General features: G+C 35.5%; 1 protein-coding gene across 1 annotated transcript; it reads right to left on the minus strand.

Annotated features, from left to right (window-relative positions):
• Window positions 1–28,463: 28,463 nt before the first annotated feature.
• RASSF8 (Ras association domain family member 8) lies at window positions 28,464–51,880 on the minus strand. The gene is made up of 4 exons (XM_044677739.1): window positions 51,778–51,880; window positions 30,616–31,505; window positions 29,828–29,972; window positions 28,464–28,979 (listed from the first exon to the last, which is right to left on the minus strand). Exons 1-4 carry the CDS (start codon window positions 51,878–51,880, stop codon window positions 28,858–28,860), a joined length of 1,260 nt encoding a protein of 419 aa, XP_044533674.1. The 3' UTR covers window positions 28,464–28,857.
• Window positions 51,881–72,089: the final 20,209 nt, after the last annotated feature.

Here is a 72,089-nt window from a genome sequence, read left to right on the forward strand (position 1 = left end):
TGCCTTACTCAGACTTCTGGTGAATAAAATATAATGATGCCAAGCAAAGCCCAAGAAATAAACAAAAAGACAAAGAAAAAACTCTAACACTTGATAACTTCTGCACAGAAAAAATGCAGAAAACAGAGGAGGACAAACAATTGAAGACATCCAAACCTTCTAAAAAAAAATGAAAATGGGTCACAAGATATTGAAGAGTTCAAATCTAAGATCATGAGAAAGATGGAAGAGATCTGGCAAGAAAATAACAGTTTAAAAGGCAGAATTTCACAACTGGAAAGTGAGGCTCAGAAATCAAATGAATTGATAAGCAAATGTTGTGTGCAGATGCAAAGAATGGAATCCCTGCAAAGGTACAGGGAGAGCCTCACCCAGAATTCCAGGGGACCCCCCTGGAGAACTTTGGGTGAGGGGCAGTTGAGAAGGGTTGAGGACAGTTAATTTGTGGGATTGGATGTGAGCAGATACTCTGCTTGTTTCTCCTGACTTGGGGTTTCTCCTGAGAAACCATTGTAGCTTAAGCCAGTAGTTTCTACTCATAGAGTTAGCCTATTTGTCATTTCTATTCTTCATTAATATAATTATATAATTATTTAGTAATAAGAGAGTAAGATATTTATCTATAGCAAGAGAGCCAGTTTTAGTTAAGTGCTTCATCCCTCCAGGGAGGAGGGGGAAGGGGGCATCAATTTAACAGTTTAGGGTCACCTTTCATTTATCCTAAACCCTTCATGGATTTATATAATTTTCCTTGTTAATTCCTAAAATAACTTTTTATCTTCAAATCTGTGCCTGATAATCATTTGGAAGATACTTACAATTCAGTCTGAACTTCTAGATTGAATCCTGTTGGCTGCCAGTTTAAGATCTCCTCTGTCCTCAAGTTAGATAAATAATTTCTATATATCTTCTCTAACTGACCTGAGAGGAATATAAATTTAAGAAAGGAACATTATTGGGGTTTCAGCCATAAGAGAAACTTACCAGAAGAATCCTATTCCTGTCTTCATTACCAACTGAAGCAGAAGCAGTTAGAGGGGGAGGGGTTTGAGAGCCAGGAGTGTTTTACCCCCTCCTTTCCTCACTGTAGCCTGTCAATCTCTGGCTCTTAACTTAAAGCGCTATTTGGCCCTGAAACATTTATCTGCTTCTCCAAACTATCTGTTATTATCATTATAACACAAATTAAAGACCAGAAATGACTGGCTAGAAGCCTTGAAGAATCAGATAGACCAGATTGAAAAGGAAAACCAAAAGATTTTAGCCAAAAACCAGGCTCTAAAGGCTAGAATTGGGCAATTAGAAGCCAATGATCTCACAAGACAACAAGAATTAATAAATTAATAAAGCAAAGTTAAAAGACTGACAAAATAGAAGGAAACATGAAATATCTCAATGAGAAATTGACAGATCTAGAAGAGACAATTTGAGAATCATTGGTCTTCCTGAAAAAGCAGAAATTAATAGAAATTTGGACTCCATACTAAAAGAAATTATTCAGCAAAACTGCCCTGAAGTTCTACAACAAGAGGGCAATATAGACAATAAAAAGAATCATATATCACCCTTTACACTAGACCCTGAAAAGACAACCCCCAGGAATATAACAGCCAAATTCAAAAGTAAAAGAAAAAATTTTACAAGAAGCCAGAAAGAGACAATTCAAATATCAAGGAGCACCAATCAGGATTACACAGGATCTGGCAACCTCCACACTAAAAGAATGCAAGGCTTGGAATATGATATTCAGAATGGCAAGAGAACTAGGTCCACAACCAAGGATTACCTACCCATCAAAACTAACTATATACATCCAGGGGAAAATATGGGCATTCAACAAGATAGAAGATTTCCAAGTATTTGCACAGAAAAGACCAGGACTAAATGCAAAGTTCAATATCTAACCACAAAAACCAAGAGAAGCATGAAAAGGTAAATGAGAAATAGAGGGGAAAGAAATGAAACTCTTATTTTAAAATTTGCCTCTTTAAGGGTTTTAATAAGATCAAATTATTTGTATTCCTATATGGAGAAATGCTATGTATAATTTTCAAAAACTGTATTCACTATTATAGTAATTAGAAGAATTATTCTTCTAGGGAGAGGTTGGAGCACTAAATGGCCTAAGTCAGGGGTCAGCAACCTTTTTGGCCATGACAGCCATACAGTGCTCACAGTGCATGCTCCTGTAACAGTGCACGCTCCTGTAACAGCTCCTGAAAAAAAATTGACTTTATGGCTCCTGCAGAAAGAGCCAGATATGGCTCGAGAACCATGCGTTGCCAACCCCTGGCCTAAGATGACACGGGATGGGGAAAAAAAGAGGGGGGTGAAAAGTAGATGACACCAAGAGAAACTTGAATGAATAAGAAAAATAGGATATTCTATACCACACAAAGAGAGCATGAGAAGGGGAGGGGATGAATACTATTATAACAAGGAGAGGAAGAGAGCATTAAGAGGTACTATTTAAACCTTACTCTCAGCTGAATTCATCCTGAGAGGAAAGAGTAGCTAGATCCATTGGGATATAGAATTCTATCTAACCCTACTGAGAAAATCAGAAGGGATTAACCAAGGGGAACAGGGGAATGGGGAAGTCAAAAAAGGGAGGGGAAGAGAGGGGAGAGGGAATTCATTAGGCCTTAAAAAAATAAAAAGAGGGGAATAATAAAGGAGAGGATGGAAAGGGAAGTAAATCAAAGGAGGGGACAAGGAGGACTGGTCTAAAACAAACCACTGGTTTAAAAGGAAATAGTGTAAGAAGAAGGGGTAGAACTAGGAGAGGATACCAAAATGTTAGGGAAAACACAATTGATAATTACAACTCTGAATGTGAATGGGATGAACTCACCCACAAAATGGAAGCAAATAGCAGAGTGGATTAGAAATCAAAATCCTACCATATGTTGTCTACAAGAACCACATATGAAGTGGGTGGACATACACAGGTTTAAGGTCAAGGGTTGGAGCAAAATATTTTGGGCTTTAAATGAGAAAAAAAGGCAGGATTGGCAATCATGATTTCTGACAAAGCCAAAGTAAAAATAGATATGATTAAAAGAGAAAGGGAAGGTAATTACATCTTGATAAAAGGCAGTATAGACAATGAGGAAATAACAGTACTCAACATGTATATGCCAAATGGCATAGCATCCATATTCCTAAAGGAGAAACTGGCTGAGCTCAAGAAGGAAATAGATAGTAAAACCATACTAGTGGGGTTCTAAATATTCCTCTTTCAGATCTAGATAAATCAAACCAAAAAATAAATAAGAAAGAGATAAGAGAGGTGAATGAAATCCTAGAAAAATTTGATTCAATAGATATGTAGAGAAAAATAAATAGGGACAAAAAGGAGTACACCTTCTTTTCCGCTGCACATGGTACATTCACAAAGATTGACCATGTAATAGGGCATAGAAAAATTGCAAACAAATGCAAAAGAGCAGAAATAATAAATGTAACCTTCTCAGATCATAATGCAATAAAAATAATAATTAATAAGGGCACCTGGACAGGCAAACCAAAAACTAATTGGAAACTAAATAATATGATTCTCCAAAACCAGTTAGTTAAAGAAGAAATCATAGAAACAATCAACAATTTCATTGAAGAGAATGACAATGATGAGACATCCAACCAAACTCTGTGGGATGCAGCTAAGGCAGTACTCAAGGGGAAATTTATATCCTTGAGTGTATATATTAACCCACATTCAGAGGAAGAACTGCAGGAGTGGAAACACAGAAGAAAAACAACCACTTGAACACATGGGTTGATGTGGGCCTGGTTGGGGATATAGACACTAAATGACCACACCAATGCAACTATCAATAATATGTAAATAAGTCTTGATTGATGACACATGTTAAAACCAGTCGAAATGCGCGTTGGATATGGAGGGGGAGTAAACGGGGGTGAAGGGGGAAGTAAAAACAACAATCATGTAAGCATGGAAAAATTTTCTAAAAAAATAAAATATTAAAAAAAAAAACAAATAGCACAGGAAAACAAACAAGAATGCTAAGAAGAAATATATTAATGGAGTGAATAGTAGGGGAAAGGACTATGGGAAGGGAGGAGTCAAAAGCAATATATTTCCAGATTCTGAAGGTGGGATTAAGTAAAAAATAAAAAGAAAAGAAAAAAGTGAAGAATTTATGGGTAAATTATGGCATATGGACACAATGGAATATTGTTGTCTAGCTAAGAAATTTTGATAAAGAGAATTTCAGATAATCCTGGGTTATATGAACTGAATCAGAGTGAGGTGAGTATAACCAGAACAACCAGAACAAGGCAAGATCATTGTAAAGAAAAACAACTTTGAAAGAGTTAAGAACTCCAATCAATGAAGTGCCCAATCATGAATCCTTGATAAAGTGCATTATTCATCTTCTGATAGTGTTCATGGAATCAAAGTACAGAGACATATTTTTGAGATGGTCACTGTGGGGATTCCTTTTACTTGACTATGCTTATTTTTTAAATAAATTGGGTATTTTTTTATTCTCTTGTTTTTTAATTGGGATGAGGTAGAATAGTAAGGTTAGTAATTGTTGAGAGAAAGAGAGAGAAAGAGGACAATTAATAGAAACATTTTAATGCATAGAATTGGATAAAAAAGCACAGATGAGCATGATAGTTTTGAAAGGAACATGAAATTAACTTTTTTCCTTTAAAAAATCTAAGAGTTATGAAATAGAGATTTATAGTTTTATATTCAATTGTGTGCATATGTGTGTTCAGCTCTTTTTTTATATTTTTTGTATTGTTCAAAATAAAAATAATCATTATGTGCACTTTTCAAACATTCCACAATCAATGAATTCACACTTCCCCCCATCCTTCTCCATTTCTTTGCTTTCACGTAAGGTCATGCTATAAATATTTTGGACAACTGGCAAGACATAATGAAGAGAATCAGCCTTGTAGTAAAAAAAAAAATCTATGTTCAAGTCTGGCTACTGGAACATATTGATTAGGTTATCCTGGGCAAGTTGGTGCTAAAAGACTGTTAAGTTATAGTACAGCTACGGATCTGTTAGTAGAGGAAGTTTCCTCTATGCCAATGAAATCACAGATCTGACAAAAGAGAAAACAAAAATCTCTGGTACCCACTATCCCTCCAACCTGTGGATTTGGTTCCTAGGGACTCTTGGGTGGCTTCTATAGTACCTTGGGTCCCACTAGTGTGCTTTCTAATAAGAACCAGGTGGCAGTAGACAAAACTATCTCCTAACAAAGGTCTTTCCCAAGGATAGCCCAGTAAGAACAGTAGATATAAAACATTATTATTTGGGACCAACTCTCCCACAAATATACACTGTGTTCCTGGAAAGAATAGGCTCAGACTTAAAAATTTTTTAAACATATCTAGAGAACACTCTAATGAAATGTTTTGCATGTGTCTATGCCAACCACCACTAACTACTCTGTTCTTTCTCTAAGCCATATTACATTATTTCTCATCTAAAAGTTTCTGTGTCCCTATTTTTAACAATTTCTTTTTCCTTCTTATTCAGGTCAAATCCTTTCAACTTTTCCTTCTCTCAGACTCTTATGTCATAGCTGGAAGTGGGAATGAGGAGGAACTTGCTTTGACTTGCCTCAAATTGCAGCCATCGCTTGCTTGGCCTCTGTATTCTCCATGATGCCTCAGCATGTTTCCTTTCTTGGATCTTCATTATTCCTTCATCTCCATCTTCCCAGGAAACTCCTTATCCATTCATTATACAGCTGTTCTATGGGTCCATATCACCATCAGAAAAAGATTCTTTATTCTCATATAATGAAGAATAATATTTAGGACTTAGATGTCCTAGAAAATTAAAGGATCATTCTTGTTATATCAGAATTTAGAACTGAAGGAACTCTATAGATAAACTATTTTATAGATGAGGAATCTGAGACATAGCATCATATAATAGAAAGTGTTTAAATTGCAGTCGAATTAACTAGGCTCAATTGTCACTTCTGCTATTTAATATCTTAAAATGAAAGGAGGAGTAGATAGCCTCTGAGTTCCCTTCTAGCTTTAAGTCTATGATCCTATTTCCTAGTGCACTAGCTATACTGAATATGGTCATAGATTTAAAACCGAGGGTGACCTTACAGATCATCTAGCCCAAACCTCTCATTTTACAGTTGAAGGAAATGAATTATAGAGAGGTGAGAGACTTGTCCAAGGACACACAAGATATTAAGTAGCAGAAGCAGTAATTGAGTCCAGGTTATCTGACTACAAATTTGGTGATTTATGAATAGTTAAACAAGATTTTAGCATATGGTCATAAAGAAAAGTTATACCAAACTACTTTATGTACTTTTTGGGTTCTTGGCAGGGAAATGATGTAGATATTGAGTAACCGTATTTCAGCATGACACTTGCTTTCATGGTCTTCTTTTTGACAAGATGGAGAACTATAGACTGGGCTCATAGTTGGTTGAAAATTTTTATCCAAAAGATGTTCATTAATGTGTCAATGCCAATGAGAATAGAAAAACCTAGTGGAATGTTTACTCTTTATCCCTACACTGTTTGAAATTTTTATCAATATCTTGGATAAAGACAAAGATTGCATACTTTTCAATTGCCAAATTACATAAATCTGGAAAAAAACAAAAAATTATTTGGAAGATATAACCAAGAGCTAAAAGGGTCTTGGTCTGCAAAGATGATAAGCTGAATCTACAAAGATTACGCTTATTATGAATAAATAAAAAGTCCTACCCTTGGGTTCAAGGAAATTCTCAGTACACATTCAAGATGGGGAGAACTGATGACATTAAGAACAAAACTTGTGAGATTTAGCCTCCTAGCTCAGTATGATCCAAGAATATGATATAACTTTCCCTAAATTACCAATAAAATTTTATAATGTATTTAATAAAGGTACAAAGTGGCTAACAGTCTCACATTAAGTACACTGGTCAGACTACTGGGAGAAAATTACTCATTTCTGGTCATTATATTTTAAAGGGTAAATTGACAAGTTGGAATATGGCCTGGAATACATTGATCAATGTACTGAGGGTCTATGAAACCATATTCTGTGAGCAAAATTTCAATTAAGAGTACACGCTGAAGGCAATAGGTAGTGTAGGCAGGTATCTAGGGTATAGCACACAAGGGAAAATGATGACTACTTTAAAAATTATTCTTTATAAATATACATATTTTGAATACCACAAAATTCTGTTCTCCTTGGCACATAAATATTTATTTTGTTGTGTCACAGATTATGAAGGCTGAAATTCAGCCAAGGCCTCTAGAGAGGCAATTTCTAAAACTTGTCTCAGGCACAAAAGTTCCTTGTTCTGGTCCTGAATATAAAGAACATTTGAAGGAACTGTGGATATTTAGCGTGGAGAAGAGAAAGTTTAGATGGGAACAAGACCACTATTTTCCAATATTTGAAGGACTTTCATGTGGAAGAAAGATTAGATGCTCCCTAACTGATATGTGCTTTCTTCTGGCAATATCCTTGACCCCCTCGAACTAGGGAGGCCTCCTAAGAAGAGAATATAAAATCTAGGTCTTTCATTTATCAACGGAGACAGGAGCTAAATAATGGGAGTACCTATCCATAAGAGCAGGCTGTACTGCATATACTTGTTTCCTATGTAGGTCTCTCTGCTTGTGAATCGTAGACCCTAGTTTTCCAGAAACAATTCCTATATCTTTCCTATAAAGTCCTGCAAAAGAATTTTCCCCAGATGGAGCCCTTACTCCAGGAGAATTTTTTGGTACTTACCAAGATTCACCAAGATGACAAAAGTTTTGTTTCTACTGGCATAGGACAAAGAGACATAAATAAATAGTAAATTCTTTCTTTCTCTCTTCCTTCTCCTTCTTATCTCTTTCTAATGAGGATAACAAAATAAACTCAGAGAATTTTAAGGTTTTTGTTTTTTTTACTTTAAATCCAATTTAAGCCCCAAATTCAGTTTGAATTCTTTTTTTTTCTGTTTATCATGTAGGTCTTCTACTTTAATTCCTGACATCTGAAAATTATTTTTTTTGCCTATAATACCAACTATTCTATTCTTTTTACTGAATTTATTCCTGCCCCCCACTACTAAAATGACTCTTTTGGTATTATGTAGATATCCACCCATTACCCTAAGAGATTATTATCCATGCCACATAATTGAAACTTATACCTGTATTATGTTTGCAAAACTCATTTTTACATTGAAAATTTTAAAAGATTTAAAATATTTACTGAGTACCAAGGTACTGGGATAGGTACTGTTCAGAATATATTACAAATTCATGTGCTTAAATAATTAATATTTCTCATTGCACTTGTACTCTATTAGCCCTTGGGCTGGCCTCAAAGACCTTGCTTGGAAAGAAAGGATGAGGTTAGGACCAGAGGAAAGAGTTTTTTGCCTATATAATAACAATTTTAAGGGTTTCTAGACAGATGCCAAGGAAAGAAGAAAGGCATGTTAATACTTCCTGGGGAGAAATATGAGTTTGGCAGCTAGTGGAAGTGATATCTGTAATTACCTTCTTGAAACCCTTTAAGTCTCCATGGAAGACCATGAGATGTGACTTCTAAAGAGATAAGATGAGAAGTATATGATTATGTTATTGTTTTAAAATCAAGGGCCCTGGGGCAGCTGGGTAGCTCAGTGGATTGAGAGCCAGGCCTAGAGATGAGAGGTCCTAGGTTCAAATCTGGCCTCAGACACTTCCCAGCTGTGTGACCCTGGGCAAGTCACTTGACCCCCATTGCCCACACTTACCACTCTTCCACCAAGGAGCCAATACACCGAAGTTAAGGGTTTAAAAAAATAAAAAATAATTAAAAAAAAAAATAAAATCAAGGGCCCTCCCTCTGGCACCTGGAATACCAAGGGAGAAACAAGAAATCTTCCCTGTGTCTTTCTTCAGCTGCATACATGGATGTATTGTTGTCTGTCCTTCATTTTCTAAGAGGACCAAAGACTACCATGTGAATTAGCTTTAAATGAGGCATAATTGCACAAAGTCTTCAGCCTCACTCTTTCTTCCAGAGCCTTTGAAATTCAGTGGCAAGACAAAAAGTCAGGATGACTAATGCAGTGAATACATTTTCCATGTCTAACCAAATTCTAAGTGCTCCATAGGACCTGCTTCGACCACCTTCCTGGCTGCTGTTGTTGTCATCTGCCCATTCCATTGGGGAAATCTTTTCATGCTTGGGGTGGACACCCCCTTAAGCCATTGGGGCTCTTGAGGCCCATGGGTTATCCCTAACCTTATTTAGGCTAAACCATCTGTCAGGGTGGTTTATCAGGGCATGGCCACTGTATATGCTACAGCTTCTTGGAACCACAGATGAGAGGTGGATGAAAGGAAGACACCAAGGATGGATGAGGGGTTCTGAAAAGTGTTGGATAATTTCTCACTCAAGATGTGCCATTCCTCCCTAAACACCTCATATACCCCAGTGTATAGTGAAGTGGACAGGGTGCCAGGTCTGGAGTTAGGACAACTCCTCTTCCCGAGTTCAAATCTAACCTCAGATATTTACTACTTGTGTGACCTGGGGCAAGTCACTTAACTCTGTTTGCCTCCTTTTTCTCATCTACGAAATGAGCTGGATAAAGAAATGGCAAACCTCTCCAGTATCTTTGCCAAGAAATTCTGAATAGGGACTTGAAGAATCAGATATGACTAAAAACAACTGGGTGTGTTCTAAGTGTTAAAACAGTGTAAAACAGTGTAAAAACAACCGACTTTCTTTTTTTTTAAAGTGGCACTTTTAAGTTTACTTTATAGTACTAGCATTTTCTCCTTCATTTATTTGTCTAGACAATCAACAAAACAGTAAATCAAGTGCTGATTTGTAATGTTTGCAAATTTCTGAGGTGTGAATGCTCGCACTGAAAATTTAATAATTTTGGCTTTTAAAGCCAGTTCCACCTGGCTCTAGTACACCCTCAACTGAGTGTGATGGGCACCCATTTCTAACAATGTCTTTTAAAAGTCTTGTTAAATATGGCATTTGACAGATTGTTCTGATCTTATTTTTTATTTACATTTGTGGTTGACTTTGTTCTTATGTTTCTTGGTGTTCCTTTGTTCATAGCATGGAGAGCAGCACAATTCTGGGAGACACACAGGAGAATAACCTTTCTGAGAATAAGGCAGAGATTGTAACCGTCCCTTGTGCACCTTTGCTAGCTCATTGTCAGGAGTTTTTGCTCTCTTTCTGGGGGATATAACCACATCACTTAATAACTACTCTTTCAAAGGCTGAATTTCTACAAAGTTGGACCACTTAAAAATCTGCCTTATCAGAAACATAGAGATCAAAAGCCACAAATCCTTTAACTCTATGCTGATTCCTTCTTAAGGTCAAAGTAATAACAGCTCTTGTCTTTTTCTTGGCTGACATTTGAGCACAAACCTAGATCAACTTAATCATGAGATGATCAATGTTTATAACCAGATTAGTTGGTAGCAGCTACTCCTGAAGTAAGGAGTAGAAGAAGTGTGGGATTGAGGAAAGGGAAAACACAATGTGAGACAGTTTGGGGAAGACTAGATTAAAAAGAACCTCTTGGCAGTTTTTTCCAGAGACACAACATTGATTATTTTATTTAGTAAGTTGTTCGATGGATATTTCTACTAATTGATTTTCTAAATGTTTGTTTTGATGAGGATATATCTTATTTGTATAATCTAGTCTACTCAGGAAGTCAATAGTCTTCCAGTGATACTGTCTGCTAGACCTTTCTTTCTTTCTCAGGACATTCTGACTATGTATGATAAAATAAAAATTGAATGATAGAGTATAATTTGTGAAGGTTTACACAGTCTTTGGTTTTTTAATTCTTTTCTCAAATTTTAAGGGTGGCAGAGTCGGGTGATGGAGAAAGAGCTGGCCTTGAAACTAAGAACACCTGAGTTCAAGTCTAGTCTCTGGCTTTGTCCGCCTGGACAAGTCACTTAAACTTATCAGTGTTCTAGGCAGCTCTCTATGGCTAGAAATTGCAGAGAAAGTGCAGGCTTGTACTGATATAGGAAGTTTCCTCTATTGAGAGTTTCTTATACCCATGAAATCATAGGCCCTGTCCTTGTCCCTTCGAGCCTGGGCAATCTTGGTGGATGACAAAGAAATAATTGCCTAACAGCCGCCCTGAGACCTCTGTGAAATGAATGATTACATTTGTTCCAGTTTATAATGAAAATATGCCCACATTTAGAATGCCCGCCTATCCAATACTATTTTCAGTTGGCAGTACTTGTGCCATTTACTAGAAATCATCAGCTAAAAGACCTTTGAGGCATTTTTAATTTTGCACTTCAGGGTCCAGCTGAGTGGCATGAATAAAACATTTCCATTGTTAGTGGTGTTCCTATTTTGGTAGACAGAGGAAAACTTAGGGATTGCAGGGTGGAGGTAACCAAATCCATCCCCTTTTACCAACACTAAGTCAAATGAAATCAAAGAGGAAACTCAAGGCTCCAGCTAGTTGGCATTTCTCCTTCACTAGGGTATCTTCACTCAATTCTTTTGCTTTGGTTTATCGCAGCTAAAACATCAAGGGTACATGCTGCCCCCTTGTGTAAGATTCTTTGCATTTGCAGAGAAAAAAACCAAACAAGTATGGACACTGACTAAATTCAGAAGGAAAAATGAGAAAAGCAAAAAGGTATGTTTATTGTTTTCTGAGTTTTAAGGATTTAAAAAAGCCCCTCATGGTTCAAATGTAAACAATAATGATTGCCATATGTAATCCAAAATATCATCTGAAATTTTAATGAATTAATTTAATTTAATGAAATTTAAAGTCTAATAATTTAATAAAAACCAGCTTATTCTGTTTGGAGTTCTGTCTTTGGAAATGTGTGCTGAAGCCTTTTAGTAGTCATATAGCTAGAGGACTTTGGCAACTATAACACTAGAAGCTGCACGTCAACATGCACTCATTTTATAAAGTCACATAAGTTGCTGGATGCAGCCGGTGTTCTATTCTTCAAAGCAATAGGTGAGGTGCAGACATTTGAAATAGGAAAAACATCTAGAAATCTACTTAAAGTGTTTGGTTTGGCTCCTGATGATCTTTACAGGAGGAAGAACTTTTAAAAAGTTTGGAAACCTGAAGGCTACCCACTAAAAAGCAACCCTGAAGCCTCTAACTTTGTCTTAGTGAATATCATCTCCTTAAGGTCAGTGATACTTTGGGTTTTGTTTCTGCCTTTGCATAGCCACATATTTCCATCAATTCCTGCAGGTCAGGGCATAGATTTAGGAAACTGATAGTCTTTCCAGTGTGGAAAGTGAATGGCTATTTCAGATTCTGAACTAAAGTTAGAGTTGCCACCTTGGCAAGCAATTTTGGATTAATAGAGAGAAGGCTGAAGAAACAGTCATAGATGAGTAGATGGCAAAGACAGGGGAAAATAGTGTTGAGTGCTCCTGGGCTCCACTAACCCAGCATGTATATTCTGCAGTTCAACAGCTGTGGCCATCATATGAAGCATATACATTTCTGGTTAATTTGGCCAAGGCCAACAACTCAAGCCATTAGGATTGAACTACTTTTCTCCTTTTCTTCTCTTTCTCCTTCTATCCAAAAGTACAGAAGTTGAAATCTAAGTTCTTTGTTATATTTAAGCCATTTATTTATTGTTTTCAATGGTATGTGAAAGCTGACTTTCTCTGGATAAAGATAGGAGCAATTTTAATATCTTATGGAGTCGAGTGTATATTTTGCCACATACAAAGAAAGTATATGTGGCACCAGTGGCTAGTTTTAATAAATAGCATTTAAATAGGTCAGAGATCCTCTCCTTTGACCAAATTGCTAGTTATTTTCCTAAATGGGGTTTTGATTCGCCGTGACAATATTTTATCAATAACTTATATTCTTGTGCTTCCCAAAAGAACAGGAAAAAAAGACACAGAAGGAACTGAGGGCTATTGCCCTAGGCATTGTTTGCAATAGTTTGGGTTGCTTAAACATGGAAGCCCAGGCAATTTTTAGCTTCTAATAAAGGAGATTATGCAAACCATCCTACCTGAAGTATCAAAGCATCCTGAGGGAAAGATGGATGACAGCATTTCCACTGGGAGGGCAGGATGGTAGTTTGAACCACTGCCACCATTACCATCTCTTGTCAGGAATGGAGACAGCTCAAGACTCTGCACTCAAGCTCACTCTTTCTCCTTCTAGGCTAATGCCTAAAGCCATCGTCCAGGGAAGCAATCTTGTGGAGAAGGGACCTTTCATTTCTGCCACTATCAACAGCAAATGCCAACCATCTCTAATGGGTGAGCAAATAAATAGCCCAAGTATTTTTCTTTCAATTCTGTTCACAAAATGGTCCCTTTACTATATCTATCTATAGATCTATATCTACAGAATATAGAATAATCTACTATCTATATATATCTATATCTACAGAACTGTGAAAAGCACCTCTTTAGACTTTCCTTTTCTCTCTTTCTGTTACATTTTCACCTGTTAAGAGAAGGACTTGGTGATATACTTTAAGGTAATCAGCAATCAGAATAAGTTCCCAAAGACATCTTCTCTTTTTAAAAAACCATCATTAGGTGGGAGTCCCCGAAGAAACGACTCTTATCAAAAAGAATCAACCAGATGGATTTTATATTTAAATAATAGTTTTACACATAAATATGCATTCACATGTGCAAAACATATAAACACGACATACACACATGTATTTGTGCGAATGTCTATTATATATTTATATGAACACAGCCACACATATAAACACACACATGCCTAGGTGTTTGAACACATACATGTTTCTACATGCGCATCTACATTTATTTGCATGCATAAGAACATATGTACATGCACATATATTCATGTGTATATAAGTATATGTGTATGTTTTGTTGTTCAGTCACTTTTCAGTCTTGTCTGACTCTTCATGACCTCATCTGGAGTTTTCTTGGCAAAGATATCGGGATGGTTTGCCACTACCTTCTCCAGGTCATTTTATAGACAAGGAAACTGAGGCAAACAGGGTTAAGTGACATGCCCAGGGTCACACAGTCAGTAAACATCTGTGGCCATATTTGAACTTAGGGAGATGAGTTTTCCTGACTCCAGTTCTAGTACTGCACCACATAGCTGCTCCATATATGTGTATTTATCCACACACATATATATGCACACATATGCACAAATACACATATACTATATGTAATATGTATATTATATCAATATTGTATAGACATATAATATATTCATATATGAATATAAGTGTGTGTGTTCAGGGAAGCTAGGTGGCACAGTGGATAGTGTACTGAGCCTAGAGTTAGGAAAACTTGAATTTAAATTCTGCCTCAGATACTTACTAGTCATGTGATCCTGGACAAGTCACTTAACCTCAGTCTTCTCAACCATAAAATGGGGATCTTCCTTCCAAGGATATCGGAAAGATAAAATGAGATATTTGTGCAGCACTTAGCATAATGTCTGACACATAGTAGTATGAACTTCTCTTTACATTGTGAGCTCCTTAACGGCAGTCACTGACTTTCACCTCTTTTGTATCCCCCGTGCTTGGTAAATGTTTAGTGATTAACTGATTAAGGGTATATAACTATATACACAAGTAACGAACACATCTGTGTATAAAATTGTGCTTTTGACTGCGGAGTCTTTTTCTTTTGCTATGTAACAATGTCATTCTCTTTTTACTCTCCAAGTATATAAAGAAATCTGTGTTCCTGTCTAATTTGACATTTAAAGATGTAGCAGTCACTCTGGGTTTATTCTTCCAGTTCCACTACCAGAGACAGGTTGAGTCCCCAGACAGTGACTAATTACTCCTTCCCTCAGAGTTCTAGTGTAACCCTGAAGGTTTGGAAGTACTTGTAGTTATATTCCTCATGATGCGCTGGAGTGCTTCCTAATATCAATTAACCACTTAACATCTCCCCGATATCAATGAACTAGTTGACATTACCTAATTTTTAAAAAATGATCATTTACTGAGAAGATATAGCAAGGACAGCTGTCCCCAAAACCTCCTTCCAAGCCTGGGGCATAGCTTCTCTTTTGCACACACTTGGTCCCTGTGGAACATGGCTTCAAAAACAAAATAGTGGACACAAATCAATGCCCTCATCAATATGGGGACATTCTCCTTCCTCTACATATATAACGTTCCTGGGGAGAACGGCATCCCATTTGAAGCACAAAGGTAGTGAAACCAACATGCAGGCAACAAGAGTGGCTGAGGGTTGTCCATCGATCTTTGGAGTCCTTTTCTCTCTAGAGGAGTATCTTCTGGGTGTGGCGCGGACAATAGATGAAGCATTGAACCATTCTCTGCTTACGGGACAATGTCTCAGCTGCCTTCGTGAATTCACTGCTGAGCTGAGTCAAGAAGGTTGCTCCTCAAGGCTGGCTCATCATTAAATTCAGCTGCTCCTTTGGTGGCTCTTCCAGCCTTTCCAAACTCATAATATCATTACCTCATCTATCCCATCTCTGGATAATCTCTTACCCAAGATCAGAAAGTAAACACAAAACAAAAATCCGGATGCGTCATGTGTTCATGGACTCCTGGTGTCCAGGTGAAAAGATAAGGCAGCTGCAGTCACTTCCATTGCCTCTCTATGCACTTGGAAGCTCATAGCAATTAGAGCTTTACTTGCCGCCAGGAAGAAAAAGTACTAAAAGGGCAGAGGGAGGAATGTGTCAACCTTTTTGTATATTTTCTTTTTCCCCAATTCCATATAAAAAATTTTACATTCTTTTCCTAAAAATTCGTGATCCAAATTCTCTCCTACCTTTCTTCTCTCCCTTTCTTCCCCCTTCACTGAGACAGTGAGCAACTTCATATTGGTTATGCATGCACAGTCATGGAAAACATATGTCCATATTGGTCATGTTATGGAAGAAGACACATGTGTGCCAATCTTTTTGTTCGTGAACTCAGTTAGGGATGCCTTATTGGTCTTTCCAGCTCTGAAGCAAATTAGAAAACTCCTCATCCTGATAGAGCATCAGCCCCTTGATTACTCATGGCCAAAAGTAAGCTCATTAAGCCACCATATGTTGGCCTGAAACCAGGTGGAGAATATTTCATAGATTCTGTTTAATCCACAAGGAAAGGCATATCTATACATTTCCTAAAGGCTTGCCCCTCACTGGCCAATTCCTCATGACACAGGTATTGCACATATGAACATTTCAAGTCCGTATATGTACATAGTATGCAGACACACTTTTTTGTACTTCAGTCAGAAAAATGCTTTGATTTAGAATGAGAAAGAAAGAATGAAGAGTGAGAGAGAAGAAGAGGGAGCAAGGGAGGGGAGAGAAAGGGGAGGGAAAGGAAGGGAGACAGAGACAGAGAGACAGAGAGGTATTATGGATGGGATTCCATTGGTGTAAGAAACTCCTAATGAAGAAACTTCACCTTCGTTGTAGGTACTTTAAAAATCTTTCTGCAACTAATAGTCTTTTAAATTGGGGGAATTGAGAGATTAAGTGACTTGACTAGGGACACAGGGTCAGGATGCATTGAACTTAGGTCTGAAACCAAACCAAAATGGTGCCAAATTTATACTTTGTTCACTTTTGGATCCTTGACCCTAGAATCGCTGTGGCAATTTACATATAGCAGTTATAGTTGATGCAGTCTCTCTGCACAGCCTCATTGTATGAGAAAAGCTCACATTATTAAGCATCCATCTGGAAGTCTCCCTCAACCTCAGCAGATGGGAAGGTCCTGTCACAGGCCTAGCCTCAAGGATTTTGAGGTTTACCTTCTGACTTCATAAACTCAGAGGAGCCTCGATCTTAGAATCAGAGGAAACAAGTAGGCATCCCACAGCCCAAATGAGGCCTGAGTGAACCTCCTTCTTAGGAAAAATAAAATAAAATCCCCACCTTTGAGCTATTACATACTTTTAGGTCTTACTTTCTATGTGAGAACAACCAGCTCAAAGTCAGAGACTCCCATTATAGAATTAGCTCCAAATGAAAACTGTCTGGAGTCTATCCACTTGAGACCCTGGAGAAGCCAACTGTAGGACCTGCTCCAACCACACCCCATCAAATGTCCCTCTATATTTTGTTTCAGATATCAAAGTTTTGAGTGTGGATTATCTTTCATTAACTGATACAGCTACTAACTCTTGACAAAAGGTACTGATTTAGAGAGCCAGGACTGTTTGTCAATAAATAAATATTTTTTGAGTCCTGATATGCTAGATTGGTGCTGGGAATACAAGAACAATGAAGCTGTCCTTGTCCTCAAGGTCTTATATTTTATGGCAGAAGAAAATAAATATATCCAAGAACAAAGAAAAAAAAGATGGGTCAATTTCTGGGAAAGGTACTAGTAGCTGGACTTGGGGTAGGAAAGACTTCATGTAGGAAAGTGGCATTTGATCTAAATTTTGAAGGAAACTAATGATTTTTTTTAATCCCTTACCTTCTGTCTTGGAGTCTGTATTGACTCCAAGGCAGAAGAGTGGTAAGGGTAGGCAATGGGGGTCTAGTGACTTGTCCAGGGTCACATGGCTGGGAAGTGTCTGAGGCCAGATTTGAACCTAGGACCTCCCATCTCTAGGCCTGGCTCTCAATCCACTGAGCTACTCAGCTTCCCCCAGGAAACTAATGATCTTAAATGTGGAAGTGAAAAGGGAAGTGCACTCTCAAAGGTACCACCAGTAAAAGATTTTATCACCTCTCACCTAAAATATTGCAGTAGTCTTTCATTTGCTTCCCTTGCCTTAAGTAGGTGATGGCAAACCTATGATACGTGTGTCAGACACACGTAGCCATTTTTGATGACACACAGCTGCATGTGGCCCGATACAGAGAAGTATGGGGCCACATGCCAAGGATGAAACATTTGCTGTAGTGTAGTGTAGATACTCTGTGCACTATAGATGACAATTCTACCTATAGTAATTTACCTATTTTGGTTTATTAAATAGTTAAATATTACAATTATACATTTTTGTTATTTAAACTATAAATATCATGAAATTACAGTTTTTCTCTCGAAGTGACACACCATCCGAGTTATGCTTGGTTTTTTGGTGAATTTTGACACACTAAGCTCAAAAGGTTGCCCATCACTGCCTTAAGTCTATCCCCATTGGAATCCATTCTACACTCAGTTTTCAAAGTGATTTTCCTTTTTTTTTATTTTCCTTTTTATTTTTTTGCATGATTCATGTTTTTACTTTCCCCTTCACCCCTCCCTTTAGCCCCCCCATATCCAACATGCATCTCCACTGGTTTTAACACGTGTGGTCAGTCAAGACTTATTTACATATTATTGATAGTTGCATTGGTGTGGTCATTTAGTGTCTACAGAACAGGTCGGATTTCATCATGCTTCTCCCTCAACTCAGTAAATTCCAGCAGCTCCTTATCACCTCTAGGATCAAACAGGAAGCTCTTGTTTTCCATTTAAATCTCTACATGACATGGAAGCTGCCTATCTTTCCACTCTTCTTACATATTTATTTCCCTCCATGGAGTCAACATTGGATTCAATGAAACTGTCTGATTTGCTGGTTCCTTATACATGATATTTCATTTCCTAAATCTATGCTTTTGAAGTGGCAGTGAATATTCTTCCTCTCCTCTGCCCTTCTTACCTTCCCTAGTTTCCTTTAAGTCTCCTTCTAAAGCAGACTTTCCCTATCCTGCCCCTCCTTCCCAGTGCTGTCCATCTGAGATCATCTCCCACCTATTTTGCATTTATCTTGTATGTACCTAAGTTATTTGTATTTTGTTTCCTCTATTAGAATCTATACTGCTTGAGGGTAGAAATCATGTTTCTGTCTTAATTTATATCTTCATCATTTAGCACTGTACCTGGCATACAGTAAGGGCTTTCTCAATCATTTTTTACTATGGTTATAGAGCCAAGAAAAGAAATGTCCACGTGTAAAGAAAATGAGAAGGCCAATTTGGTTGGACCATAAAGTATGTAAAAGGGAATAATGAATAATACTTAGAGGTGGGGAAAATCCACTCTACTCCCCCAGATGCTAATTCAAAGTGTTTAGTGTAGGACTTGACCTGGTCCTTCAAAGCTTCAGTTTGTGGATAAATAGAAAATAGAAAGAAGCATAATCCAGGACTCTGGAGGCAAGATGAACATAGTTGATTGCATAGAGGCAAGTGTGACCCTAGTATATGTTGGAGGTGTTGAGATGGAAATCGCAGGGCAATGAAGGGATCAATATTTCAATAAAAGATTTAAATTTTTGACCAAAAATTTCACTAGGTAAACAAAAAGTTTGATTTAAATAAAAAGAAAACTCATCAAAATGATTTTCATTTCATACCCTACGGGAAGCACTACTTTTAATTTAAAAGAAAATTCCCTTTAATGTATTAAATTTATGTAACTTTGGGTTAGGAAAACCATTTCAGTTTTTCATTCAAAATAACTCCTAATTTAAATACCACGATAAAACTGTTTATAGGGCTATTATAGAGAAAGAAATAGACTCGACATTTAAAATCAAATGAACTTACTCCATAGAGCCCATTTGAAATAGCCTCATTAAATGTAGTATTATTTTAAATGAGCCATCACATTGCATTTTCAAGATTTCAATGGAACATTGGAATTTTCCTCTACAGCCCATGTGCTCTTTTATAACCCATGTAAAGACTTTGGGATGTCCTGCAATAACTTATATCTATTAGAAATTGTTCTCTCTAATGGCCTATGACTTATCTGTGTTTAATTTTCATGTTATCTGAGGCAAGACAACATTCATCCAAAAAGACTAATTCCCCAATTAGTAAAATGAGAGAGAAATTGGAGTTCCCCTGATCTCACCAGATAAATGCGTGAATACGCTCATATAAGCTCTGGGTAGTCATTGTCTCAAATCACACTTACACTGGGTTCCTACATGGTAGCTACATTTTCCATTCAAGATTCTAGATGCAAAATTGTGGGGTTAGGGTGCTATTGGCTCAGTAGACTGCTACTGGCTCAATCTCCTTGGGATAGGATCACTATCTACCAGGCTTTCCTCTTTCCTGCCTCCTATAACTTGATGTAAACTAGTTTTCCCCTAAATGGTGACAAAAGAAGAACTTGATTGATTTGGGGGTAAGACAAGGCTCAAGCTGTGTCTCCTTTGATACAACTTCCTGGTAGCTTCTGAGCATATTGATATGGTATCCCACATAAGGTTGGGGCCCTCAGACTTCAGTGATGTCAGAATCATCACACATTGCCCTGCTGACTAGATGCTTTCCCATATGGGAAAGTGGGAAGGGGGCCCCATTTGTGGAAACTTAGATTTACTGTGTTTTTGTTGAATATTCTCTGTTAGGGCTAAGTAAATTTCCTTCTGTTAACTGTTCAATGTTCTATGAGTGCCTCATTTCATCCCAGCATCATATTTGAACTAACAAGTTGCTGACTTGCAATAGGCCTGCCTCTAACACCCTTTTCCCAACATATTTACCTGAATACCAGTTGCCAGTGATTAGAGCCTTGATATCAGAGAGGGCAGCTAAATGGGGCAGTGAATAGAGTTCCAGGTCTAGAATCATCTAGAATCATCATGCTGAATTCAAATCTTGTCTAAGATACAAGCTAGGTAATCCTGGGCAAGTCACTTAACCTTATTTGCCTATAACCTATATTAACCTTATTCAGTTTCCTCATCTATAAAAACAAATAGGAGAAGAAAATGGCAAACCATTGGCAAAGCACTCTAGTGTTTCTGCCAAGGAAACACCTAATGCAGCCACAAAGAGTTGGACATGACTAAAAAGCAACTGAACAACAAACACCAATCAGTTAATCTATTAATATCTCCTTGATATTGATGAGCACGTATAAATGGATGAACGAATGAAACATTTATGAAATGTTTACTATGCACATTCTAGCTAAGTGCTAGAAATTAAATGGAAAAGCAAGACATTCCTTCCTTTCGAGTAGCTCATATTCAAATAGGGGAGATAACGTGTATGGAAGATTTCAGCTCCAAATCAAATGGAAGGGTCCCATGGTCTTTAGGATGACATTAATTAATTCTTACAAAGGGTTACTTATTTCAAAAATATAGCAAGAAGCAAAGTAGTTCCCACCCTGGACATATTCTCCTTTCTTAAACCTAAGTCTCTGGGGAGAGTAGGGTCAAACTAGTAACTATAAACATTCTTCTTGCCAACAAATTAATTTCAGGAGCATATCTGAGATCTGAATTGTTCCCTTGTTTGAAGAACAGAATACCTCAAGTGTTACATCATCCTACGGCAGCCTGAGTCAAGCAGAACACCTTTCAGAATTCATTCTTCCTACCTTTGACCCCTGGACCTCTGATGGCTCTTCCAACTTTTCAAGATATGTAGCAAGGGAAGGAAGACACAAACAGGAAGAGGTCCACTCCAAACTCAGACTTGTCTAGGATAACTGAGTACATTCTGAATTGGAGAACAACTTGTGCCTAGAAACAGGTTCCTCATGAATCCATGCAAGTTGAGTTAGTAATAGACACTCTGTCTAGAAAGTGCCTTCAACGTTTCAGTTGCTGTGCTAAATGCTGGGGATACAATAGAGACAGGGAGAAAGGAGACAGAGAGGGGAAAGACAGAGACAGTGAAAGAGAGCAGAAAGATAGAGAAAAAGGAAGAGGAGGGAGAAAGAGACAGAGGAAACAGAAAAAGAGGAGCAGGGTAGGGGAGAGACAGAGAGAAAAAAGTGAAATGAGAAATTAAGTAGGAAAAAATATGACTTCGGAGCTGGAAAGAAAAAGTATTTTTACATAAAGTAATTAGGAAGTTAACACTACACAACAAAGTATCTAAGATGTTGAAAAATGTGTAAATATGAAAACCAAAGGGAGAGAGAGAAGAGAGGATTTGCCCCCAATAGTAGATCATTTGAAAAACATAAAAACTAAACCATGGCGTTAGTTTTGGTAAGATCTATCCATAAATATTAAAAATTGGGCAAAAGGTAATAAAATTACAAACAAAGCCATTTTCATGTATTAAGGACTAGGGAGAAAGCAACAAGAATAGATTCAAGACATGTGTGTGTGTGTATGTGTGTGTGTGTATTTCTAGCAAGGCAGATAAAAATGTAAAGTAGGAATGACCTTGAGTAATCTAAAATATTTTTTCTCCAATGCAAAGAAATAAAAAATAAGGAAGACTTTATTTAAAGATCCAAAACAAAAGGGAAAAGATACTATTCTTTTTCTAGCAATGGCATCACAATCATTTCCTATAACAAATTCTGGGAATTATGGAAACATCTGTAATTGCAGTTTGAATCTGGAGTGGACCTAAGTTTAGATAGATTTCTAATAAAATCAAATAATATGAAAAAGATTCTAAAATTAAGGAAGAGGAAGAATTAGGAGTAATTACTGGTACTATTAAGACAAAGCATCAAATTCTGGGGAAGGAAAAAGGGATTGTAATAAGTACCTATTAGATGCCAGGCATTTTTTGAACATATCTCATTTGATCCTCAAAACAATTCTGCTATCATTATCCCAATTTTATAGTTGGGGAAACTGAGAAAAATAGACATGAACTTGCCTACAGTCATACAGCTAGTATCTGTGGTAAGATTTGAACTCAAGTCTTCCCAACTCTGGGCCCACTGCTCTATCTAAAACTGAAAAATCGCTAATCAAAATGGACAACTAATCAAAATAGTAGTTAGAGGGAGTACTGCAAAGGGGGCTGATCAGATAGTGAAAAGTCAACCCTCAATTTGGTACATTATATAACTCAAAGGAAAAGAGAAAATAAATGAGAAAAGAAAACTTCATTCTAAATCTCGTAGACCTGCTCTCTTCTGTCAGTTCTTCAGTACCATTGCTAATATTTGTGGAAACTGAGAGAAGAATGAAGGTGAATGCTTTGTTTCAAACTTTTTTAGGCTAAACTTGGGGACTTTACCCACTGCTTCTGTTCTAGCCTGGAGAATCATTTAAGGTCTTTCAAGATCAAATGAAGTATCAGTAGAGTTTGGCTTTTGTGACTTGCCAGGGTCACAGTTAGGAAGTATCCGAGGTCAGAACTGAACCCAGGACCTCCTGCCTCCAGGCCTGGCTCCCTATCCACCGAGCCACCCAGCTGCCTTGGCATGATTTATTCTTTTCTTTCTTTCTTTCTTTCTTTTTTTTTTTTATTAAACCCTTACCTTCTATCTTGGAGTCAATACTGTGTATTGGCTCCAAAGCAGAAGAGTGGTAAGAGCTAGGCAATGGGGGTCAAGTGACTTGCCCAGGGTCACACAGCTAGGAAGTATCTGAGGTCAGATTTGAACCGAGGACCTCCTGTCTGTAGGCCTGGCTCTCAATCCACTGAGCTACCCAGCTGCCCCCAGCATGATCTCTTCTTGCTAAAGACATGTTAGTTCTTTGTGATGGGATCATTACTTCCTTTTGTAAATGCCCAAAGACGATTGTCTTACTTATGCATTCTAAAATGTTCCTAGGCATCTCCCTTTAGTTGTTCCCTATAAAATGTAAATTCTCTTTCTTCATATTCATTCATCATTTTAAAGACATTTTTACCTTGTTATGGATTTCTTTCATGGTCAGATTCCATGTTATTAATGCTTGAGATAATTCCAGTTTCATAATGAATGCCTTTGAAGGACTCCAGTAAATTAAAAAAAACTCATAAAAGAAATGCTTAGGTTTATGAGATGGCAAGTTTGGGCTATAGGCTAATTTCCCTTGCAGTACATATTTCTTGACCCTTTCATTTTCTTGTTCCAGGTGAGAGCGCCCGCATGATTTAAACAGGTGATCCTTATTATGAATTGTGTCTTGCTGGCTCCTTGTAAAATCCTCCCTATAAATGAAACTCTGGAATTCAATGATCATATTTCACTGGGGTGAATTTGGACTTCCTCTCTATCAGGGTATATATGATTTCCTCAGTTTTCTATATGATTTCCTAAAATATGGTACTCACATTTTATTTCTTCCTATTTCAGAGAGAAACCAATTAATGCTAAGGGAGTCTGAGCTTTATCCTTTAACTTGGACTTTCATTTTTATGATTTGCAAATCATTTCAATTACGTTGTTCTTTTGATTTGGTTTAGTTAATTGTTCCTAGAGACAGCACTGTAGATAGAGGTTTGGGTTTGATACCAGGAAGAATTCCTGGTTTGAGTTCAAGTTTTGGCTCTAATACTTACTGACAGTGGGATCGCAGCTTCTGATTGTTATAGCCAACTCTCTAAGATGATGTCACAGAAACATTTCCAATCTGCTTTGGTGGAAAGAACTCTCACTCTAGGAGTTAACCACACAAATAAAATCATTGGTATATTGGGAGTTCATTCCACTAGTAAAATTACAAATCTTGGGGGTTTTTGTGTAGGGAAGATGGGCACAAACACTTGTACTTACTCCATTTTGTTTCTTCTCTGAGTTTTTTATTTGTACTTTTGCTTTTATAACATATTTTCAGACATATGTATGGCTGGCTGCTATATTTCATCCTATGTCTTAGGTCAAGAACAGAATCTATCATGCCAATGTTCACATTAAAAAAACCAACCTTTTATGATTATCCCTTTCATCAAACAAATTTTAGGAGTACGTTGTGGTGAAAAGTAAGAGTTTGGAACCTGAGCATTTGCAGAGTCTTTCAGTTAGGGGGCTGGGGTAGGATAGGAGGATTCAGTAGGGGAATATCCTATCACAAACTGCATTTCAATAAAAAGTAGGCTTTGATATTTCTCTAAGTTTGCACTTGAATTATTATTCTGATGTAGCCTTGGAGCAATAGATAATTTTTTTCACTTGTAAGGAAGATATTATGTTTCAATCAAAGGCCAAAGATGTTTTTTCAAACATCATGATTATTATTGTATTAAGAAAAAACATGTGTGATTTTGTAATCAAGATAGGCGCCTCTTGTATGTGACACGGAGTAACCACTAGGTTTTGTTACAACTAAAAAAATGTGCAATACAGTTCAAGAAACCACCAATTATAAAGCCCCAATTAGTCACGGGAATTTATTATATAGGAGAATATCAGATATTTATCCTTTGTTTTATAGCATCAATAATTCATGATAATAATCAGAAAATATACATTTTTGAAATGACAGTCAAAAGAAGATGATAATTACATATAGTACAGATTACAGAACTGTGATTTGTATTTAAGCAAAGCAGCATGAAAGAGCTGTTTTCCATATTCACGATTAGTGAACATGGCATTTTCTGTGTAAAGCAGCAGCAACTGAAATCTTCTAATCAAGTACCTTACAATGAAAAAAAAAGAGGAAAATGACAAATTGTATTTTGGGCGGATACCATGTCTGGTTGTAAACCTATTTTAAAATCTTTCCCCTTTCCCTATATATATATATATATATTTATAACATGTATATATATTTTATTGCCATTATATCTCTGCTGGTTTAACATAATATACTAAATAGTTATCTGCATTTATTTTGGTTTCTAAAAATATATAAAATGCATTGAAACAGCTACTGCAGCTTTCAAGCAATCACTGTATTAGCATTGAAAGCTTCATTCTGAAAACCTAAAGCAGTAATACTGAATAAATAGTGATTGTTTTGTCATCTCCATACAGCTGATGGCCTTTATCCAAAATGTTAAAATACTGTAGCAAATAGTATAAACATGCAATGTTTCCTTTTTTAAATGGACATAATATAAAAGTAATACGTCTTTGCTATTTTAATACAATATAGGCTATCAGAAACAACTTGGGGGCAGGGATATGAAAACCATTTTATTTACATAGGTAATTAAGGCCCAATTATGTAAAGGTAAGGAACACTAGAAATTTGTCCATTGTCCCACTTCCTCTGCACCCTCTGAAATCAAAAGTTTTAGATTTATTTCAGATAGATCATAGTTCTAAACCTGGAATGATGTTCACATCATTTTATCTAAAGACCATTTGTTCTTATTCACAAAGAAAATTAGCTTTTAAAATGGGTACCATATTTCATTGTGAAATGGTCCCAGTCATTACTTCTTCTTAAATACATTTCTAGTTTCACCACACCAATCCCATTAATCCTTTTGTTTGTCTTTTTTTTTTTTCACCTCAAAGAATGACTCCCATGACCAATTGATGAACAGGGGATTTGCCTGTGCAACTTCTATTAATGCTAACTAAAATTACACCAAAGTCCCCTGTGCATTGAAAGGAAAAGCAGATGCTGGTGAACTAAAATCTCTTCTAAGCACAACAAAACCACTGAGGCACATGTATTGGCAATTTTTATAGAATAAGGGACACTTCAAAGGCAAGTATGCCGATGCTTTGTCAACTTGGTCTTTAGTAGAAAAGAATCATCTTGCAGTGCCCTCTTTCTGAAAGTTTTTGTGAAACACAAATTTGAAGGCAATCTAGAGTATTAAAATATTGTATATTAAATTGCCAGATAATATAAAAAGCATGTAAACATAAATTCTGTAACTTATGTTAGTCAAGTTTGCAAGTTTTTTTTCAATACACAGATACTGTCCCTTTTGTTCATGGCAGATAAAATGATTGGGTTTGGGGTCCAACGTTTTCCAGATTATTTAGGAAAATGGATTCTCACCACCCCTTTAAGCTTAAGCTCCAGAAGGAGTCTGTACTTATACTTGTGTATCTAAGAGGCAGATTGAAAAACTCTTCCACTCTAAGCTTTCTTCACTTTGAGTTTATACCTCCCATCCAGAAAGTCACATTGATGTTTCTGAGGATGACCATGAGGGGGAAGAATCTTGTGTCCATCTTCTCAGAAGTCTTAAAAATCTTTCCCATGAATACACATGATTTTCTGCCACTCTCACACTTCCCTTTTCTTTTTCATTCACTCTGTCACTACATTCAGAACTTTTTGTATTCAAGCATAACATAGTTAATCATCAAGAAGATTTTTCCTTGTGAATAAGAGGTCTCTAAATAAAAAGTAGTAAGGCATATATTTAGGTGTACATCCTTAATATTTTTGTTGAAATATAGTCCCCAAATGATGACCTTTAAAATACCTCAAATTTTTTAATGAAAAAGAAGAGAGTTCTGAATGAAAAGATAATATGTAAACTGGGAGCAAAATTGTGAAGACCCAAACAATGCCCAAGTTATTCGCAAAAATGTAGTGCTAAGAACCAATTATTTTCAGTAATAGAGGCAAAGATGCAAGCATTCTGATTCATTTTGGAGAGGTAGAAGCTAAGGAGACCATTTCATGGACACTTTCCAATTTATTTGCATCAATGAAGAACATTTTGCTTAGAGGATTTAATTTTCCTGGAAAGAATCAACAAATAAAGAATCTATGTATGCATATCCTTTTGAATTTCTCTTAAGAAACTCAATTGTCACGGGTTCATGATATCAAAGACAATTCAAATATGTTAAAACTTTCAAGATCTAAGCTTCCCTTCATGAATAGGCCATAATCTACTTCTGTTAACTGTTTTAAAAACAATGTGTTTTTGTTTTTCTTTTCTTGAGGAAATAGAACATAATGTACATTTTTCAGAAAAAAAAATCCTTCTTCTATAGATTAAAGCTTTGTGATATGCTGGATTTTGGTCATAGGGAATGTAAAAGTGCTAACGAGAAACATATATTAGGGTATTAGTTATTTAGGCAGTCATTTATTTTGTGTATGCGGGGGAACGACACTATTTTTGGTTTTAAGTGGAACATATAAAGGATACATCTGATGTCTTGTCAGTAATACTTTAAAAACAAGTGCTGAGTTCAGATCAATTTTCTTCCCTTTGTAGGATGCATTGACCCCCACAGTTCATTGTTTTTCTTTGCCTAAGTGATCAAGAAGGCACAGTGACCCAGCATGTATGGAATCAACTATATTCAGGGAGTAACATTCATAGTATCTGTTTTGGTAGACCCTACATAGGAAATGGGCTCTTAAAAGGAGGCATCATTTAAAGTCACATTCATTAAGGAGAGGATCTTGATCTGTGATTGTATTTTAATAGATTGTAAGGGTTAATGAGAGCAAGTTATTTTTTTTAAAGGCTGACAAAATAACCTACACACAACCTCAAATCTATTTGGTAAGATATTCAATAATCACTTTTTTTGTCTAATAGGGTCTGAAATATGGCAAAAACTTACAAATATACATTCTATATAATAAAAATATTTCTATCTTGTGCATTCTCCTTCATGTGCTGGAAAATCCTCGTAAAAGAAGGCTAAACTCTCCAAATTAAAAAAAAAAAAAGTTGGTTGAGCAAATATCATATTTCCTCCAAGATATTAAAAGCAAAGGATGAGATCACCCACACAACGCATACAAAGTGGTTCTTTTAGCAACAATGCAAAAGACACAGAACCCCACAACATTTCTGTCATTGTTAATAAAGGTACAGATGAAGTCTGGACACAAGTACACACACATACAGGTTCATACAATATTTTAAGCAATCAGGCACAAGTTAAGAAATGGTGAAAAAATATTAAAACATTAACATTCACACATCCACCAATTCAATGGAATAAATTAAACTTTAAAGTCAGTCACATTTTTTCCTCCATTCTCTTCAGTCACTGTTTTATTTAGGTATAAACACAGAATAATACTTTTTCTAATGCTTTTAAAATACTACAAATAAAAATGACAGCTTTGCATGACAGCTGCTGGACAGAAACTTCAACACTGCTGATATTCAGAAACACAGTTCCTTTGTTCATCTGCATCAGTGCACTGGGTATGGCTCCAAGTGTTTGCAAGATGGGGGAGAAAAAAAAAAAAGATACGGTGGTTTATGAAATACTTCCTCCGCACATCACTGGCACTATTCTGAGAGAAGAAAAAGGTACGGTCCCTCGGTACCTTTACTGGTCCTATCCCAAAGTGGTGAGTATCATTATACATATATGCCTTCAGGATTGAAGCCAGATGAAATTGGATTCTGTAGAATCCGAAGGTTACTGGGCAGCTGCCGAGAGGAACCAGGACGTTTCAAGGACCCAGACTGGAAGGATGTCTCTAAACAAGAAAACAGCCATTAGTAAAACTTAGCTGATAATGAACTGAACACGTAAGGAGTATGGGAAACGAAGAGTCCCTTGTTGATGAAGGCAAAGACCTAAGAATAACAAATACACGTTAACTACTTGGAGAAAAAGGCATATAATGTTCTCTTTTTTTATATAAAGGACCCAGTATCACTTTTCCTAACTATCTTCAGTCATTAAAGTGCATTCAACTAAATTTTATTTTTTTGGTGATCAAGCTGATGCACTTTAAAAAAAAGGATTCATTTTCTTCTTTTAATTGGCTGAATTAGTTTATAATGCAGGCATACTCTGCATAATTACTTCTGGAGAAAAAAAATCACTGTTAGGTGAAATGATATTGTAGAGACAGTATAAAACAGGATAGAATATATCATGCAATATGTGTGATTAGCCAACTTATGCTACATTGAGATTTGGGGCATACTTTTGGGGCTATGCTTATACATTTAGAAAAACTGAACAGTATGTGCTTTAAAGTACAAGCCAAATATAGAAAGATAACTTCAATTAAAGGGGAAGAAGAAATTAGACCTAGTGTAGTGTATATGAGATTTAAATTGGTCAATTTTGACAATTGTATGATGTCTGGGAAAGTAAAGCAGGTAAGATAGGCTTAGTTTGTGCATATTTCTGTCTTTCTCCCAAAATTACTAATAATCAAGTGTTAACTTGAAAAAAAAGTAAATTGTAAGGTTCAATACAGTAGATTACTTCTGTAAACTCTTGGGTGGGTAGTTCATACAACGTTGATCAGGACAATAAAAGAAAAGAGAAAAGAGAAAATCTATCTTCCCAAGGAAAATGTCAGTATTTTACCCCTTTCTATGTCTGCATGTGAGGCTTCCACTTCGATGGGCTCGGCTGGAAGAACTGTAACCTTTGTTCCCGTCTGTTGTATAAATTGTTGAAGATTGACTTGTCGAAGCTCTTTAGTCAATTGTTCTAGCTCTTGTTCTTTGTCCTAAGTGCAAGTTCAAAAAGAGAGAAAAGAAAAGCATTAAGATATTATCATTTTTAGAACTGGGTTTTATATTTTATATTCTCTCACAATATGACCAAAATACAAATAAAAGGGGGGAAAAAGGAGAAAAAGAACCACTGTTTTCCCTTAAAAAAAAAAAAAAACAACAACAACTCAACTATCTACTCCCAAACCAAATAAATACATTTTCTTAGCCATTTTTTAAGTGACTATCTAAAGGATTAAAATATAGGGTTACTTAGTCATGAACAAAACAGTTTTGTTCAGATTGCCATTTTTTGCAAGAAGTCATTTTTGTACCATAGGAATGGCAAAACATATACCTTTTTGTCTATTTATTTCAACTAAAAGTACTTCTATAGAGAATACATGTAGAATTTTCGTTTTTGTGTATTTCTGAACATCTATTATTTTATCAATACCCTGGTCATTTCCAGGCCTTTTCATAAGGTGCAAAGTTTCCAATAAGATGCTATTCCAGGTATATATTTCTAACATTAAAATGAAAAACAAACAAACAAAAAACCACAAACAAACTTCTGATAAACTTCTTGGTTTCACTCTATTTCTAAATGCTTAAATTTGTAACTAGAAATTGCCTTATATAAGATAGTATTCTTACCTGTAACCTTTTGGTGGCTTGTCCTAGAGATCTTTCTACAGCTTTAATGCCATTTTCCAGCCTCAGACTCTGTTGTCCCTGAATATCAATTTCTCCTTTGACCTTACCAATCTTTCCTTTCACTTCTTCTTCATTGACCTGTGACTCTTGAACTTCCCGGTGTAACTTTTCTGCCTCCAGACCACTTTCTATACTATGGATTTGAGCCAAATAGTCCTTTAATTTGCCTTCACATTCTAGGATCCTCTGCTTCATCTCTTGAAGTTGATCCTTCAGCTGTTTTTCATTTTCTTGTTCAATCTGTAATTCATTTTCCCAAAATTCTTCCTCTTCAATTTCTACATCGTTTCTTTTGATCTTCTGCTCAAGACGAACAATTTCTTCTTCCAGGTTAGAATTGTACTTTTGTTCCCAGTACCTAATTTCCATGTCATTGGACTCAAGTTGCTTCTCAATGGATTGAAGCTTCTCTGTCTGCAGGCGGATCAACTTTTTCAATTCATCTGCTGTTGTCTTACAGTTACTGAGAACCTTATGTTTAAATTCGGTTTCTTTACCTTTCCCAAAAATGTCCATGAGTCCTTTGGCACCTCCTGTAAATGTCAAAGATTTCCTTTTCGGCTCTCGCCTTTTTATTGATTTGTCATTCTGAGGCCTCAGTTTAGCCAACGGGGGCAAGCTTTGTCTATATAAAGTTCTCTCAGGTATTCGGGCAACACTGTCTGAAGTTGGCCTCTCGCTAAGAGATGGCCCCGTACGACGTAATATTAGTTGTACATCACTGGCATACTGTCCCCATTTGTTTAATGAAATGATTGGATTTTCATGAGGTGCTAAGTGTCTCTCTGTATCTCTCCATTTTTCTATTAGTGTATATCTTCCAGTTCGACCTAGGTTGAAAGAATAATAAAATGTTCAAACTATATATACAATATCTAAAATAATCCAACAGAGGGAGCTATTTGATAATACTGCAGTATGTTTTATAACTTGGAATCAGTTCCCAAGATTTAAAAACCTCCAAAGGTACATTTGGATTTGTTTTTAAACATGCAAAACGAAAGCCCCCAAAGATCTTTAATTTGATCGGTGTGGTATTTATACCCTTCCAAATGCAGACTCCCACCATTCTACAGTGTGGTAGGTAATAACTTTGAGAATTGCTGTACTTGAAAAGTCATCATTCTTCAATCTAGTGAAGAAGCTCTTTAAATTAAAACAGGCAATAGCCAGTCTATTAAAGTGTAAATCATGGCTATAAAGGTTATATGTATTAAAAAAAAAAGAGAAGTGGCAAGGTACTTTTTAACAATCATGGTAAATACAAATAAGCATCTAATCCATCCATACAAACTTTTGTTCTGTGCTTTATTATCTAAATCAATATGCACTGGTAATTTATAAGATCTAGCCATTAACAATGATAATTACAGAATTCAGACAAACATATGCAGGATCACACTGACTGAGACAGAGAGAAATAAATAGAACCAATAGAGTACATTCAACAATTCTAACTAGTATAAATAAAAACAACACCAAAAGGTGGTTAACTTTGATTAACTATAATGAGAAGTCTTGGCCCTAGAGAAGAGATGATTAAATATAGCTCCCTCTTTTCTATAGAAAAAATGGGGGATTAAGTGTGAGGAAAGGTTCACAAATGTTACCAGAGGCAGTCATGGTCCAGGTTTCACTCCATTTTTTGTTATCGTGAGTGTTACAATGGAGAGCAATATCAGTAATATGGTGTACAAATAAAAGGTATCAATAAAACAAACATCAAAATCCACAATGACTACAGGGAAAGTCTTTCCAGACTAGTAGAACCTGTCAGACCTTGTGTTTTTCTGGCATAAGATCCAAAAACCCACTGAAAGATCGGGGGTGGGGAGTGCTTTAATGGCACATTTCCATGCATGTATGCTTGTGTGCACATGTGTAAGATCTACATAGAAAGAATACAATATTGGGCAGTTTCTATATACTTTTCCTCACTACACAGAAATTCCATTTTTATCCTTTCAGAAAAACTTTCCTTCTTTTGAATCACAGACTTAGAGGAAAAGGATAAGAAAGATGTTCAGCCTGCCATTCCTTACATAGAGGGAAGATTATCCAGCTTGGGACGGTGGAGACAATGTCAAATATGGAATTGGGAAAACGTGAGTTGTATCTTGCTCAATACTAGTTGCGTAACTTTTCTCAGCCTGTTTCCTTGTCTCCAAAATAGGAATCCTACTTCCATAGAACCTGGCTCAAACGAATGCTGTGAGAACATGTGCAAAGCACTTTGTAAAACTTTTTAGCCTATGATAATGGCACTGGATGATTGCGTATCTGGAATATAGAAAGCTAGCCCTCTCCTTTTGGAGTACTTGATTCAGGTCAATCTCTGTTGCTTCCAATTTGGAAATGGAATGAAAGGAGATGCTTATAGAATGTAGATCATGACTACTTAGCAATGGCTGAGCTCAGCTTCCCAGCCTTGGTTCCAGCCATTCCAGTTTTCCTGTAAGACAACAGAGGCAGGAATTTTTGACTTTTCCTGCTCTAACTTTGGTTCTTAGGCCACCAGGAACTGACATCAGTGGCCCTAGCCTGAGTCTCCTAGGCCAAGTAAATCTCAAGGATGGTTTCAAAACTAGCCTAAGCTGCACAGGGGTATGGTCTTGAGATATTGTTTCTATCACATACCAAGATTTTTGAGTGGCAGGGCTGGAATCTGAAGACAAATATTTTGGCTCCTCTAAACTATGCTCTCAAAAATGAAATTTGAAAGAACAAAACTAATTCTGTTGGGAAGTGAAAAGAGAAGCTATTTGAAGATGTCAATGTATACACCTGGGGAATTCACCTACCAACTTAGATGGGGGGAAAAGACATTTGTAGAAGATGAATGCAAGGACCAGTAAAGAAGAGCACAGTACTTTTCAAAGTTACTAACTACATTTTCTATCTTTTAAACTAGGATTTTCCAAGTTGTCCTGCCATAAATCCTGCCACCCACCCTGGGTTACTAAGGAGATTGTGAGAGAATTTAGAGACTCTTGATGAGTACCCAACTATAATGTTGGGTACTTAAAAGAGTTTGTTTCTGTAACTGGCAAGTTACTATCAATGATATTTGAAAGAACATAGAGAACAAGAAAGGTACAGTTACCGGAGAAGGGCAGTGTCTACCTTGACTTTCAGAAAAGGGAAGAAAGGAATGGACTCCATAAACATGGCCAGTGAGACCAAGGAATAGAGTCTAAGCAACCAACATCTTGAGATGCATTATTATTATTATTATTATTATTATTATTTTGACATTTTGAGATGTATTATTAAAAAATAGCTAGAAAAGGAAGAAATGATTAGAAAGAACCAGACTGCCTTCATCAAGAACAGTTCATGGTAGTTAATATTGCTTCCTTTTTTGGACAAGGTTACTAAACAATCAGAGGAATTTCATGATTATAGTTTACTTAAATTTCATCCAACAGTTTGAAAAAGTCTCTAGCGATATATTATTGTGTAAAAGTAAGCTGGAGTATAAAATGTAGTTAATTAATAAATGTACAACTGGATGAATTTGGAACTGGTTGGATGGTTGGACACTAAGAATACTCATAAATGGATTGATAACACTAAGAATACTTATAAATGGATTGATAATACTAAGAACAGTCATAAATGGATTGCTAACACTGTGGAAGTCTCCAACAGAATGCCCCCAGAATTTGTGCTCGTCCTTAGGTTATTTAGCATTTTCCTCAATGACTTGTAGGAAGGAAGAGTTGGCAAATTTATCAGTTTTGCAGAAGGTCACACAGCTAAGATACTAACAATGCTAGATGATTGAGTCAGGATCTAAAAAGAGTGTTAGAGGATAAAGCACTGAATTCTTTAAGATAAAACACAACGGGGATAAATGTAAAGTCTTACTTTGGATCAAAATATTCAATCAGAAGTTTAATAACAATAGGTCACATTTATATAGGTTTTTAAAGATTGACCAAGTGCTTCCCATAGATAATCTCCAAATGTAATACTCTGTACTTTGCTCTCTACTTGACTCTTGCTTATATGATTTAAGGAGGAAACTGTCCTATTGAAGAGCTAAAGGGTGGCACAAAAGAAAAAAATATTGGACCTGAATTTCTGCCACTTACTACATGGTTTGGGTAAGTCACTTCACCATTTGACAATTTGGTTTCCTCAGATGTAAAACGAGGGTGTTGGATTAGGTAACCTCTAATGTTCCTTCTCAACAGCAAGACGATCCAGTGGATACAGTGCTGAGCCTGGAGTCAGGAAGACTCATCTTGAGTTCAAATCTGGCTTCAAGATATTTACTGTGTGACTCTGGGCAAGTCACTTACCCTTGTTTGCCTCAGTTTCTCATCTGTAAAATGAGCTAGAGAAGAAAATGGCAAAACACTCCAGGATCTTTGCCAAGAGAATCCCAAATGGGGTCACGAAGAATCAGATATGACTGAAATGACTGAACAACAAAGAGCTTCCAAGCCTTGGGTTCTATTTGGATTTTTTGGGGGTATACCTGACATATTGAGAAGTATAAAAAAGAAAGCAATGGTGCATTTATTTTTATAGGTGGTAAAATATGATATTTTATATAGGACAGAGCTACATAAACTTGTGGAGCTAATGAACTGCCCTAAAAGAAACCACAAGTGTAATCACAGTTGAAAATTCAATATACCTGAAAGGTCACCATGCTTGGGTAACTGCAAATACCAGACATATGTACTTACTTAGGTTTGCATATCTCCAGAAAGGGATATACAGTCTCCTTTTGAAGTCTGCCATGCTTATTATGATTAATTCTGAACTGGCTCTCAGACCTCCCATTCCCCCAGACCTAGATGGTAAGTTTATATCAGGGCATTTGGTTCTTTGCTACTCAAGCACCATGACTCCCATTTCTGGGGATCAGTGTTCACTAAGTTGATTCTTCCTGGTTTTATGTTACTTTCACTTTTCCTTCAATCAAATAGAGGGAATGAGCATGAATTGATTACTAAAAAAATTTTTATGCACTCCAATGTAAAATAAATCCTCATGAGATGGGGATGGGACAAATTAGGGTTTGGAGATTTAGACTGATTTAGAGAAATCAGTCTTAGAAATGAACTAGTACCAAGCCTCTCACTTGTTTTTCCCCTTTCAAAAAAGATGTCTTTTTTTTTTAATATCACAAATATTTCCAAGTGTATTCTCTCAAATATGACAAATTGTATAAAAGTGACTTCAGGCATACTGACATTTCAATAGTTATTATGCTAGTGATTTGGTTTATAATTGTAATGGAATACTATTGTGCCAGAAGAAATGACAAACAAGATGATCACAAAAATCTTGGAAAGATGTATATGAAGTGATACAAAAGTGAAATGAGCAGAACCAGGAGAATGTTGTACATAGCAATAACACTATATTATGATCAACTCTGAAAGACTTAACTATTAGCAACAAGGCAAGGATCCAGGACAACTCTAAGGCACTTAGGATGAAAAACAATATCCACTGCCATAGAAGGATTGGAACATACCATTTTCCAATTTATTTCTTCCATGAATTTTTCTCTAGTGTAAGCAATATGATAAATAAAGAAGTATATGATAACATATTTAACCGATGCTTGCTTTCTGGGGGGTGGGTGGAAGGGAGGAAAAAAAAGTTTTAAAAATTTATTTATTAGTTTCTTGTTGAATAGGAGGATTTTCAAAAGAAGTAATGATAATTATATCAAAAAAGAGAAAGAAAAGAACATGATGAATCATTTGAAAATGCAAATAAGAGTTAAAGAAAATTGCAGAATTGGACCCAGATAATCAAAGCAGTCTTGGAACTACCATGTGTAATTTGAAATACATATTATTTTAAAATCTTATGTAATGGAAAAATCACAATTTCACATGTGGTCCTCTTTTTTCCATTCATTGAATACAGAAATGTTCATGCCTTGATGCCCATCAAGCTCAGAGTAAGAAAAGTAAAATCTTCTTTAAAAATAACCAAAACAACCACTCAAAAATACACATAATATTCCAAGTCCATAGAATCCCACCTCTTTACTGATAGGAGATATATTTTTTATCTTCCATTTTCTGAATGTTTATGCAATTAATTGAGTTCAGTTGCTCTTTGATGCTGTTTTTGTTTTCTTACTAAGATCTTTGAGGGCAAGGAAGATTGCATTTTGGCCATGTATCTCCAGAGCTAGCACAGTGTCAGACACATAGTTGGCATTTAATAAATACTTATGGATTAATTATTTAATTCATTATTTTGGATAAGTCTTGCTATTTTTCTGAATTACTCATTTTAAAGGGTTTTTTTTGGGTATGACATTTTTATGACAGTTTGTTCAACCATTTGTCAATTCATAAGTAACCACTGAATCTAGTTGCTATTGTGAATACTTTATTTTAAATGGATCTTTCTGTCATGGATTTTCTTAGGGAATATATCTAGTCAGTAATGGAATCTTTGTATCGATGTTATAAACAATGTACTGAGGTTTGCTGTTTTTTTTTTTCACGTAACAAAAAATTACTTTCCAAAATGTGGATCAATTCACAGCTCCACCAGTAATATCCTGGTGTGCCTTTCTTCCCATAGTACTTTCATCATTGTCTTTTACCAACTTGGTCAATTTGTTATTTCTGAGGTGTAACATCAGTTGTTTAAATTTGCATATCACTCACGAGTTTCTTTTTTCTTTTTAATATTGATAAGAGTATTTTTATATGGTTGCTCATGATTTGCATTTCATCTAATAACTTGAAATACTTTTATAGTTATAGTTATCTATAATGCAATGTCTCTTGGCATCAATGTTTCAATTTACTATATAGCTTAGATAATAAAGATATTTGATACAAATATTTTACTTCAGTTAGTATCTTTTTTTATCCTAGTGTTTTAGTTCGGTTTGCTTGTTTGTAAAACTGGTAATTATAAGAATTGACATGTCTTTCTTTTATCATCTTGTCTCACATCATTTAGACATTGTCCCCCTACCACATCTTCCTTTCTTTTAGTAACAGATGAAGAAGTGGCCCTTCTTGCTAAGGCCAGTCCTATGTATTCCTTTGATCTCATCAACCCTTCTCCTGACTTCTCCAGCAAATTATCCCCGCTATTACTCACTCTTTCTATTATTCTTCAATCTTTCTCTAGCTATTAGTTTTTTCCCTGCTGTTCAAAAATGCACCAATGTGTCCCCAATACTTAAAAAAACCCTCACTTGATTCTACCACCCTCAACTAGTCATCATCCTATACCTCTTTGACATTTATGGCCAAACTCCTTGACCATCTACACCTAGCATCTATACTTCCTCTCTTTTCATTCAATTTAAAAATCTCTGTAGTCTAGTGTTTGACCATGTCATTAAACTGAAATTGTCTTTTCCAAAGTTACCGATGATTTTTTAATTGCCAAATTGCCCTATGTCTCTACTCATACAGTCAAATTCCTGAATCATGTCTTATAAGGTCTTTATTGCATTTTATAAGGACTACTGCAGTAGCCTTCTAACTGATCTTGCTTCAAGCCTTTCCCCAATCCAAAACAACCTCCACTCTAGCTACATGGCCTATTGCTAGTTCCTTGAACATTATATTTCATCTCCCTTCTTCATGCCTTTGGACTAATTGCATCTTTGTACTTTGTACATATCCTTTCTAAAAAATTTATATTATGCACATACCCATTTACATATTGTCTTCCTCATTAGAATCTTTGAGGGCACAGATTTTGGGGCAGTTTCTTTGTATCTCTAGCACTTAAAGGAAGGATTAATAAATTAATTTTCACTAAATACATGGAAATTTAAGATTTGCAAAGTACCTTAAAAACATTATTTGATTTAATCTTCCCAATAACCCCATGAGGCAGACATTATTATTTTATATTATTGTCCTAAATTTTATAGAGAAACCAAGGTTTTAGTTACTGGCCTACAGTTATATAAGTAGCCTTTTTTGACTCACCTCTTTATTTTGTGTTTGGTTACAAATTCTCCATTTAATCATGTATCTGAAACATACCTCTTTCCATTATCCTCTAATATTTCTAACTTTAGAATTTAATTTAATTTAATATCATATGATTTCCAATTTCTTATATTTTCCTTTTGGAGCTTATTTTGGCATATGAATAACACACTCTAGACCTAAGTTTTACTAAACTGCTTTCCAGTTCTCCCAGTAGTTGTGGTCAAATAGTCTCCTTTCCTTATTTAAATTCTTGAAATCCTCACATTTTTACAGATCATGAAACAGACTCAGAGGAAGAGTCGCTGTTCCAAGGCTACAAGACCTGAATTAAAAATTCAGATCCTAAGAATATAAACCCAGACCTCTTTAAACTATACACAAATTTGCATAACTTAAAATATGGCAAAGATTTAGAAGAAAAAAATTTTAAAGATAGTTTTTGATAATACTTTCTTATAGCAATCATATATATTTTTGTCATTTAATTGTATACTGCTATATTAATAATAAAAATACTAAAAAATGTAGCCAGGCTCTGTTCTGAGATATTTTCACTAATGCAGAATTTTCCTTATGACTCATTTTTAATTAAGTGAAAATATTCCTTAGCAAACAAAATGGTTTTTGCCAAAAAGGTATAAAAAGATGTGGGAAAAGATAAGACCTAATAACTATTTCCACCTCTACCTTTTAATTTCTTTAATTACTTCTTAGAAATAATTTACACTTAACATACAAAGTCATATGGTTCTGATGGGCAAGTATGTCATAAATGATAAATCAAGCTTATTTGAGTTTGCTAAGGCAATTAAATTGTTTTAATACTCAGAATGGGGGAATGAAGCAGAAAGTATGCCCTGGAAGCTCAGTACTTTGCTTTCTCAATACTTAGTTAACCACAAGTGTTTTATGGATTCTTTTGTTAGGTTAAGAACAAATTCAGTAAGTATGATAGTGTTTGTGTCCTACTTGAATGCCTAGAATAAAATACTAAAAGATTCAAGTAATTTAAATCCCATTTAAAAATGGACAAATTGATTATAATTTTACAGAACTGCTACACATATTGTGTCCTTTATGTAATTTTATGTAAGGGTATGGACAATTATCATACATAGTTTTAAAAAAAAGTATTGAAGGGTTATGATCTGCATCATTCACACACACATGAAAAATTTCTATCAAAGGAAGTATTTACATAAATATTAAAAAACTCTCAAATTCCCATTTGTAGAAGCTGCTTATGAAAAAATCCAAACACTAAAGTTTTACTTTCCAATGAACATAGTTTTTCACTTTTGCCCTAATTTTCCCTATTAAGCAATGTTTAAATTTTCTGATCACCTCCGTGATGTAGTTTGTTATTGTCTAAATAAAAAGCTTCTACATTTGACCTAGCCTGAGAAGTTAGTTACATCATGTACTCTAACCAGTCAGAGATCACTGATTTTTCAAGTTGTAAATACTGCATAAAAGGGAAATGGAAATTCACCTATTAAATGTGAGCAAGGTAATCTAAGACAAATATGTGATTCAAAGAACTAGAGAAGAATGTTAAATCGTTGTCATTGTTAACAGTGAGAAATGAGCTATTCTAATTCATACTACAGAACTGGAATTGTTTGAGCTTTTAATGATTCTTAGGCTAAGGATTATTTCTCTCTTTTCCATTTCATTATAACACAACATTCCAGAGGAATACTGCATAACACTCTGGAATGTTAAAACTTCCATACCTATATTGTAATGTTTTGTTAAAGGTCATTGCACTCTTATGACACTGTGAAAGAATATCAGACTGGGAGTCCCCAGAGCTAGTGGGTGCTAGCACAGAGGGATCTTCCATTCACCTGCTGTGTGTTCCTGAGCAAGTCACCTAAACTTTTCATTCTGCCTCACCTGAAAAAGTGGTAGTAAAATAATTAGACCAGGCATGAGGTGGTAAAAACTTGAACTCATGTGGTAGCTAGATGGACTAAAGGAATTTAGGTCATTTTGGTTAGGTCTAATATTCTTGAGCCTTCTCTAAAACGAAAAGTCTGTAATAGATTCAAAGCAAACAGAACTAAACCTTATTCATGTTTTGTCTTTAGGTGAATTCTCTCTATAATCAGTTCAACCACTATTCTCTGAATATTCTAATTCTATTAGCCTATAATCCATTTAGATATTTTCAATAACCACTTTAAAGTTAATAAGATTCATGAGTGTTAACCAGGAGATCGCCTACCCTGAAGAAATCAAGAGTTCTGCAGTCTTACACATCCCAAAGAATTATTTTTATATCATGAGAATTATCTGATATTGGTGTCAGCTTGGTTCTTAGAGCTCATTTAAAAAATTTCATTTAATCAATTAGCACCACTGAGAATGATTTAAAAAAAATAGCTTTTACAATACTTCATTTTGCTGCAAATTCAAATTTTAATTTCATTTCTAGAAATAAGTAATGAAAAGATTCTCCAAATATCATTTCAGTTAACCATAAAAAGCTGAAGATGATTTTTTCCATGAGGCATTAAAGTACATTAAAAACCCAGAAAGCAAACTCAAATTGCTTTGCTTGACTTTTTGTGGGAAGACAGCTGTGGTTTTGTTTGATGAATTCATATTCTGTTACTACTATAGCTAAACATACCCTTTAAAGTGGCTCCTAAATTTAAATTACTTTCCACAGGAAACTGTGGCATGGACTAAAAACATAAAAAGGATTTTTCTTAGGGATTGAAATCATATTCTATGGTCAACAAAACTGTATTTGTGGATAAAATATATATTTGGGTATTACGAATATTAAAGAGTTGTCTTTCTAGAAAGGAAAACAAGAATATACACAAAATCACATTTTCCAGATATATAATTATTTCCAAATCATCTGTGTTTTTCTTATTTCTTGGAATAATAGTAAGATCAAGAAAAAAACAGTATTAAATTTGAAGACTATAAATGAGAAGATGACTCCCCTTTAAGGATACTCCAACCTGACCTAAACAGTTTTTGGCATCAAAATAATACAAAATGGATGAAAGCATATGCAACAACACTATTACTATTTCCTAGGTACATTTATCATGAATTGACATCAAATTAATTAAATTTAGAATTGTTGAATCAGGCACCACAGGAAGGAGACTAACAGCATACAAATAGCCTAAGCTATCAAATATGGGCTCTCTGTGCCAAGTGGAGGGATACAAAAGTCAAGGCAGGACCAGCTGAAAATATAAACTTATTTGCAAAATCAAACAGAGAGTTCTTCTGCTTCTGGGAGCCAATATGGTAGAGTAAGGAATACTTCCAGGTTACTCCAAATGACCTCCAACTCCTCCTGCCTCACATGCACCTCAACGCAAATTCTGGGGAGGCAAAATCAACAAAATCCTGGGTGAAGTAGTATTTTAGATCAAGAAAATGTAGAGACAGCAGGAAAGATCCATCTCAGTAGGGTAAGAGAGGAGAAAGGTGGAATCAGCAGCATGAAGAGCAGCCCAAACCATGCTGAGGAGCAGCTTAGTCCACACTGAGGAGCAGCCCAGCACATTTGATATCAACAGAACTGGGAATGGAGGCAATGCATAGTATAAGCACACCCAGGAGAACCTTCTGTGGGAGGAGTAGGCTGGTGTTCATGACACCTGGGGGAACTGGCAGCTGTGAAGTGGAATCTAGCTCAATCCAGTGCATGCAGCACCCGGGGGAACCCTGGACTAGTACTCCTTCCACCCTAGAAACAGAGCTGAACTTTAACACATAGGTAAGATCATGAGGGAAAAAAGTCTGGAAAAATAAGGAAAAGACAAAGGAAAAACTGACCTTAGAAAGTTACTTTAGTGACAGGGAAAATCAAAATATAAATTCAGAGGAGGACAACAATGCCAAAATGGAAACATGTACTTCACAGACTTAAAAGGAAAGTGTTAAAAGGTATCAAGGCACAACAAGAACTCCCAGAAGAGCTTGAAAAATTAAAAAAATCAAAGAGCGGAAAAGGAAAAACTGCCAAAAATAAATATAAAATAAAGATCAACAGCATGGTAAAAGATGTTTAAAAAATCCATAGAAGAATATGATTCCCAGAAATCTAGAATTGGTTAAGTGGAAAAGGAAGTACAAAAGCCCAATGATGAAAATGATGTCCTAAAAATTACATTTGGACAAATAGAAGCTAATGACTCTATTAGACATTAGGAAACAATAAAACAAATTCAAAAGAATGAAAAAAAAAGAAGAAAATCTGAAAATGTCATTGGAAAAATGTCATTGGAAAACAGATTCAAGTGAAATAATCTAAGAATCATTAAAATACCTGAGAGCCATGATAAAAAAAAGAACATGAATACCATATTGCAAGAAATCATCAGGGACAACTGTCTTAATACTCTTGAACAAGAGAGGAAAATACAAATTGAAAGAAACTAATAACCACCTCCTAAAAGAGAATTCAAAATAAAAATCTCCCAGGAGATATTATAGTCAAATTCCAGAGTTCCCAGGTCAAAGAGAAAATATTTCAAGCAGCCAGAAAGAAACAATTCAAAAATTGTGGAGCCACAGTCATGATCACATAAGATTCAGCAGTTCCTACATTAAAGTACTGGAGGGATAAAATATGATATTCAGCAAGGCAAAGGATCTCTGATTACAACCAAGAATCACCAACCCAGCAAAAGTGAATATATGTTTTGTGGAGTAAGGGGTGGGGGTGATGAATGAAATAGAGGACTTCGAGGTATTCTTGACAAAGAGATTAGAACCAAATAGTCATTGGGGGAAAAAGTTTCAAATTACTACTTTTTAGAGAAATGCAAATTAAAACAATTCTGAGATACCATTTTACATCTATCAGATGGCTAATATGAGAAAAAAGGAAAATGATGAATGTTGGAGAGGATGTGGAAAAACAGGAACTCTAATACAATGTTGTTGGAGCTTTGAATTATTATAACCATTCTAGAGAGCAATTTGGAATCATGCCCAAGGAGCCATCAAATTGTACACATTCTTTTACACAGCAATACCACTACTAGGCATGTATCACAAAGAAATAAAAGAAAAAGGCCCTACTTGTACAAAAATATTTATAGCAGATCTTTTGGGGATGTCAAAGAATTGAAAACAGAGGGTGTGTCCATTAATTATGGAATGGCTGAACAAGTTATAGTATATGATTGTAATGGAATACTACTGTGCCACAAGAAATTGTGAAGGGACAGCTAGATAGCATAATGGTTTGAGTGCCACATATTGAGACAATCAGATGTGAGTTCAAATCTGGCCTTAGGCATTTCCTAGCTCTGTCCCTTGGACAAGTCACTTAACTCCGATTACCTGGCCCATGCTACATCTCAGTCTTAGGACTGAAACTAAAATAGAAGGTAAAGGATTAAAAAAAAAAAAAGAAAAAATGACAAACTGGATGACTTTAGAAAAATCTGGAAAAACTTATATGAACAGATGCCGAATGAAGGGAGCAGAAGCAGGAGAACATTGTACACAGTAACAGCAATATAGTATGATGATCAATGGTGAATGACTTAACTACTATCAACAATGCAAGGATCCAAGACTACTTCAAGGGGATTCATGATGAAAAATGCTATCTATTGCCATAAAAGGAACTGATAGAGTCTGAATGCAGATAAAAATATACCATTCTTTAATTTATTTCCTTCATGAGTACTTTCTTGTATATGTGATATGTGTCTTCTTTCACAAAATGACAAATATGGAAACAAGTTTTGCATACCACTACATGTATAACTACATCATATTACTTATTGCCTCTGGAAGGGGAGAAGGGAAAGATTGAGGGAGAGAATTTAGATTGGAAAAATGTCATGAAATAAATGTTAAAAATTGTTTTTGCAGGCAATTGAGAAACAAATCATAAAGGTTTTTTTTGGGGGAAAATCTAATAAAGGAGAACTGTGGAAAATTACAAGCTACACCATCTTATAAAACAGCAAGAAGCAATGGATGGAAAAATAAATTCATAGGAGATTCAATGAGAGATCTGTATAATTATCCTAAATGCCCAAAATCTAAGATCTTTTAAAAACAATTTTAGGAAAAGATAATCACCAATACCCTGGGCCAGGAAAGCAGATCTTCCAAAAAGATATTGTAAGGATACTTGCAGAAATCAAACACTACATTATGAGATTCTGAGTGAACCTTTAGATATAATGAACTGAACTAAGAAGAGTTGAACCCTCCATTTATCCTAACTGTAAACATTTATGCCAAAAAGGGGAATGCCCCCTAATGTGACTATCCATCATCTCTTTTCTTCTCTTTCTTTTAATTACCCAAATTGTAGTTATTCCTTCCATGAAATGTGTAATATCTTTTGTGCTCACGTACCCTGGTGAGAAAATCCTAAAGGTAAAGACTCTATATGTGGAATGATTCATTGGGGAGACCAACATGTTAATCTCCTGAAGAACCAAGAGTATGGACACTTAACATGCTAGTCTCCCAAAGAATCAGAGGGGAGGGAGGATTGTGTGAATTAAATATTTAGGAGAAAATTAGATCCTGGAAGTTTTAAGTCATAGAAGTCAGAGGCAGGTGTCTTAATTTGTTGATGTGGCAGGCTAAGATTTCTGACTGGAGCATGCAAGGCTGGGAATCCTGGAACTTAGTCTCTTGGGCTCCAGTCCCTTCTTGAATTCAAGGCTGTTCCTTGGCTGGTCTTAATTTGTCTGGCCTGACCATGCGGGTAGTGGGATCTTCTGGCCCCGATTTATGAAAGGGACCAGAGCACAGGGATAATCTAGGACCTGATAGAGCAGAAGTAACTCAGCTGGACACTTTTATGTTAGAAAGACTAGAAATCTTATTTCTCTTTTCTAATAAATACTTATAAATATAGTATAAAGTCTCCAGGATTAATTTTTATTCATAACAGACCCAACTAAGCCAAATCTTCAAAAAAGCATTCAAGTCAGTCAATAAGAATTTATTAAGCACCTACTATATGCTAGGTGTGTGCTAAATGCTGGAGGTACAAAAAAAAAAAAGGCAAAAGAAAGTCTCTTCCCTCAAGAGGAGACAAAAATTAAATATATGCCAAACAATCTATACACTAGATAAACAGGAAATAATTATTAGAGGGAAGACACTGGATTAAGGGGGATTGGGGAAGGTTTTTCATAAAAGAAATGGTATGAGTTGTGTTTTGATGGAAGCCAGAGAGGTCAATAGTTGAAGTGAAGGAAAGAGCATTCTAGGCATGAGTGATAATCAGAAAAAATGCCCAGACATGAGATGGAGTGTCTCTTTCACAGAACAACCAGGTCAGTGTCACTTGATCAAAATGTATATGCCAGAGAGTAAGGCATAAGAAGCCTACAAAGCTAGAAGGGCTTTGCGTGTCAAACAGAACATTTTGTATTTGATCCTGGAGGTGACTAGGAGTCACTGGAGGAGAAAGAGGGAAAGAGAGAGAGAATGGGTATGGGGAGAGTATGAGGGAGAGTGAGAGACCGACTTTAGGAAAACACACTAATGGTTGAATACAGAAATGGATTGGATTGGGGAAAATCTTGTGGTACACAGACTCACAGGTCAGGTTTGCAATAATTCAGGTGTGAGATAAATGAGGACCTGTACCAGGGTAATGGCAGTATCAGGAGAGAAAGGATGTATTTAAGAGAAGTTGCAAAGATAAAATTTGACAAGCCTTGGCAACAGATTGGCTATATGGGAGTGAGAGATAGCAAGGAATAGAAGATGAAATATAGGTTGGGAGACTGAGGGACTAGGAAGATGGTGGTGCCCTTGACAACAATAGTTCAAAGGAGGGGAGGATTTGGGGAAAAGATAATATATTCAGTTGTGGACATCTTGGGTTTTAACATGCCTACTCGACATCATATTCAAGATGTCTGTTAGGCATCTCAAGATGTCTGGAGAGGTGAGATCTAAATATCAGCAGAGAGGTTAAGGAAGAAGAGGTAGATTTGAGAATCACTGGCATAGACACAACAATTAAACTCATGGGCACTTATGAGATCACTAGAAACTAGAAGGACAAATAGGTGGAAGAAAATTTAAAAAAGGATTTATATGTGCTTCGTGCAGACGATTGGTCAAGATTATTTTAAGAAAATTCTGTCATTTGCAGTAGTCATCACGTTTTGATCCTAAAAACTTTACCTCCAGTGCACTGAGGAAAGAGAAATAGAAAGATGGTTAGCACTTCTAGGCTGTCAGGGAACAAATGCTAGTTCAAGTAACCACTGTCTTCTCAGCTGCTGAGGAAGCAGGTCCTCGGTCACTGATTAAGTAGGATGTCAATCCTGTACATGCCCCAGCCCTGTTCAGGTATTTATAGGACTACTGCCTCGCACTGCTACTGCCTCACACTCTTACTGTCCCGGAGTCTACTCATGCTTGATCCTGGTATATTCATTATCTAATTTTTTTCTAATATCAACTATCTAATAATTGTTTTCTAATAGCACTGGGCTGGAATAAGGGAAGAATTGCTGCTACTAGACCAAACCCTGCACAGAACACCAAGCCTCTTCCCAGTAGGATTTCTTTCAGAAGTAGAGTCTCAAACAGCTGGTCCAATACTTACCTCAATACATATCATCCCTCGCCATTTTGGAGTGAGGCCAAGGATCTGATGCTGAAGTGAATTCAGTCAGGCCCCTGGAGAGCTGATCACCACATATTTTTATAGACTCACATATTTGTCTGAAACTCTCTATTTCACATTTGCTCAAGAAAGAATTAATTTTCTCTGCTACCACAAGACTCATGAAAGTCCCGTGCCTAGCAAACTTCCAATTTTTTCTTTCTTAATATTTATGATACAGAATTGCCAGCTTTCACCCGAGTGAAAACTCTCTTCCATGACTTATATCAATCAGTCTTAAAAACAAATAAACAAACAAACAAAACTCTTACCTTTTGTCTTAGATTCAATACTCGGTATTGGTTCCAAGGCATAAGGGTGGTAAGGGCTGAGCAACTGGAAGTGTCTGAGGCCAAATTTGAACCCATGGTCTCCTGTCTCCAGGCCTCACTCTCTATCCATTAAAAAATCTAGCTGCCTCCAAACAATCTTCTAACTGACATCTAAACTCACTCAAAAGAACGTGACTATACTATTCTCCCTGAAAAAGCCAAGAGGATAAAGAACACCTACTTTACAAATAATGGATAACTTATAGAGTAGGTCTACCATGACATATATCTTGGTCAGAAAAAGAGCAGAGAAAGGGATCCAGAACTGATCAGAAGACAGAAAGCATATACTTCCCTTAAGAAAGTTTTCCATGATTCCAAGCTTCTATGAAGAAAAGATTCACCTTTATTCTTTTATGCAGCAATATTTTTGTTAGTGATGTATAGCTGTGAGTCAGGAGATACTAAAACCTCTAAAGAATTAATAGCGAGTGGGAGTAGAAATGCAGAAGAAAAACATGTGCTCAATCATGTAGTTAGATGGGGATATGATTTGGGTTTTGATATTAAAAGCTCACTCTACTGCAAATATGAATAACATGGAAATAGGTTCTGAACAATGATGTATGTATAACTCAGTGGAACTGCTTGCCAGCTTTGGGAGGGGGGAGGGAAAAAAGAGGGGAGAATCCTGAATAATGTAACCATTGAAAAATATTCTAAATTTAAAAAAGTAATTGGGAAATATTAAACAAAATAAATAAAAATATAATAAAACTTTTAAAAAAAGAATTAACAGTGAGAATTACTCAAAGGCCAATGGAAAAGTTCATGCAACGCATTAATCTCCAAGAATGAAAATAAGAGGAGCAATGAAAAGGATACATTCTAAAAGATGTACAACTAGAAATGATGGAAATTCATCATGTATGAATAGTGAGGGATGAGTGATGGTCAATCGCGTGCTCCAATAACATGTATACGATGTCAAAACAATTAAAGGAAGAAACCAGCACTTTGGAGTGTGCCATCTTGTAAAAAGATTTATGGGAGGACATATGCAATATTCTCATTGAATATGTAGAGGAATGGGATAGACTCTGTAGTGGTGCAAGGGATATACGTAATGCTGAGATTTCAGATCCACTTTAGCATCATCACCATGTTCCTAATAAAGAATTCACAGACAACAGTGAGTGCTTGTCAAGTAGAGGGCAGCAGTTGAGTAAGAACCTATGTCACTCACAGTGGCATTCCTTTCAAAGCTGGATGCACTTAACATCTGTTGGAGAGATTCTGGAAGAGTCCAAGACTATTTATCATCTTGAAAGGTGTTTGCATCTATCGCTGGGGAAATTGTATCAACTCATCTGAATTGAAATGATTACTCCTGCACACTGCCAGTTAAAAATGCTAATCTCAAGAATTATGGGGACAGAATACTTTCATATATGTATGAGTTGTCATTGAGTCATTTACATTTGTGTTTGACTCTCCATGACCTCTTTGGGGTTTTCTTGGCAAAGATACTGGTCTGATTGGTCATTTCTTTCTACAGCTCATTTCACAAATGAGAAAACCGAGGCAAACAGAGTTGAGTGGCTTGCCTAGGGTCTCACAGCTAGTAAATGTCTAAAACTGGATTTGAACTCAGGAAGAGTAGTCTTCCTGACTCCAGGCTCAGTGTTTTATCCGCTGCATCACCTAGCTGCTCCTATATATATATATATATATATATATATATATATGTATGCAAGTATAAAATATCTGTTTATATATTACTATCTTTTAAAATATTTATATGTGTGATGCTATGAGTGAACATTTAAAAAAAATAAAATGTCAGTAACCTGCATGATGCATTTTGGAAAAAATAAGAATACAAAGTAGAAAAACATTTTCTAAGATTAAAAAAGTAAATACTGTCATTTCTTCTCTCATAAATCAGACTTCTATAACACAAAAAGTGATAAAGTAATAAAAACACAAAGGAATGGGTTTACAAGGTTTTTAAGGAAGTCATTAATAAGTTGTTTTATTCTAATTGTCAGCTTTTCAAAACAAGTTTTCAAATAAGGTACATATTTCACTGATTAACCAAAGATGGGGAAACTAAATTAAAATTACTCTGGGCTTAGATCTTTGAATGCTTATAGTTAGTTTTCCTAAGATGGTTCACAAACAAGCAGATAGTCTTTATTCCAACCTTTTTTTAAAAGCTGTAAGAAGACAATGTGGCTACCATATGGAAGGATAAAATTGGCTACACTACTGAACTACCTTCATTTTTGTAGAGAATGCTCATAGCCTTTGTGCTACCCTGGCTTAAAATTTAAATACAGTTATGAGTGTTATAGTCCTAGTTTATTATTCTAATAATCACAAAGTAGTAGCAAAGTATACATTTTTATTAAAATAAAGACTTTTGGAAACTAAAGAGATTACTGAATTGGAATATGAAAATACTAAATAGCATACAAAAATCTTGATGTTATCATGATCTTAATAGCCATTTGAGTTCATTTTTGATTAAACTCGATTTGAAGAACACTTTATTTTCAAATGCAAGTGATAATTTTAATGGATAGGAAAGAATAGGATTCCAAATAATTTCAATACATTTGGGATCAAATCAGATTACACAGGAGAAACAAGAAGGAAAAAAAAAAGTAAATTTAAAATACAAAAACTAATTCAATGGTATTTTTTTACAACCACTTGGGCTAAAGTCACTAGGGAAGGAGTCTGATAGAGAGACAACATGATATAGTGGGAAAAGATCTGGCTTGAGAGTCACAGTATCTGAGTTCAAATTCCACTTACTACTTGTATGGCCTTATACAAGTCACAATGTTCTTGGGCCTCAGTTTCCTCATCTGTAAATGAGAAGGGTGGACTAGGTGGTTTCTGAAGACCTTTACTGATCTTATAAATTTTAGATACTATAACTTTTTGAACAGCTCTTTTGAAGGCTGAGCTAATACTACCAAACACTGATAAAAACAGTAAAACAAAACAAACAAAAATCCACTAAACTTTCAATGCTAAATTAAGGAAGCACTGCTACAAAGACATATATGTAAGCTGTGATTTGTTACTAATCAATTATTATATAAAATGTTTTACAATTTAGTACTTAATACATAACCAGAAAAAAAATGTTCAAGTTGGGGTGAATATACCTGCATATTTCTTTATAAAGGTATGTATACATTTAGATGGGTAGGTTTTTTGTTTTTTTTGTCGTACTTGATATATTTTTTAAATTATTGCAGAACATTTAAAAATACATGCAATGTTGGATTCTAGGGGCTCTTAGATGTCTATATTTTAGATCAAGTAAGATTATCAGGTTTATAAATTGTTCATGAAGGTTATTATTAGGAATAACAGCTCTAGGACACATTTTGAGAGAGGAGGAAAAAAGAATGTTGAAAACAGAGGAAGAAACAAGACTTTTGGAGTTAGTATGAGAAAGAATCAGCATGGTTTTACTTGTAGTGGAGGAATTGTGGAAAGGGAAATTTGTGCGTACTATGTGTTTAAATGTTAAGTGTTTTAATTCATTTAAAACCATATATGATTTTGTTGGTAGATTCATTTCCTGGATAGGAAACTTTTTTCCAATGAAGGTTGGCACTGTGTGGATAGAATTTGCTCCCCAGGACTTTCTTACCCAGCATTCTATTTGCGTGTTTACGCCACTTGCTAACATAGGGAGGATATAATTTGATGTAAACCTGCCCCTCTCTCTCTTCTTCTGAGAACATGGCTGTGGAGGGTGGGGGGAGAGTGTGGCAGGAAAGTACATTTGGGATCAAATCAGATTATACAGGAGAAACAAGAAGGAAAAGTAAATTTAAAATACAAATTTATTCATGTGGTCATACTTAAGCTTTGTACTTCTATTTTTTAATTTCTTCTACAAGTGATTACTAATAAATCTTATAAAATATAATACTTGGAGATATTGATATTAATTTAAATCTTACAGCACTTACTCTGCAAATTATAGTTTTAAAGTATACAGGATCAGTGACTTGCTCAATGTCATACAGGCAGTATGTGTCAGATGAGATTTAACCCTGGGTGAAATACCTACTCCCTATCCATTATGCTATGTTGCCTCTGTTTTGTTATCTATTCATGGAATGTAAAAAACTAATAAGAACATAGAGATATGGAATTTACATATTTACTTGGAATTATACCACAAAATAAATCTACATACCTATTGCTTGAGCTAAGGCTATTACAACCTCTTGGCAAGTTGTGACTTCAGTGACCCCACAAACGATCCTCTGGACTCCATCCACCCATACTTTGAGTTCCATGGTGCAGCCAGCCAATCATATAGGAGCTATAAACCCAGGCATCTAGTTTTCAGGTCATATCTGCAGCCACCAAAATGATGACACAGCAGAGCATCCGGGGTCAGCTGCAAGAAAACAACATAACGTTAACTTGATTTACTTTGAAAACAAATATTTGCTGCATTCTTGACTACAAAAAAGAAAAGAAAAAAAAAAGGTTCCAAGATAGAATGAACATCTAAAATGAAGTGAATAAAAAAAACCCCCAAACACCCTCAAGTACCCTATGACCCAACTATCATGGCCTTCTTCTATTCCCTGAATATGACCATGCATTGCCCAATTCTGGACCTTTTTGTGGGCTGTCCTTAATGCCTGGAATGCTCTCCCTCCTCCCTTCTACCTCTTAATTTCCGTGGCTTCCTTCAATTCAAATCTCACCTTCTGTAAGAGACCTTTCCTGGTCAGGCTCTCAGCTCCTCCCCTACAGGTGCCTTCCTTCTGAAATTACCTTTCTCCCATTTATTCTGTATACATCTTTTATGGATATAGTTGTTTGCATATTGTTCCTTGCAGTAGAATCTGAGCTCCTTGAAAGCAGGAGCTATGTTTTACCTTTCTTTGTAAGCACTTAATAAAGAAATACTTGTTGACTGGTCAGAGAGCAGTAAATCTTGAAATAGATGTACAAAAGGATGTATGACTCTGTCATACAATGTCCCCAATGCTGTTTTAGGGACAGAAGAGGCAAGGAAAATAAATGGTAAGTTTTTAGGACAGGGAAGAATTTCACAGAATCCAAGAATCTCAAAGTTGGAAGAGACCTCAGGGTCCTCTAACCAAGAAGCCATTCTACAATATCCCAACAAATAGCTATTGAGTCTTTGAAGATCACCTGGAAGGTAGAACTTATTATCTTCTACTTGGGAAGAGTTTTAATATGCAAGAATTAAACAAAAATTATATCTCTATCTGCTTTAAGCTTTAAAGCACTAGTATGAAAGCTAAAATTATTGTTATAGCTAATATTAGCTAATATAATATGTATGTTATATGATATACCTAGTATAACCAATATTATTAAAAATAATAGTCACGTCCCAATTAGTATGAATCATGAATATGGTGAAATGGTCACTGGTACAGGAATTTGTACTGTTTGAAGTTATAATGATGTAAATTATGGTAATTAGTTATAGCTTAACAGCAATGATTAACATTTCTATAGTGCTTCAAGGTTTACAAAGCATTTTATAAGTCTCTTTTGATGCTCACAACTTGGAAGATAAATGTTTTTTCCTGATTGTACAGATGAGGAAAATATGAATGTGAATTTGAATAATATGACAGTTTCATGGGATTTGTTATTTGCACTAATCAATACTATTTCTAGTTCTGACCTGTGACAAATTGGGCTTTCAGTGAGAAACTAGTTCAGTGAGAATAAGTCCACCAAAAAAAAAAAAAAAAAATATATATATATATATTGTGTGTGTGTACACACACACACACACACAAGAGGTTATATATACCTATGTACATATCTGTATATATACACACATATATAAAACACATATACATATATAAAATATGCATACATATATAAAAAACTTTTGCATTCTTTCTCTTTCTTTCCAGTAAAAGCAATCCTATGAAATAGATGAATGAATAAACGAATGTATGGTATTTCAAAGCTGTAGTCAACTAGGTTCTGGGAAGAATATGATAAACAATGAGGAATCTGCATAGAAAAGCTGTCTTAGAAAATATCCAATTGCTTCTAGAACTATAAACTAATAGTGGTACTAGGAAAGCTTGTTAATGGAAATGATAATAGGCAAACTTCGCAGGTTGTTCCCTTTGTTAGTTCTGGTGTTCTGACAATTTGACATGAGTTAAGTTTCTGATCATCTTTTCTATACCTTTGCTGTCTTTAAAAGGCTTCCATTATATTCCCTTTAGTCTTTCTCTTTTAAAGTTAACTTTATATGAATCTCCACCCACCAATCCCTTCACTGAGTATAGCAGAGGTTCCACTATTTCAGAGTCTTCTTTTAGAGTAGGTACCTCTGTTCAAACGGGCCACATTCTTCCTCCTGCTGTTGCAGTTTGATGTTTTAAAAGTATCCTACTTCCTCTGACCACTTTGTTCTCACGCTCCTTATATTCTCATATTCTTTTCTTAGTTAGATGTTAAGAATAAAGAATAAACTTCTAATTGCAGAATTTGTTCAGAGGTCATGCAAACTTTGCTTTCATGTTTCAATGCATGCAAACTTAAAGAAATGGTGCACTTTACTTCTTTATTGTGAATTGCAAGAAATGGAAGACCATATAATAATGGCAGTGGAGACTGCAATTATTGGCACTCTATCCAACTCCACCACACTCATACAGTTTGACCTTAAGTAGTCTGATCTGATGCTCTATCTCATTTCCTCAATTTGCCCCATCTTTTCATTTCCCTAATTCTCTGTCAAAGCCAAAAGCCCAGCAGCACATAAAGGCATGTTTAGCACCTCTCTCTTCCTCATTATGACCTAGAAATATGTGAAAAAAGAGGTACATGATGGTGCCTGAACCAAGCCAGGTAAATGTTTCACCTCTCATACACTTGGCTAAAAAAGGAATAACAATTAAATAATGATACCAATAAAAAATAAAACTATAGAAAACCTTTGACATTATCTAGTCTAATATTCTCACTTAAAAAATTAGGAAACTGAAGGCTAGATTGTTTTCCAGTGTCATCTAGATTATCTAGTAGCACAGTCATTAAAATAATAAGTACAGATTATCTAGTTAAGAATTAGAACATACAAAAAGTTGGAAAATGAAGGGATGCCCTTTGATTGGGGAATGGCTGAACAAATTGTAGTATCTGTTGGTGATGGAATACTATTGTGCTGAAAGGCATGATGAACTGGAGGAATTCCATGTGAATTGGAAAGACCTCCAGGAATTGATGTAGAGTGAAAGGAACAGAACCAGGAGAATATTATACACAGAAACAGATACGCTGTGGCACAATTGAATGTAATGAACTTCTCTACTAGCAGCAATGCAATGATCCAGGACAATTCTGAGGGACTTATCAGAAAGAAAACTATCTACATCCAAGGAAAGAATGGTGGGAGTAGAAACACAGAAGAAAAACATTTGCTTGATCATATGGTTCAATGGGGACTGGGATGTAGACTCTAAGCTATCACCCTAATGCAAATATTAATAATTTGGAAATAGGTCTTGATCAATGACACATGTAAAATCCAGTGGAATTGCTGGTTGGCTCTGGGAAGAGGGAGGGAGAAAAGGAGGGAAAGAACATGAATCATGTAATCATGGAAAATACTCAAATAAAAAATAAATACATTAAAAAATTATCTTAAAAAGGAATTAGATGATAAAATAATTATTAGTTGTAGATAAAGGGGGATAGCTATAACAAGAAATTTCTGCTGAATCTTGTTCTTTGTTCCATCTTGCTAAATGTATGTGGATGGCAGAAGAGACTAGTATTTAATAACATGTTAAGTAAAAACTCGCTATACAGTATTTACCTTATTGGTACAGATTCTCTTAAAAATAAATGTACATGCCCAGAGACATGAGGTCCTGCTTGAGTTCAAGTCTAGCCTCAAAAAATTCCGAGCTGTGTGACCCTGGGGAAGTCATTTACCCCAAATTGCTTAGCCCTTAACTACTCTTCTGCTTTGGAACCAATATTAGTATTGATTCTAGGACAGAAGGTGAGGGTTTTTTTAATTAAAAAATGCAAAAATACCATAATATTAAGTTCCATTCCCAACTGCAGTGTAATAAAAAGAGAATTAAGAAGGCCATCTGTTTCATTGTTACACCGTCTGTTCATATAAAAAGGTGTGCCAGTGTGTTTTGTGACACTTGAGGTATATACTTTCAGTGTGCCAAGTTCTACTATGCTTCAACTCATCCTGCTAAAACTCTTCAGTAGGAGTTGTTAACAAGAGTACTTTGAAAGCATTTGTGTATCAAAATTTATTTGCAAAGCTTTTCATTATACCACAAATTTGGTTAAGCCATGCTCTTCATCTACATGGTTACTATTAAAGATTAAAATTGCACCCAGACTTCTGGGACACCTTGGTATAGGTACATCTTGTTTCCTGTTAAATAAAAGGTTCAATAATTAGTGAATGGTAATTTTTATTTCTAGAAAGCCCCAGTATTATAACACAGTTCTACTTTTAGAAGCTCATCATTTATTTTGATGAAACAAGGACTATATGGTGAGTGGGCTGTACTGTAGTTGATATTAAAAAATACTTATAAATAACAACCTAGTTCTGTGAAGTAACAAAAAGAAATATTTTATCTATTACAAATTCTCCCTTGGTAGGTAAAGCCTAAAATTTACACTGTAGAAACTATTTTTCAAATGCTAAAACTTGTCTATTTTCTTTTGCATCTCAATTAACTTTCTTAAGCACTTTAGTAAAGCACTAAGTATTTCTATCAAATAAATACATGAACAAGTAAAGCCTGCAAGAAGTTTGAAATCACACAAAAAACACCCAACTGAGAGTATATATAAGTGCAGAGTGATAAGCAATCAAATGAATAAGGTTGTGGGCTGTAGTGTTCTAATTTCTATCTGCTGAACATATGAATTGAGCTCATCAATGCTGAGCTAATATGAAAACCATGTATCTCATTTTAATATAAAAGCCAAATGATAGTTCTACTAGGGAAGAAATGTTTCCATGTACTGGGTCCTTAAATCAATAGGTTTTAAATCCTTAAACTACTTCTCACTTCAGTGCTTCGAGGGATAACAAGCCTGACATGAAGATCCACTCCAAAAGTATATAAAATGTAATTCACAGCTTCTTATCCTGGGCAGTGGCTTGTCCACATTCTCATAAGCTACTCAAAGAAAATCTAGCCAATGCACTAGTGGACTTTTCACAATCCATGGATATCAGTGTAGCATTCTAGATCTCAATCTGCAAATCTCTTGCTCTTGCAACATGAAAAGTCCATCTCCTTCTCTGATCATGTTTCCTGGATGATGTCTTTTAGGCCATATTTTGCATATGTGCTTTTTGGTAATATGTATAAATGGCTTGATTTTCCTTTAGGTCTCTCCTGAGAAGATTCTTCAGTGTATAGTATTCCATGTTTCAATTCTATATGATATCTCCAACAATCCACTTGTCCCTTCCCTTGTGCTGAAAAACATGTCCAGATCTTCTCCATCCTTAAAACAACAATAAAAACCCTTTTACTTAATCTCATCATTTCCTAAAACTATGATCTTGTAGTTCTCTTCCCTTTCACAAAAAATAAGTTCCTAGTAAAAACTGTTCAGAGTTATAATTATTCTCTCAAATTTCTCACCTTCCTCTCTTCAATCCTTGGCAATCTGGCTTCTGACCCTAAGACTGGACTGAAATTGCTCTTTTAGTGGGTACCAAGAAGTGTTCACCTCTTCATTCCTGGGTTCCTCTCCCAATTCTCCAGACTGCTTTCTTCACCATAATTCATTGGTCTTCTCACCCCCAAAGATAACCCTTTTCATCTCTCAACCCTAGACTCCTTCAGATTCCTTTCTATGTCTTATCTTTATTTTACATTTAATATTTATTAAGATTTTCTCCAACACATTTTAAAGTCTTATACTTTCTTATAATATATACCATCTTATACTTTATTTCTTTTATGTGTTATCTTTTCCCATTAGAATGTAAACTCCTTGAAGGCAAGGCTTAAAAAGAACTGAATCCAACTTATTGCTCTCTTAGTAGCCTCTGATTGGGTTGGTCATATGTCCCTTTCTAGATACCCTTTTCTCCTTAGGTTTTCATGATTCTGGTAGGTCAGGTTTTCTTCCTTACCTGCTCCCTTTTGGTCTCCTTTATACAGTCATCCATGTCCTGTCCCCTAGGCATCAGTATACTATACTCCAGAGTTCTGCTTATTTACATATACTCTTATGATATCTCTACATTCTCTCTTGGTAAATAATGAAGCTTTGTGAGCTTCCATAAGTTTTTCAACCATTTCTATGCTGATGACTCTCAAATCTACATATTGCATCTTCATCCCTCTTCTAAGCTCCATTCTCCCATTAGCAACTGTTTTCTAGAAATCTCTAACTGGATGTCTTTTGGCACCTTGTGTCAACATTGCCAAAACAGTATTAATCTTTCCCTCTAAATCTGAACCTCTGGACTTTCCAATTTCTATTGAGGGCACCAAATCTCTAAGGTTTGCAAAACCAGAAGTTATTCTTGATGTCACATTCTCACCCTTATATCCACTCAGTTGTCAAGTTTTGTCAAGTACACCTAGTCAGATCTCTTGGATCTGTCACGTTCTCACTACCACAACCGACCTAGTTAACCTTTCATCACATCTTGCCTGGACTATTGCAAAAGCCCCTTAAATGGTCTCTCTGCATTTGCTTTCTCCCAGGGACATTCTATAATCTGGTAGCTGAAGCTAATTCGCATTTCCACTGGTGTGGTCAGTCAAGACTTATTTACACATTATTGATAGTTACATGGGTGTGGTCTTTTCAGGTCTACGTCCCCAATCATGTTCTCATCAACCCAAGTGTCCACGCAGTTTTTTCTTCTGTGTTTCTACTCCTGCAGTTCTTCCTCTGAATGTGGATAGTGTTCCTTTCCATAAATCCCTCTGAATTGTCTTGGGTCATTGCATTGCTGCTAGTACAGATGTCCATTACATTCGATTTTACCATAATATATCAGTCTCTGTGTACAATGTTTTTCTGGCTCTGCTCCTTTCACTCTGCATCAATTCCTGGAGGTCTTTCCAGTTCACATGGAATTCCTCCAGTTTATTATTCCTTTGAGCACAATAGTATTCTATCACCAACATATACCACAATTTGTTCAGCCATTCCCCAATTGAAGGGCATACCCTTGCTTTCCAGTTTTTTGTCACCACAAAGAGCGCTGCTATAAATATTTTTGTGCAAGTCTGTTTATCTATGATCTCTTTAGGGTACAAACCCAGCAATGGTATGGCTGGATCAAAGGGCAGGCAGTCTTCCATTTTAAAATTTTTCAGCAGCATTTCCATCAACCTTATAAGCCAAAGAATAACTTTGAGTTCCATTTATTCAAAGATTATCTGAAGTTTTAAATTTATATTCTTTGATAATATAAAATAATGGTTCCATTCAATCCAAAATTTCCATTCACAGAAATAATGAGCAGGTTATTATTCAGAATATTCAAGCTAATCAAAGAGGAAAGTAAAGAATATTGTTTTGTTAAAACAACAACAACAACATTGAATTTATATCTCAAATAGTCTCTGCCTCCTGTTTTGTTTAAAACACCAGCTTGTTAAAATTTGCAGTTAAGTTTGGAAGAAATTGTTTTGTATCCAATTTCACAGAAATAGTATTAGAGAATATGGATGTGAAAGACAAGTTATTATAAATTATTAAGACAAAAAATACAGAATATTCTTTTTAATGAAAAAATATTATTTAGTAACAAGTGGTACTGTATTTGGCATGAAAGTGTTTATAGATTTTTAATTAAATATAACCCTTGCCATTTTAGGGAAGTTATACTGATCAACATAGAGATGAATACATGCTAAATTAATATTAGATTGACACCAAATGAGTAAGAAATATATATGTATATACATACATATACAAAGAAGAATGGAAAACAACACAAATAACTGAAAACAAAATGAGATTTTGCTTAAGAAGTCTTTTGGTTATAATAAAATGATTAATAAAAGGAACCTAGCTTTTGTTTCAGAAGTATGCTTGAATTTCACAAATGTCTTTATATTTCAGTAAGTTTTCTGCAGACAGCAGAAACTAAACCTTTTTATTTCCCAACATAAATGATATCAAGATATTTGGGCAGAGAACATAAAGTAGTGGAAAATGCTGGAGAAAAGGCAAGTCAAGCCATAGGCCCATGGTTTTCCCATATATTATTCTCATTCCCTTTGTAGTACTGATTAGATTATGGTTCTAAAATAATTTTTCATGTCAAGTACAGGGATGATAAAACCAGTCAGAAAAAAATCCTCATTCTTATCCATTCTATAAGCAATCTATAAATGTGGGGCTTCCAGGACAACGGTTCTTAACCTAAAGTCCATGGGCCTCCATTGATTGATACTAAGGATGCCTATCAAGTCGCATGGAGAAAAAAAATAAATCTTACTGATTTATTGTAACTAGTTTTCTTTGTTTTTTTTTTTTAAACCCTTGTACTTCAGTGTATTGGCTCCTAGGTGGAAGAGTGGTAAGGGTGGGCAATGGGGGTCAAGTGACTTGCCCAGGGTCACACAGCTGGGAAGTGGCTGAGGCAGGGTTTGAACCTAGGACCTTCTGTCTCTAGGCCTGACTCTCACTCCACTGAGCTACCCAGCTGCCCCCTCTAGTTTTCTTTGTAATTCTATGTATTTTCTACAATTTAAAAACCTCATTCTGAGAAGGGGTCCACAGGTTTCCCCAGACTGCCAGGAATCCATGACACAGAAAAAGTTCAAAATCTCTGCTCTAGGAGGATGACATTTTCGAGTGATAAAAAGTTTTATTTTAAAGGAGTCCACAGTTATTAGCATGTGCTAGAAGTCAACAGGAAAATTGTCTTTACTGAACCCTGATACCTTGCCAGGTTAGAAGACAGAATCACCAAAACTGCTCAGTTTCATTAGTATTCTAAAACTGATCAAGAGATAAGGGATTGTTCTTAGAAATGAGACCTTTGTAAAAGCAATAGTAGTATAACCTGCCATTTCCCCACCAGCTATATATGGTCTTATAATAACCATGTCTCAGTTTGGCAATGTTGTCCCCTATTACTCCCTACCCATCTTTTTTTAAACTGCATATGGTTCAATTAACTATGCTTGCTCATAAAAACCTTCCGCCTTTTCAGTGAACATTGGGCCACAGAGATTTCCCCCCTTAAATGAGAACTACTCCATATAGAATACAGGCTAGGTATTCTCACTTGGGAAAGCGTAATATAAGGTACTGTTCTACAGCTTTAGACAACTCAGCCCCTTTAGCTTTAACATCTTAGACTCAACTAATACATTGTTAATCCATCAAAATTTTACTGTTCTCTCTCTTAGAAGTCATGTACAGATGTTTATTTTTCTGATTTAAAAGACTCCTGATAGGTAATTTTGTTACTCTTCTAGTCTTTTCCTTTCACTAGGATATTAGAATCTATAGAGCTGGATTGTTATATAGCTCTCTTTACAGCCTGTAGAAAAGCTCTTGTTTATACTGATACAGTTGTGAATTATTGCATGGCTTGTCACCATGGAGATGCTTATTTTTCAAGAGTCCTGCCTGAGTTGCAGGAGGCTTGTGTGACTCTTGGTTCTCAGCACCCACCCACAGGATAGATGGTCCATGTCTTTAAGGTTTATAGCATTACGATACAAAAGACTGTTTACTTTGCTCTATCCTCTTCCCATGTTGAAGTGTCAAACACTTAGAGCTGCCTCTACAAGATGCTAACACTAACATTAATCATGCTCCAAGTAATGCTACTGTTGCCACAACTGCTCTTTTCTACTAGCATCCCTTCTTCTCAACTTTTTCTTGCCTTTTATGCCACTTTTCTCAAATTTCTTAAGCTTCTGCATCAAAATCATGAATTTTTGTAATATTGCTAACCAGAGTACCCATTTCTTCTGCATGATGAAGGAACAATTCATAACATGTGAGGTGAAATATTTGCAATCCATCTTTTCTTGCCTGTATATATGTTTGTTGCTATGTTTTCATGGGCCCCTTTTTAATCTACCAAATATATTTAGGGATGATCATCAGCTGCTAACCACTCTCCCAACTACTTCTGGAATCAATCCAGAAATCCAAAGATTAGGGAAGACTAGTCTCCAGATGTCGAGCTTTTAACAAAATCTGCATTTTACACTGAACTCATGGTGGAGTTAAGAGTTAACTCAAGAGAAATAATCTGTAACTTAGGAATGAATCAGAAGTGTGGTAAAAGTAAAATGGGGATATATTCTAGGGCTAGGAAATCATCAACCATTCAAATTTAGATATCTGGACCTACTTTGTCTATATTATCACTATCACCATCATCACGAAACACTTAAAAGCACTTACTATGTGTCATAAAGAAAAGGAATCCTGCTTTTCATAATAAAAAAATGCTGAAAAGCTATTGGAATTCATAAAAAGATAGAAAACTTAACATGGTTCTTAAAACATATAGAATTAAAAATTGAAATACTTTAACAAAATTCAAGCCATTCAGTTGACTTCAATAAAGACTTTCTTAATGTCTGACATAGAAACCCAGATCTAGAGCTGGAAGGCGACTCCGGGATATTTTATTAAAATTCTAATTTATGAAAAATCAAAAGCTGACAGGCAGAAAATATAATTTAAAACATCTAAAATTAATCTAATATAATTGATATCATTAGAATTTAGTTTTGCTGTCATCACTTTCCTTAAAAATAGTAGGAGAAATATTGCTCTAAGGAAAGAATATCATGTTAATGAAAATGATTGTTGATATGAACTAAAATCTTTCTAAATGAAGTGAAGGGAACTAAATCTTACTTCTAAGAATGATGCAGTGGATAGTGTTGGACTTGGAGTTAAGAGGATTTGAGTTCAATTTTTCCCTCAGATTTACTATGTGATACAGTGCAAGCCACTTAACTCCTCTGTAATTCAGTTTCCCTATCTGTAAAATGGGGATAATAACATCTACTTCCACATGAGTATTGTGAAGATAAATTGAGATAATATGTATAGTATTGTGCAAACTTTAAAACTCTATAGAAATGTGAGTTGTTATCCTCTTTAAAGAGGTAAAATAGAAAACTTTTCTACAATTTCAAAACAAATCACTAGAAAGAAAAAAAATACGTTACTAATAACAAACCATTTCAGGAATCAAACACACAATGTAGGCTTGGCAGAACAACATCTTTCAGCTAACTGTATAAAACAGAATTATCTTTTACTACTATTTTTACAGTCCTTGGCAGCATTTAAATCACCTTCATGGGCAACATAAGATGTTTTGAACTCTCAGAATAAATGATACCCAACTGGATGTAAAAAGCATGGAAAACTTTTGCAGCACAATGAGAAAGTGTCAGCATGAATCTGAAGGTGGTAAAATTGGCAGTAGCACATTCTAAAACTTATTGCTCTAAAATATTAGTTTAAAAAACCCCATAAATGATGCTATTACTATTGGTAACTGAGCATTACATCATTCAACAGAGAAAAGGGACAACCATTCTTCTACTCTGAAACCTTCCATTTCTCTTTTAACTGCAATTTAATATTCAGTGGAAAAATACAAACCTTTCTAGATTATAACAACAATTTTTCAGTGAAAGGGAAAAAGTCAAGTGAAAATTATACTCACAGATAAGACTATGTAAAAGTAAATTAACCCCAAAAGGGTCAAATTTAGCTCTGTATAAAAACTGTCTATTTAGCAAAAATTATTGCTGGCATAGATATTCCTTAACCTTAACAAATAAATATTGCTTCTACTTGTCCACAAACCAAATTGCTGAAAAGTTAAAACTTGCTAGCTAATTAGAGTATAATATTCTCCATTTACAAATTTGAAGGCTTTAGCTAAATCCAAAATACAGCAAACATTACTGAGTTCCCACGTTAGACTTAGCTAATATCTTAGCTATTAAATAATCCATCTGAATAAGTTATCTACATTTATCAAGAAAAATAAACCCATCAACATTATCTTTGAAGAGTTTTCCCTTTCTCCCAAATGCATATAATTAATAATTCAAAATATGCTTATTTCCCCAACTCCAATATTTTCTACTAAATGTGCTATTTCTATGTATTGATAGATACTTGGATATTCTCGTTTTTCCTTTATTTGAATTTTACATTTTTCCCCTGAAGTTAAAACACCAAATAAAGGGAACATTTATATATACCTAGTAGAACAACTCATGAATCTGAATCTTAATTATGTATAGAAGTGGTTCTTATTTAGTGGTCTGTGAACCTCTTGAAAGTTTGTGATAACAGTCCAAAGGGTTTTAGCTAAATTTATTTAAAGACAACTCAAACAATAAATAATTTCCCAATTATGTTACTAATTTATTTTTTAACAACAGTTTGAAGCATTATAAGTTTGTTTGTTTTTTTCTGTATTCATTTGAAACCATCATGGCCAGATGTTCAGGTGCTCACAATGCAATTATATCAATCTGACTGCTTCTAGGCACAACATTTTCTTAGTTTCTTAATTTGTCAAATTGTTTCCAAACCACCACAAAGGTTACACTTTCAAGTACAAACTGGTTCCCAATGGATGGCCAGACATATGGGCACCCTCTCATTTGTACTGTATACACTGAGTATACACTGTATACACAGAGTAATTCTCTCATTTTCTTTTGTTACTCTGTAATGGTACTTTGAAAGCTGGTAATCACCTGGTGAAGATGTTATAAATGTTTACATTCTTAAATTAAATTAAATGTTCAAATCTTAATTTTTCTCCTTCCCTCTATTTTGTTCATTTGATAAGAGTGTGAGATCCTAAATATAGAGGGAATTAACACAATTATATCACTAAGAGTCATTCCCCGGTGGATATGGTGGTTAAAAGAAATGAATAAAAAATTGGGGGAAGAATTGCAAATAGCAAGATTTCTCCAAATGCTTAATGCTAAGAAAAATATAGTTCAAAGTAACCACGTAGTTTTATCTAACAATGAGCAAATTGGCAAATATGACATAAAAGATGTGAACATGGTTTAAGTTATGGGAAGGCAGACAGTACTAATACTCTGTTGAAGAAACTGTGAATTAATCTAATTGTGAAAACAATTTGGAACTATGGTTTAAAATAAATTACAATACCCATATTTTTTAACCAGAGATCCTATAGGAAAGAATATAGATTGAAGAGGTTTAAAACTTTTTTTACATTCCATCTACACCAAAATATTCATATCTGATCAATAAGCATTGAGTGTTTAATGTACTTTTTGAGGTAGCCAAGAATCAGAAATAAAGATGTTCATCAACTGGAGAATGAATGGGAAGAAACTGTGGTATATGAAGGTAATGGAATATTTTACTAGAAATGATTTATATGAAGAAGTTAAATTATCTGCAAGGGGGAAGCAATAGCAGCTGGAGGGTCTAGAGGGATCTCTTTCAGAAAGTGGAATTTGAACTGAGTCTTGAAGGAAGGTAGGAAAGTCAATAAATAGGTTGAGGTAAGGAGGGAAAGCATTTCAGGCACCGAGTGTTCTGTTGAAGAACAAAATAAAATTTCTGTAGTTGTATTACAGAGAATTTAGAGAGTAAAGTGTAAGAAGATTGGGAAGGTAGAAGCCAAGTTGCCTATACTTGAGGGAAATTTATTTTAGCAGCTGAGTAAAGAATAGGTTGAAGAGGAGAAATATCTGAGGCAGGAACACCAATTAGAAGTCTATGCTGTGGTTTAAAAAACAGAAGAACGGTTAGGTGGCTTGGAGTTCAAGCCTGGGTTCAAATTTGGCCCCATGCATGTCCTAGCTATGTGACCACAGGCAAGCATTTAACCATAATTGCCTAACCCATTGCCACTCTTCTACCTTAGAACTGATACTCAGTATTGATTCTGACAGAAGGTAAGGTTTGTTTTTATTTGTTTGTTTTCAAAAAGAAGCCTACAGTGGGGGCAGCTAAGTGGCTCAGTTGACAGAAAGCCAGGTCTGGGGATGGAGGCTCTGGGTTCAGATTTGTTCTCAGACATTTCATAGCTGTGTGATCTTGGACAAATTACTTAACCCCAATTGCCCAGCCCTTGTTATTCTTCTACCTTAGAACTGATACTTAATATCAGTTCTAAGACAGACGGTAAGAATTTTTTTTTTAATTTAAAAAGAAATCCAAGGCACAATATGTAACCATGATTCCAAAAGCCTGAAGCTGAAGGATGCTATTCATCTCTCAATGGACTACTTAGATCTAGAAGAGGATACACATGGTCAGTGTGGTAATTTGTTTTGCCTAACTGTATATAAAAATTGTTATAACTTTTCCTTTAATGACTGAGACGAGGAGGAAAGAACCTAATTAGTTAATTTGTTGTTATTGTTTAGTCATGTCTGATTCTTTGTAACTCTATAGACCAGTGATTCCCAAAGTGGGTGCCACCACCCCCTGGTGGGTGCTGCAGCGATCCAGGGAGGTGGTGATGGCCACAGGTGAATTAATCTTTCCTATTAATTGCTATGAAAATAAAAAAAAATTAATTTCCAGGGGGCAAAGTAATATTTTTTCTCGAAAGGGGGCGGTAGGCCAAAAAAGTTTGGGAACCACTGCTACAGACTGTGTGCCAGACCAAGGCCATTCTATTCTTTATTAGTTCTCAAAGTCTGTCCAACTTCATATTCATTGTTTCTATGACATTATCTATCCATCTCATCTTTGGCCACACCTTTTTCCTTTCAATCTTTCCCAAGATCAGTATCTTTTCCAGAGTCCTGTATTCCGATTCGTGGCCAAAGTATTTAAGCTTCAGCTTCATTGTCTGATCTTCTAGTGAACAGTCTGAATTAATTTCTTTAATTATTGACTGATATCATTTCTTTGATGTACAAAAGACTAGCAAAAGTTTTCTCCAGCACCACAATTCAAAAGCTTTGGTTCTGTAGCACTCAGCTTTCTTTACGACCCGACTTTCACAGCCATACATTGCTCCTGGAAAAACCATAACTTTGATTACATGGACCTTTGTTGGCAATGTGACGTCTGCTTTTTAGTATGATGTCCAAATCTGTCATAGCTTTCCTTCCAAGAAGTGAGAGTTTTGTGGTGCAGTCGATTCAGGACTTATTGGAAATTAAATGTACAAACTAACTGGCTCAAGCTAACTGGCTTACTAGCTGTTTCTCATATATCCCATGCCATTGCCAATCTGTGTCTGTACCCAGGCATGCCCCTTTGCCTATAATGCATTTACTACCCACCTTTGTCCCTAGAATCCCAAGTTTTCCTTAAAGCTTAGCTCAACTGATACTTTGTACATAAATAAGGTCTTTCCTGATCTTCCTTTCCACTTCCCATTCTGCAAAGCATCTGATGCCCTTAAAATTACTTCGTATTTGTGTTCCATATATTTTGTATCTATTTATGTGTACAGGTTTCCTCTAATATGATTCCAGTTACTTGGTGGCATACTAGATGCTTGTGTTATCATTATTTAGATTGTAGTTATTGTTCTTAGTTCTTTCTCTACTCTGAACCATTTTGTTTAATTCATTGTTTCTTATGGAATGGCATAAAATCTATTTAGTCATTTCCCAACTTATACACCACTATTTTTTTCACTGTTTGCCATGATATAGTGATATTATGAATTTTTTGTATATATAGGACTTACCTTTCTGTCATTTGTCTCTTTGGGATATATGCAGGGGAGTTGATGGATTAAAAATTATAAACAATTCAAAATTAAAATTAAACAATTATAATAAACAGTTTGATGGTTTCTCCTACATGATCACAGATTATTTTCTAGAATGACTGAACTAATTTACAGCTCTACCAACTTGGTGTTAGTATGACAAGTTTTTCATTCTTTTGATTTTTCATTTCATTCGAGTTTTCCTTAAGGCTCTGTAATATTCTTAATATAAAGGAGAGGATTTCTCTTCCCATTCATTTAGACAAAGTTGTTCACACTATAATACCTCATACTATATCCCAGTTAACACAGTAACATCTCATCATCATCACTGACTAATTTTTATGGAATCAGCACAATGTCTTGAGAAGATCACCTATTCTTTTCTCATGTTTGCCTGGGACCTATGTAGAATTTAGAGATGAAAAATTAGAAATATGAGTTGGTAGTTATTGTTTTCTTGATTGCCTTTTGGGGGGATAAAAATACGTTGTGATTTTTTTCACTTCTTTTGATGTCTTGCCCTCTTTTTCACAATTCTCAAAAAATCTTTCCTTCCAGGCTTTCAAAATTGTGTTGCTTCTTGTATAGATTTTTTTCTGTGCATACTTTGGTTCTGCCTTCTTTATGCCATATGTGCTTCCTAAAATAGCACATTATGAACTGTGGTGCTAAAAGTCCAAATGTGACAGTTCTTTCAGTTGATCAAAAATAATTTGTTGCAGAATGCTGAAATTTCCTTTTGTTTCTTTCTTTTTTGTTTCTTTCTGGTTTAATCCATACATATCTAATTTGGGTCTTGTGCCCAATTTTCTACAGATTTGCTTTCTTCTGTGCTTTTTGGGGTGATGATACTGCTTGTCATATTCCACCATCTTCCTTTGCATCACTTTGTAAATGAATTTATTATATTCTGAATCAACATTTTTGCCCTTGTCTGCTGCATTTCTGTTTAAAGAGATTGTTATTACTTTTTTACTTATGTCCACCATGAATATTTCAAGATGAAATGACCAAATGGCTCATGGAATCATACTTCTTGTATTGGATAATCTAATTGCTCAATTCCTTAAATACTGGGTCCTTTGGAAATATACTTCCTGCTCCAGAAGTCTAAGCTCCCCTACTGCCTATGAGGATACCATTATTTTATTCCCTATGATATAAAACCATTCAAATCCCACATTTTTCTATCATCTCCAAAACTGCTTTCTGTTTCCACTCTTCCCCAAAAAGAATGTGGCTGTTTCAAGAAAAGTCATTTAGAGTTAATTTTACTCCTGTGTATTCTGTTCTTCTAATTCATTTTACTTTCCCCATTAATACCCCCCCAACAAAAAGCCCCAGTTTGATTGTTTTATTGCCCCTTTCTCCTAAATAAGGAATGTGGCAGGTAAAAAAAAGCCTGATTATCTGAGCCTTATAGTTAATGAATTGTAAATAGTAAGATTTTACTCTAAAAGCTCTCTCCTCATAACCTAAAACTTTAAGAGTCCTCAAAATCTTGTTATATATTTAACTTACTCTTAGTTTTCTTCTAGTCCAGAGGTCAGTAAACAATACTCCAGGCATGTGTTGGAGGTGGGTCTAATTAACATCAGCATTCTCTTCATTTAGGTTCCATGATGGAATATCATAAGGCAAGCAAGGCACTGAATAGATAATAAAAAGAGGCTGACTTTGCTCTAACATAAGAAGTCTGTGCAACAAGGTCATATGAGCATTTAGTTTCTCTGGAAGTGGTTCTTTTTATTTTCCTATAGAAAATTGCCTAGTTATCAGGATAAAGTGAAGGACATGATGACTCATGTGGTCTGCAGGAATCCACCAATTCTTTACTTAGACTCTACTTGGCTGGGAATTTTTAAAGCCTTAAGTGGACAGGAAGCTTCACCAGAAAAGCCAGAACTATTGAAGTCCAGAGTGTGATAATTAGATTAAGTCTACACTGCCCATCTTTAGATTTAATCACCAAAGGTGAGAGAACCTTTCAATTCTGGGAGGTCCTAACCCATGTGTGCTAGAGTGAGTGACGAATCAGAATCAACGGACAGCCCCTTACACTTTTTTATGAGAAAGCATCTATTGTGATTGGACATGCAGGCTAGGGGAAAGCACTGGAAGTGACGCATCTGGTTTGGTGGAGGGGACCTGAGGGAGCTTTGCTGGTTCATGACCAAGACTGTTCCACATGGTGAGTTTAAAGACTGAATCTTCCTGAACTTCTATTAAGAAACTTCCTTTTATAGACTCTGTGAATGAAGTTTGCTCCATTTACCTCCTGACCTCAGGCCTTTAACCCTCGGGTGAGAGTTAAGATCTACCAGAACTAATCAGTGGGATAGATTCTTATCTCCATACTTCCCCTCTCTCTTCTTATGTAAAGTCAATTTTGATTTGAGATTATTCTTAATTGAAGATTGATAATAGTTCAATCCTCTGGCGACCATCTTTAATATATTGAACCCATAAACTTCTTTTTCTCCCTTATAAGAGACAGCTTTGTTTCTTGTTGGGGCAAACCAACCCATAGCCCGGGAGGGAAAGAAGAGGGAATCTGGGATTCCTCCATGTTATGATTGGTGGAGAGGGTGGGAGGGAAGGAGAAGAAGCTTGGTTAGGAAAATACTGCCAAAATATTAGTCTTTGCACACATTGGTAGAAAACAAATCTATCTTAGGAGACATGTATCAGAGTACTATGAATTGGTCCTGTTTGTTCCTAAAACCACAGGTTTTCAGTAGTTGTATGTACTGCTTCATTTCATGGTGCTCTAGATCATTTTCCAAACCTGGTCTAGGAGTACTCTGTTCCTAATAAGGCTTCTTCCTTCAAAACTTGTAATACACCCTGTACCATAAGTCCTTTTTGTAGTAGAGTTTTAGAGGGATGAGAAGGATTTTTCCTTGCCAGTCACTGGCTTTACTTCCTCTACTAGTTTCCATGATGCCTTACTTATTACTTTGTTTCCCATATCCCGAAGATTCTTTCAGTTTTTGTTATCAGTTTGTGAAGGGTTTTATTAAAGGATAAGTCCCTCTGTTGGAGTTTTAAGGGGGAAAAAAGGATAACTATATTTTGGGGAATTTTAAAATTGTGGCCCTGCTCTTCAAAGTGGTAAAATGGGTGAAAGGAGGGGGAAATTTGATCTGGAGAAAAAAGAAGAAAAAAAAGAAAAATTAACAATTGGACCTGGTGCTCATCCAAATTGGCTCTGACATGCTCCTAAATAAAGGGCAAGAGTACAAGGTGGGGAAATGGGTTAGATGATTTTTGAAAATCCTTTGTATTCAATTAAAATCATCCTAAAGTTGAATAGCTTGTAGAAGGATGAGGAAGCTCTACTGGAAGGTACACTTGATTGTCTCTTTTACTTTTTTTGTTTTTGTTTCCTAGAGCTAATTGACCAGAATTTAGCACACAATACTAAATGACTAATACAAACTATAAATGGTATTTCTTATATGACATTCGTAATCCAAAATGATTATTCTAATTAACTGGCTTGACTTCTATCTTTTTGAAGTATATAAAGAAACACTGACATGTATGAAAAGGAAGTTGAATCAAACCCATAATATTATACAAATATAATCTTGAAGATTTCTGCCCTTTCTATTGTATTCTTCTGCAGTGGCTCGCCTCAAAAATGAGAGGAATAAGCTCTTAAATCTTATGAATTTTAGGATGCAAGGCCTTTGAAGACATTTTTGTGATGCCAAGTTTTTTTTTAAGTTATCAGCTAGTCAATATCATACATAAATGTTAAATGTTCAAGTTTGAACCAGAAGCGGTTGCTTTTCTTACCAAATCCCAAACACAAATGAGAAGACCTACTCAATTGCATGTTCTTATAGGAACATGAAAAATGTTAAAGAACTAAGTTTCATAAACTCTATCTGAGATCTTTAAAAGGCTTTTGCCTTTAAAGATTAAGACAAGTATCTTCAAAGATGGAAATTTTAATTGCTACTTTAAATTCCATAAACTCACAGAACTGTAATTTAAAAAAAATAATCAGGATAGAAAAAGCAGCTTTACAAGTCCAAGACAATAATTGTCATGAAAAATAGCTGGGGATTTCAGGGAATTGTAAGGGCAAAAAGAGCTAATATGGATTAAGGTAGCTTTAAGAAAGATGTATGCCAAGAACCCTGGAGGAAACAGTTGCCCGTTATTTATTGTGGTAGAACATATCTCCTGTGTCCAGTTCAGATCTCAGCACCACATTTTAGAGAGTACACTGATAATCTGGAACACATAGAGAGGAAAGTTATTAGGATAGTGACAAAACTGAAGACTGTGCCATGTAATGATTAGCTGCAGGAAATGAGGTTTTTTAGCCCTGAGAAAAGAACCTGATAACTGCTTTCAAACATTTTGAAGGGCTGTATTTGTTCTGTCTGAATCCAGACATAGAAATGGGATGAATTGGGAAAAATTAAGAAGAAGAAAGAATTAGGTTCCTTGTGAAGAAACAATCCTCAGCAATGTTTTCAAAAGTAGAATAGGCTGCCTTTGGAAATAGTAAGCTCTTCTTCAAATGAGTTCAACAAGTATTCAGGACCTATATATAATTTGTCAAGTACTGGAGATAAGAAGCTCAGATGAAAATATGGCTTGCCCTCAAGAAACTTAAATTCTATTGAGGGGAAAAATATGTCCATGCACAAATAAATACTGTAATGATTAAACTCCCTTGGACACTGTGTATCAATTTATAATTATATATTGGTAAAGGGGAGAGAGAGGGTGGGGGGAGAGAGTCAGAGATAGAGTGACAGAGA

Source organism: Gracilinanus agilis, chromosome 5 (assembly GCF_016433145.1).
Source record: "Gracilinanus agilis isolate LMUSP501 chromosome 5, AgileGrace, whole genome shotgun sequence".
NCBI lineage: Eukaryota > Metazoa > Chordata > Mammalia > Didelphimorphia > Didelphidae > Gracilinanus > Gracilinanus agilis.

Excerpts from the sequence above, each read along its gene's own strand:
- RASSF8 (XM_044677739.1), bottom strand. The coding sequence starts at position 51,880 with ATGGAACTCAAAGTATGGGTGGATGGAGTCCAGAGGATCGTTTGTGGG. Across the intron at positions 31,506-51,777 it reads AGCCTTAGCTCAAGCAATAG|GTCGAACTGGAAGATATACA; the intron begins GTATGTAGATTT and ends CTTTCAACCTAG. Across the intron at positions 29,973-30,615 it reads AAGCCACCAAAAGGTTACAG|GACAAAGAACAAGAGCTAGA; the intron begins GTAAGAATACTA and ends ACTTGCACTTAG.